The sequence below is a fragment of the Triticum urartu genome, chromosome 6A, assembly GCF_056163025.1.
Source record: "Triticum urartu cultivar PI428250 chromosome 6A, HENAU_Tu73, whole genome shotgun sequence".
Lineage (NCBI taxonomy): Eukaryota > Viridiplantae > Streptophyta > Magnoliopsida > Poales > Poaceae > Triticum > Triticum urartu.
In genome coordinates, this window is record NC_141878.1 from 266445016 (window position 1) to 266517104 (window position 72089).

Sequence of the window (72089 nt, forward strand, 5' to 3'; positions counted from 1 at the left end):
CCCTTCATATCTCACGATCGAGACATGACAATCGGGTATTCAGAGCCCTAAATTTTTTCCCGCCGCCGCCGCTGCCAGCTCTACTCTCGACTGATCGGTAAAATCCACCGGGTCAGGTGCGAGCCACTCCGGTGAGCTCGCCCAAAATCCTGCTTAGGGTTTGATCTGATCCCGAACAAGACCACGACACCCTCATCCAAGCCCTCGGCGTAGACTCGCCGCGTGCTCAACGCCATGAAGGAGACCACAGACAAGCTGCAGGGCTTGCTCCAGACCGTCATCCGCCGCCTCGACGCGAATTAGAAACCACTGATGAGCGCCATCAAGTACAGATCTCCTACAACGATCAGGTCTCCACCGAACTCAAGCTGCTCTCCAAGCAAACCGACCTCACGCAAGCAGATGTGGACGAGGCTCGCAAGTCTGCCCTGACAGTTGATCCAGCGGGGACCACTCCTAGCGTCACATCTCCTTCAGGCGTCACGGTAACCGCGGACTCCTCCGCGCCCCGACCGCCGCCCCCGCCGATTTATCCTCCGCTGCTACCGCTCTACACGGATGGCGCGGCAGAGCTACCGTCCGCCCGACTCGTCAACCACAGACCACCATTGCTCACCGCACGGTCACCCTCGTCCTCAGAGATCCACCGCCACGGCGACCACTACATCAAGCCGCCCAAACATGATTTCCCAAGGTTTGACGGCGATGCTCCTCGCATCTGGTTGGATCGCTGCACCACCTACTTCGAGTTGTATTGTGTGCCACAGCACAGCTGGGTCACCACCGCGGCGCTGTACATGGATGGTATGGATGTGATGTGGCTCCAGGCCTATCGACAAACACACCCATGGGTCACTTGGAAAACATTCAGAGCAGAAGTGCAAGAGGAGTTTGGTCCGGAAGAGTTCGAGGTTCAGATGCATCACTTTGTTCAGCTATGACAGACAGGCAGTGTCCAGGAATATCGACAGCAACTCAAGACAGCAATGTACCACTTGCTTGCCCTTGACCCAACTCTGAGCTCCAAATTCTTCATATCCCAGTTCCTGGTCAGTCTCAAATACGAGCTGAGATTGGGGGTTCAACAGCAGGCACCAACCAGCATCACTCGCGCCATCGTGTTCACTCGTATTTAGGAGGAAGAGATTGAGAAGCAACGCACCGCGCGTCCATGCATCGCACCGGTGAGACGGCTGTCGGATTTCGGGTTCCAGCAGACCCTTGAGGTTCGAACATTGCGGTGCGCACGGAGATCTCTCCCCTACCGATCTACGTCCAATCTCCTCGCGTGATCTAAGCTAGAAGCAACGAACAACACAAGGGACGCGAGGTTTATACTGGTTCGGGCCACCGTTGTGGTGTAATACCCTACTCCAGTGTGTGCTGTGGTGGATTGCCTCAGGGGCTGATGATAAGCAGTACAAAGGAAGAACAGCCTCGCGAGAGGTGTTCTTGAGCTGGTGCGATGAACTACTTTGGTGAGTTCAGTCGCCTCTCTCTCTCTGCTAGGGCTCTTTCGGATCTCTAGGTCTCTCTCTTTTTCTCTCTGTCCCCCTCCATTCTGTGGTGGCTAGCTCTATTTATAGAGGCCCTGGGCCTCTCCCCAAATAATGAGCGGGAAGGGCGCCAACAATTGGCCATTTTGAAGGAGAACATCTAGTACAAGTTATCCTGACCAAAGGTGGTCTTCAGCTGCCAAAAGCACAGGTGATGACGCCGTCTTGGGCTCCACGGTGACCTCCGTCCTGCCGCTCTGCTGGTCTTGGTCTTGTTGCACCGGAATGGTAACCTTTGCCCGATGCCTTGGCCTGTGCTTGCCCCCTTTGCACCAAAGGGGAAACAAGGACACTGCGCAGGCCGGTGCCCGCCTGGTCTCGATCGTCATGGCTTGCGTCACGGGCTCCTCGCGAGGTACCTCTGCCTTGATCTCTCCGCCTCCTCGCGAGCCTGCCTGATGAGGCTGCCTCTGAGGAAGCTTTATGTCGTCCGCCCCGCGAGGCTTGGCCCCTCGCGAGGGTCTTGAGCGTGAGCTGATGAAGATGGGCCGTACTGGGCCCCCACTTGAGCCACGCCGCAGGCCGCAGGCAGGCAAGTCTAGGGACCCCCGTTCTCAGAATGCCGACAGTAGCCCCCGGGCCCAAGGCGCGCCCGGGCTTGGCCTAGCAGGGAAGCGAAAAGGCAAGCGTGAAGCGCCGCGAGCCCCAATAGCCTGCGGCCTTGGGCGCCGTGTGGCGATTGATTGTACGTGGGCGTATGCGCTTCCCCACGATGCCTCGGCGACCGCACGACTTGGCAAGTTCCTGCATGCAGAGAGACCGGTCATGATTACCTGCGATCGTGGTGCACGGCGGTTGGCCTCCTCCGGCTATTAGTACGGGACTGCGCGAGCCCCTTCAGTCCATCCCTTCCTGCTGCTCCTTTCCTTCTTCTTCCTCATTCTTGCTCCTCCTTACGCCAATGGAACCAATCCGCCAGTTTTCTGCAGAAGAGAAGGGAAAGGCCCCCCGAGAGGGTCCTGACCCACTTCCGCCGAAGAAGCGGCTGGTCCTCTGCCATCGAGATGAGGGTGCTCAGCAGGAGGCATTGAGGCCCTGGTACGAGCGGCCGCCGCCTGGGTTTCCGCTACCCTTGTACGCCCGCGTCGTGGGTCCTAGGGGAGAAGGCGTCAAGCGACATCGACGATGCCGCCATCGACGCCGGCGAGTCAGGGTGGTGTGCGTCGTTCCTCCTGGAGTCCACGCCGAGCGCTCCTCTCACGAGCTCATGCTCCATGCCGCCATGCCTCCAAGCTCGTGGATTCGCCTTCCTCCTTCCTTCGCCTTCGAGATGCCGCCGAGCGGGGCTCTGGAGCTCTGGCTGCAGCAGCTGACTGCAGTACCGTTGCGACCGGAGCGGAGGTCGCGGTCGTCGCTCCAGGCAAGGTCTTCATGACCTGGGGCTGGGGCAAAATTGCCCGAGTCTGCCAAACGGTAGGTGCCCTCATAATTCATCTTGAATACGACGACGCCTCCCTGATGTTCTTCAAGGTCTTCGACGCTGAAGGACGCTGGCTGGAGTGCTGCCCCAGGGAGAGCGGTAGGGGCAATGAACTGGCGAGGACCTGGCCCGCCCATCGGTCCTCCAGCAGCTCCTCAGGCAGCAGCGGAGGAGCTGGGGAATCCAGCGGCTCCCCCGAGCTCCTCGCGACTCCGGAGACGAGCGACAACAGCTACGAGCCCCCGAGCTCGCGCCGTGCTCGGAGCGGGGCAGCTGCGTCCAGCCGCCGACGCCACTGATCTGCATGGGGTTGGCGCCGGCGTTGGGCAGCCCACTGTTGACGATGGCGTCCCTTGCGGAGGTGCGGGCGATTAGCGTTCCTTAGGATTAGTACTTTTGTTCCCTGCGAGGAATCGAAGCAACACCCCGTGGGGGTATGTAAGCCGTCTGCCATGTCTTTTGTGAACATTATATCTTAATATGAATCAATGCGAGGTGCTTGTCATGTCTCGGCTCGGCTCCCCCTTTCTATCCTCACGAGGACTTGGCGCTCTGCACTGACAGGTCCCAGTCCCCAGGCAGGCTTCAGCCGTCGCTGGTATGCCAGGTCGCGATGCCGTGGTCAAGCCTAGGAGGTGAGCGGCCCGAGGTCCGGTAAGAGCCCCGAGTCACGATGGTCGGGAGGTCCCCTTTAGCACTCAAGCAGCCCTCGCTGGGCGAGAAAGAAGGGCAACCTCATCGTGACAGAGCCGCACTGGGCGAGGGTTAGGCGCTGTGTTGATCCAACTCCTGTAAGGGCGTGACTTATCTCTTGAGTCTGGTGTAGTTCCTTGATGAAGCGCCCGGCCCGAGTGGTGGCAGCTGAGGCGCTGTTGGGTTAGGTCCTCGCGAGCTTCTTCCCACTCCCCCGAACTTTCCTTAATTCTCTATGTCCTTAGGTCCCGGCCCTCGAGCGAGCTCAGCCGCCGCTGGTATGATAGGTCGCGATGCCATGGGTCAAGGCCAGGGGGTGAGGGCTGGAGAGCCAGTAGGAGCCATGATTCGCGATGCTCAGGCGCCCCCCTTTTAACGTGCAAGCGGTCCATGCCGGAGAGAGGGAGAGACAGCTCGCGACGTCCCCAGCATTGCTCCTGGAGTGGGTCCTGCACACCAATCATGAAGAGAAACAAGACATGTTGTTACGATTGCCAGCCAACATTTGGTCGCTCCGGGGAAATGATTGGGGCATTGAGGGCCTGGTGAGGTGGCGCCTTGCGGGGCTGCTGCAGCCAGAGCTCGACCACTCAGATTTATCGGCATTGCAGGGACGGACCCATGCGCAAATGCCGTGCCAGAGCGAGCGGCTCCATAGGTAGGCATCAATCGAGCAGGCGATTAGGTCAGGTACGTTAAGCACGCAAGAGGAAATTCATTTTAAGTAGACGCGGGAAAAGCAAACGCCGCTGGGCCAGGCCCGAGCAGATCGGGGTTGATGCAGCCCGAGGGGCGTCCCCGACAAGGTAGGTAAAGAGCATAAGCAAAACGGATACATGCCGCAGGGACGGACCCACGCGACCTGGGAATGATGCGGCCCTGTGGGCGCTCCCAGCTAAAAACAGAACTTAGAAAGATGTCACCAGGTGCCGTTGAAGATGAAGTGATGCTAAAGAAAAGGGCGATGCGCGATGAGGACGTCGACCCTCACGAGCCCCCAGTCCCAAGAGCCTCGGGAGGTTCCGGGGGCACAGGCGGGTCTCCGAGGGCCATCTCCATCTCCGCCAGGACCGTACAATGCCTGACCTCCTGAGCCTCCAGAATGGTCCTCAGCAGGCGCTGATGAGCGGGACCGCGTTCGGTAGGCCGGAAGGCATGCGAACGTAGCTGTGAGGTGGACCCTTGCAATGCCCCACGTGCGAAGGCCAGAGGCACTCCTGAGACGCGGCTCGGTTGAGCCCTGGCACATCAATGCAGACACGCAGCCCACCATCCTCGCCTGGATGTGGGGCTACGGCTGGCAAGCGGCGGCTGCCGTGCATGACTCTCGACTCCTGTAGCTCCTGGGTGTTTCTTGCGATGAACTCCTGAGGGTTTGGTCTTCCTTGCCTTGTACCTTCCTGAGGGAAACGTGCCTGGAAGCACCCCTCCATGTGGTGCCCGAGCGCCTCCCTCATGACCTTGGCAAAGTCGGTGGCTCTCCAAGAAAGAGCCCCCGAGCCCTGCCTGAGGAGGGCGCCGGGCGCGCCTTCCTATGCAAGAGAGGGTGGCACTCCCTGATTGGGCGCAGATCCTAACGCAACACCTCCGGAGGTGCCTGCCTCCTTATGGCTTGGGCCAGGCGAAACCTTCTTCTTCTTCAGGGTCGCCTCGGGAAGTCTTCCGTTCCTGTGGTCTGGGTCTTCGATTGCTACGGCTTGGAATGCACGCTCGAGTGAACACACTGCGTCCCTTTCTTCACAGGGTACGGTGATGACTCCACCGCTTCCTGGCATCTTGAGGACATTGTATCCATGGTGAGTCACCGGCATGCACTTGGCCAGGGCTGGGTACCCGAGGATGGCGTTGTATGGCAGGCGGATGTGGGCGACATCGAAGTCGATGAGCTCGGTGCGGTAGTTGTTGCGTTGCCCGAAGGTGACTGGAAGGTGAACCTGCCCTATTGGAACAGTGGAACCATCAGTGACTCCTGAGAAGGGCTTGGTTGGCTGAAGCTGATCGTACGGCACTTGGAGATTATCGAACGTCTCGACGGACAGGATGTTGAGTCCTGCTCCGCCATCAATGAGGGTCCTGGTGACCTGCACGTTGCTGATGACTGGGGAGCAAAGCATCGGGAGGACTAGGGCCGTTGCCGCGCACTTGAGCGGATCCGCTGAGCTGAACGTGATAGCGCACGCAGACCACCTGAGAGGGCGTGTGGCCTCAAGCTTGGGGAGGACCGCATTCACCTCGCGAGCAAACTGCTTGAAGATCCAGTGTGAGGCTGGGGCCTGCGCTCCACCCAAGATGCAAGCGATTGCGCACGGCTCCTGGAAGCCCCTAGCCCCCTCGTCTTGATGTTGGTCTTCGTTCCTCCTTGGCAGTGGCGGCAGAGGAGGAAGGCCTGCGTTGCCGTACGGGCGATCCTCGCGAGGATGATCTCTCCAGCCTCCCTCGCGAGGCTGGTCCTGCCAGCGATCCTCGCGAGGTCGGTCGCGCCACCCTTGGCGAGGGCCACGGTCTTCCCATCGTCCTCCACCTCTTCCTCCTCCTCGGCCATAGCCCATGTCGTTGCGCTCGGGGCGTCGGCCGATACGTCCATCTCTCACGGCCCTGAGCTCTTGACATTCGTTGCTTTGTGGGTGTGGAGGTCGTGGTACACGCAGTACCGGCTGCCCTTGGATGACTCAGGTTGATCCCTGCCTCGCTTGGTGTCTGGTTCCGCTGCTAGCACGGCAGCCCCCTTGCGCTTCACGTCCTTGGCCTTGGGCTTCTTCTCTTCTGGGTCGGCAGCCAGGAGTTCGAGGAGGGAAAGGCGCCGTTCCTCAGCCCTGGCGCACTTGATCGCCAAGTTTAACAGCTCCAGGGATGTGCGCAGGTCTTCATGGATTGCTAGCTCCTCCTTCATCTTGATGTCGCATACGCCATCGGAGAAGGCCGAGATGATGGCTTCTTCAGTCACCTTGGGGATCTTGAGGCGAGCGTTGTTGAAGCGCTGGATGTATTTCTATAGGGTTTCCCCTTGCTGCTGCTTGATGCAGCGCAGATCGCTCACGGCCGGGGGCCGGTCGCGAGTGCCCTGGAAGTTGGCGATGAAGCGAGTGCGCATCTCGTCCCAGGAGGAGATCGTGCCAGGAGCCAGGTTCAGGAGCCAGGTGCGGGCCCCGTCCTTGAGTGCCATGGGAAACCAGTTCGCCATGACCCTTTCGTCTCCGTTGGTGGCTTCAATGCATAGCTCGTAGAGCTGTAGGAACTCCGCGAGGTCCGCCGTGCCATCGTAGCGAGGGGGCAGGTCAGGCTCGAACTTGCCTGGCCATGCGACGCCGTGTAGTTCGGGGGTGAGGGCGCGGCAGCCTGCTGTGGCCACCGGTGCCTTTTGCTGGTGCTGGGCTTGTTCCTGGGGATTACCGCGCACCGCCGCTTGGAGCAGCGCGGGGTCTTGGCGTGGAGGTGCAGGGACGCGATCTTGGCGCGCCGGCGCTGGGAGCGCGCGAGCACCTTCTTGGGGATGAGGGATCTCTTGGCAGCTCCTTTCTTGTTGCGCGGGCGCCGGACACAGAGGGTCTCGCCCTGGGGCTGCGCGCCTTGGAGCCAGGGTGCCTTCTTGGGGAGGAGGTGGTGGAGGCACCTCCTGGTCCCCGCCTCCTGCGCGGAATGGAGGGCGAGGCAGCGAAAGGGACGGCAAGGGGGAGCCCCCTGCGGCGCTGACGAGCTCGGTGATGCAGGCGAGCCAGTCCTCGTAGAGGTCGTCGACGGGGCGGTAGTGCAAGATCTCTCTTGCCAGGAGTAGCGCGGCGTGCGCGTCCGTGGGGGCGCGACAGGCGTGGGACGACGAAGCGGCTGGAGTCAGTGACGGTGTGGCGGTGCGGCCCTCCCACCGCACTGAAGGATGCTGGGACGAGGCCTGCTGCTCGTTCCCCGCCGGGCCGGTGGCGGCGTTGGCGGCAGGCGATGGGAAACGACGAGGGCGTCCGCCGACGGGCGCCGTCTGGGCGACGCGGGCGGCGAGAGCAGCCTGGCGCTCGGCGCGAGCCCGACGAGCGTCAGCCATGGACACGACGGAAGATCACACGTTAACAGCGGAAGAAAGATCCCGGTGCACCCCTACCTGGCACGCCAAATGTCAGATTTCGGGTTCTGGCAGACCCTTGAGGTTCGAACACTGGGGTGCGCGTGGAGATCTCTCCCCTATCGATCTACATCCAATCCCCTCGCGTGATCTAAGCTGGAAGCAATGAACAACACAAGGGACGCGAGGTTTATACTGGTTCGGGCCACCGTTGTGGTGTAATACCCTACTCCACTGTGTGGTGTGGTGGATTGCCTCAGGGGCTAATGATGAACAGTACAAGGGAAGAACAGCCTCACGAGAGGTGTTCTTGAGCTGGTGCGATGAACTGCTTTGGTGAGTTCAGTCGCTTCTCTCTCTCTCTCTCTACTAGGGCTCTTTCAGATCTCTAGATCTCTCTCTTTTTCTCTCTGTCCCCCTCCATTCTGTGGTGGCTAGCTCTATTTATAAAGGCCCTGGGCCTCTCCCCAAATAATGAGCGGGAAGGGTGCCAAAAATTGGCCATTTTGAAGGGGAACATCTAGTACAAGTTATCCTGACCAAAGGTGGTCTTCGGCTGCCAAAAGCACAGGTGATGACGCCGTCTTGGGCTCCACGGTGACCTCCATCCTGCCGCTCTGCTGGTCTTGGTCTCGTTGCACCGGAATGGTAACCTTTGCCTGATGCCTTGGCCTGTGCTTACCCCCTTTGCACCAAAGGGGAAACAAGGACACTGCGCAGGCCGGCGCCCGCCTGGTCTCGATCGTCATGGCTTGCGTCACGGGCTCCTCGCGAGGTACCTCTGCCTTGATCTCTCCGCCTCCTCGCGAGCCTGCCTGATGAGGCTGCCTCTGAGGAAGCTTTCTGTCGTCCACCCCGCGAGGCTTGGCCCCTCGCGAGGGTCTTGAGCTTGAGCTAATGAAGATGGGCCGCGCTGGGCCCCCACTTGAGCCACACCACAGGCCGCAGGCAGGCAAGTCTAGGGACCCCCGTTCCCAGAACGCCGACAATGGCCACCACAACATGTACCACAAGCGGCCACCGTACCATCTCATAGAATAGCTGCGCCACGGCAAGGAGGCGATGACTATGCATGAGAGCACCAACTACGCGAGTTCAGAAGGGCCAATGGCCTCTGTTTTCTCTGCGGGACAAGTATTCGTGGGAGCATCAGTGCAAACACATCGGCCAAATCCCGATGATCAAGGTAGGAGACTTTGGGGAGATCCTGCCGGACGATACAGTCCATGCCCTACAGTTGCTCGATGCTCCTCAAGCATAAGAACCAATGTTGCTTGCTGTTGTAGCAGGCACTTTCAGGGGAGGAAACACCGTCCACGATTCGCCTTTGTGCCCAAGTTGGCGATCAAATCATGCCCCTCTTGGTTGATTCTGGAAGTACACACAGTTTCATTAGTGAAACTTTTCTCGTGCGCCTGAAAGTTCAGACAGAACAACTTCCGCCAGTTTCAGTACGTGTCTCCAATTGTCAGAGGCTATTGTGCAATCAACTGGTGCGAGGACTGGAGTGGCTAGTGCCTCGGCACACCTTTCACACTGATCTCCGGGTGCTACCGCTAAGTGCCTACGACGGAGTGCTGGGGATTGATTGGCTGTCAGCTCACAAGCATCATGTGGTGAGGAAAGATCTAGGCACATATGTCCAGTTGAATATGGATGGCATGAGTTATTATTGTTGACATCACCACTAAGGTGAGTACGTTGGGAGGCGAAACCATAAGCCCCTATCTTTCTGTGTGTCCGGTTGAAACGTTTTGCTCATGTGTACGCAGTGAGTGTTAGAAATCATAGAGGACTATATGATGGTTGAGTATGTGGACTTGCCTAAAGGCTCCGACACATGACCCTTCCTAAAAGATGATGAATTGTAATTGCAAAGTTGACTGAGAACATAGTTTGTTGGTTTCTAATAGAGTTTTTGCTTTATACTTCGATTGTGTGATGAACTATTACTTATTCATGAGAAGTATATGATAAAAGTTCTATAATAGAAGTCCTATGTTTAATTTTGTTGTTGTTATAATAATCAACATGATGCTTCTATGTCCGTATTTTGTTTTTATTGACACCTCTCTCTCAAAGCATGTGGATATGTTTTTTCAATTTCGGTTTTCGCTTGAGGACAAGCGAGGTATAAGCTTGGGGGAGTTGATACGTCCATTTTGCATCATGTTTTCTTACTGTTATTTATAATGTTTTTATCCATAATAATGCTTTTTGGAGTAATTATAATGCCTTTTTCTCTCATAATTTGCAAGGTACACACCAAGAGGGAGAATTCTGGCAGCTGGAAATCTGGACCTGGAAAAGCTACGTCAGGCCACCTATTCTGCACAACTCCAAACATATTGAAATTTCATGGAGATTTTTTATGGATTATTTAAGAATTATTGGAGCAAATAACTACCAAAGGGGCCCACCAGGTGGGCACAACCCACCTGGGCACGCCCTGGTGGGTTGTGCCCTCCTCGGCCCATCTTTGGTGCCCATCTTTTGGTATATAAGTCATTTTGATCTAGAAAAAATAAGGAGAGGACTTTCAGGACAAAGCGTTGCTGCCTCGAGGCGAAACTTGGGCAGGGGCACTTTTGCCCTCCGACGGAGCGATTCCGCAGGGGGAACTTCCCTCCCGGAGGGGGAAATCATCGTCATCATCATCACCAACAACTCTCCCATCTTGGGGAGGACAATCTCCATCAACATATTCAACATCACCATCTCCTCTAAAACCCTAGTTCATCTCTTGTGTTCAATCTTGTTACCGGAACTATAGATTGGTACTTGTGGGTGATTAGTAGTGTTGATTACATCTTGTAGTTGATTACTATATGGTTTATTTGGTGGAAGATTATATGTTCAGATCCAATATGCTATTTAATACCCCACTGATCATGAGCATGTTTATCATTTGTGAGTAGTTACCTTTGTTTTTGAGGTCATGGGAGAAATCATGTTGCAAGTAATCATGTGAATTTGATATGTGTTCGATATTTTGATAGTATGTATGTTGTGATTCCCTTAGTGGTGTCATGTGAACGTCGACTACATGACACTTCACCATATTTGGGCCTAAGGGAATGCATTGTGGATTAGCAATTAGATGATGGGTTGCAAGAGTGACAGAAGCTTAAACCCCAGTTTATGCGCTATTCCGTAAGGGACCGATTGGATCCAAAAGTTTAATGCTATGGTTAGAATTTATTCTTAATACTTTTCTCATAGTTACGGATGCTTGCGGGAGGGTTAATCATAAGTATGAGGTTTGTTCAAGTAAGAACAGCACCTAAGCACCGGTCCACCCACATATCAAATTATCAAAGTAGTGAACATGAATTAAACCAACATGATGAAAGTGACTAGATGAAATTCCCGTGTGCCCTCAAGAACGCTTTTCTTATCATAAGAGACCGTTTTGGCCTGTCGTTTTCCTTAAAAGGATTGGGCTGCCTTGCTGCACTTTTTTTTACTACTATCATTACTTGCTCGTTACAAATTATCTTGTTGTCAAACTACTCTGCTACTTACAATTTCAGCACTTGCAGACATTACCTTAGTGAAAACTACTTGTCATTTCCTTCTGCTCCTCGTTGGGTTTGACACTCTTACTTATCGAAAAGAGCTACAATTGATCCCCTCTACTTGTGGATCATCAAGGCTATTTTCTGGCGCAGTTGCCGGGGAGTGAAGCGCCTTTGGTAAGGAAACATTTATATAGTGTGCTGAAATTTATTGTCACTTGTTACTATGGAAAACAATCCTTTGAGGGGTTTGTTCGGGGTATCTTCACCTTGTTCGGAACGACAATTAGTTACCCCTCAACCTACTGCACCTACTGAAAATATTGAATATGAAATTGCTTCGGGTATGATAGAACAACTGCTAGCTAATCCTTATGCAGGACATGGAACCGAACATCCTGATATGCACTTGATATATGTAGACCAAATTTGTGGATTGTTCAAGCTTGCAGGTTTACCCGGAGATGAAGTTATGAAGAAGGTTTTCCCTTCATCGTTGAAGGGAAAAGCATTGGCATGGTATAGGCTATGCGATTATATTGGATCATGGAATTGGAATCGTTTGAAATTGGAGTTCCACCAAAAAAAATTATTCTATGCATCTAGTTCATCGTGATCGGAATTATATATATATATATATATATAATTTTTGGCCTCGTGAAGGAGAAAGTATCGCTCTAGCTTGGGGGAGGCTTAAATCAATTTTATATTCATTCCCCAATAATGAGCTCTCAAGAGAAATTATTATCCAGAACTTTTATGCTCGACTTTCTCGTAATGATCAAACCATGCTTGATACTTCTTGTGCTGGTTCTTTTATGAAGAAGACTATTGAATTCCGGTGAGATCTTTTGGAAAGAATTAAATGCAACTCTGAAGATTTGGAACTCGACGAAGGTAAAGAGTCAGGTATTAAACTTGAATATGATTGTGTTAAATCTTTTATGGATACCGATGATTTTCAAAAGTTAGCACTAAATATGGACTTGACTCTAAGATAGTAGCCTCCTTTTGTGAATCTTTTGCTACTCATGTTGAACTCCCTAAGGAGAAGTGGTTTAAATATAACCCACCTATTAAATAAGAAACCAAAGAACAGGTACCAGTTAAAGAAGAAACTATACTTTATAATGTTGGTCCAGTTGTTCCTTCTGCTTATATAGAGAAACAACCTTTCCCTGTTAGGATAAAGGAACATGCTAAAGTTTCAACTGTGGTTAACAAAAGCTATATTAGAACACCTAAACCTGATGAACAAATTAAAGTAGAACCTAGTATTGCTATGGTTAAAGATCTCTTAGAAGAAGATATGGATGGGCATGTTATTTACTTCTGTGAAGAAGCTGCTAGAATTGCCAAACCTGATAAAAAAGATAAACATAGACCTGTTGTTGGCATGCCCGTCATCTTAGTTAAAATAGGAGATCACTGTTATTATGGTTTATGTGACATAGGTGTTAGTGTGAGTGCTATTCCTTACACCTTATATCAAGAAATTATGAATGACATAACACCCGTAGAAATAGAAGACATAGATGTTACCATTAAACTTGCTAATAGAGACACTATATCACCAATTGGGATTGTTAGAGATGTTGAAGTCTTGTGTGGGAAAATAAAATACCTTACTGATTTTCTTGTTCTTGGTTCCCCACAAGATGATTTTTGTCCCACTATCTTTGGTAGACCTTTCTTGAACACCGTTAATGCTAGAATAAATTGTGAGGAACAAACTGTCAGTGTTAGATTTGGTAATGAGTCTCATGAGTTTAATGTTTCCAAGTTTAGTAGAAATCTTCATGAAAAAGAATTGCCTAGTAAGGATGAATTAATTGGTATTGCTTCTATTGCTGTACCACCTACTGATCCTTTAGAATAGTATTTGCTAGACCATGAGAATGATTTACATATGCATAAAAGAAATTAAATAGATAAAATTTCCTTTGAACAACGTCCTCTACTTAAACACAATTTTGCTTATTGAAACTGTAGGAGGTCCACCTCCACCTAAAGGCGATCCTATGTTTGAATTAAAACAATTGCCAGACACTTTGAAATATGTTTATCTTGATGAAAAGAAGATATATCATGTTATTGTTAGTGCTAACCTTTCAGAACATGAAGAAGAAAGATTATTGAAAGTTCTAAGGAAGCACCGAGCTGCTATTGGATATACTCTTGATGATTTAAAGGGCATTAGTCCCACTCTATGTCAACACAAAATTAATATGGAACCTAATGCTAAACCCGTTGTTGATCACCAACGTCGGTTAAACTCGAAGATGAAAAAAGTGGTAAGATCATGGTGGTGCATAGCAACGAGAGGAGAGAGTGTTGTCCACGTACCCTCGTAGACCGAAAGCAGAAGCGTTTGCACAACACGGTTGATGTAGTCATACGTCTTCACGATCCGACCGATCAAGTACCGAACGTACGGCACCTCCGAGTTCAGCACATGTTCAACTCGATGACATACCTCGAACTCCGATCCAGCCGAGCTTTGAGGGAGAGTTTCGTCAGCACGACGGCGTGGTGACGATGATGATGTTCTACCAACACAGGGCTTCGCCTAAGCACCGCTATGATATTATCAAGGTGGACTATGGTGGAGGAGGGCACCGCACACGGCTAAGAGATCCAAGAGATCAATTGTTGTGTCTAGAGGTGCCCCTTCCCCCGTATATAAAGGAGGGAGGGAGAGGCCGGCCCTAGAGGGGGCGCGCCAAGTGTGTGGAGTCCTACTAGGACTCCCAAGTCCTAGTAGGATTCCCCTTTCCTTTCCGGAGTAGGAGAGAAGGAAAGAGGGGGAGATGGAGAAGGAAAAAGGGGCTGCACCCCTTGTCCAATTCGGGCCAGAGGGGGGGCGCGCGCCTCCTTCCTTTTGGCCTCTCTTCTCTATTCCCGTATGGCCCAATAAGGCCCAATACTTCTCCCGGTGAATTCCCGTAACTCCTCGGTACTCCAAAAATACCTGAATCACTCGGAACCTTTCCGATGTCCGAATATAGTCGTCTAATATATTGATCTTTACGTCTCGACCATTTCGAGACTCCTTGTCATGTCCCCGATCTCATCCGGGACTCCGAACTACCTTCGGTACATCAAATCACATAAACTCATAATATAATCGTCACCAAAACTTTAAGCGTGTGGACCCTACGGGTTTGAGAACTATGTAGACATGACCGAGACACGTCTCCGGCCAATAACCAATAGCGGAACCTGGATGCTCGTATTGGCTCCTACATATTCTATGAAGATCTTTATCGGTCAGACCGCATAACAACATATGTTGTTCCCTTTGTGATCGGTATGTTACTTGCCCGAGATTCGATCGTCGGTATCTCAATACCTAGTTCAATCTCGTTACCGGCAAGTCTCTTTACTCGTTCCGTAATACATCATCCCGCAACTAACTCATTAGTTGCAATGCTTGCAAGGCTTAAATGATGTGCATTACCGAGAGGGACCAGAGATACCTCTCCGACAATCGAAGTGAAAAATCCTAATCTCGAAATACGCCAACCCAACATGTACCTTCGGAGACACCTATAGAGCACCTTTATAATCACCCAGTTACGTTGTGAGTTTGGTGGCACACAAAGTGTTCCTCCGGTAAACGGGAGTTGCATAATCTCAAAGTCATAGGAACATGTATAAGTCATGAAGAAAGCAATAGCAACAAACTAAACGATCAAGTGCTAAGCTAACGAAATGGGTCAAGTCAATCACATCATTCTCCTAATGATGTGATCCCGTTAATCAAATGACAACTCATGTCTATGGTTAGGAAACATAACCATCTTTGATTAACGAGCTAGTCAAGTAGAGGCATACTAGTGACACTCTGTTTGTCTATGTATTCACACATGTATTATGTTTTCGGTTAATACAATTCTAGCATGAATAATAAACATTTATCATGATATAAGGAAATAAATAACAACTTTATTATTGCCTCTAGGGCATATTTCCTTCAGTCTCCCACTTGCACTAGAGTCAATAATCTAGTTCACATCGCCATGTGATTTAACATCAATAGTTCACATCACCATGGGATTAACACCCATAGTTCACATCGTCATGTGACCAACACCCAAAGGGTTTACTAGAGTCAATAATCTAGTTCACATCGTTATGTGATTAATACCCAAATAGTACTAAGGTGTGATCATCTTTTGCTTGTGAGGAAAGTTTAGTCAACGGGTCTGCCATATTCAGATCCGTATGTATTTTGCAAATTTCTATGTCAACAATGCTCTGCATGGAGCTAATCTAGCTAATTGCTCCCACTTTCAATATGTATCCAGATTGAGACTTTGAGTCATCTGGATCATTGTTAAAACTTGCATCAACATAACCCTTTACGACGAACCTTTTGTCACCTCCATAATCGAGAAGCATATCCTTATTCCACTAAGGATAATTTTGACCAATGTCCAGTGATCTACTCCTAGATCACTATTGTACTCCCTTGACAAACTCAGGGCAGGGTATACAATAGGTCTGGTACACAGCATGACATACTTTATAGAACCTATGGCTGAGGCATAGGGAATGACTTTCATTCTCTCTCTATCTTCTGCCGTGGTCGGGTTTTGAGTCTTACTCAACTTCACACCTTGTAACACAGGCAAGAACTCCATCTTTGACTGTTCCATTTTGAACTACTTCAAAATCTTGTCAAGGTATGTACTCATTGAAAAACTTATCAAGGGTCTTGATCTATCTCCATAGATCTTGATGCTCAATATGTAAGCAGTTTCACCGAGCTCTTTCTTTGAAAAACTCCTTTCAAACATTCCTTTATGATTTGCAGAATAATTCTACATTATCTCTGATCAACAATATGTCATTCACACATACTTATCAGAAATGTTGTAGTGCTCCCTCTCACTTTCTTGTAAATATAGGCTTCACCGCAAGTCTGTATAAAACTATATGCTTTGGTCAACTTATCAAAGCGTATATTCCAACTCCGAGATGCTTGCACCAGTCCATAGATGGATCGCTGGAGCTTGCATATTTTGTTAGTACCTTTAGGATTGACAAAACCTTCTGGTTGCATCATATACAACTCTTCTTTAATAAATCCATTAAGGAATGCAGTTTTGTTTATCCATTTGCCAAATTTCATAAAATGTGGCAATTGCTAACATGATTCGGACAGACTTAAGCATAGATACGAGTGAGAAACTCTAATCGTAGTCAACACCTTGAACTTGTCGAAAACCTTTTTGCAACAATTCTAGCTTTGTAGATAGTAACACTACTATCAGCGTTCGTCTTCCTCTTGAAGATCCATTTAATCTCAATGGCTCGCCGATCAATGGGCAAGTCAATCAAAGTCCATACTTTGTCCTCATACATGGATCTCATCTCAGATTTCATGGCCTCAAGCCATTTCACGGAATCTGGGCTCATCATCGCTTCCTCATAGTTTGTAGGCTCGTCATGGTCAAGTAACATGACCTCCAGAACAGGATTACTGTACCACTCTAGTGCGCATCTCACTCTAGTTTACCTACGAGGTTTCGGTAGTAACTTGATCTGAAGTTACATGATCTTCATCATTAGCTTCCTCACTAATTGGTGTAGTAGTCACAGGAACATATTTCTGTGATGAACTACTTTCCGATAAGGGAGCAGGTACAGTTACCTCATCAAGTTCTATTTTCCTCCCACTCACTTCTTTCGAGATAAACTCCTTCTCTAGAAAGAATCCATTCTTAGCAACGAATATTTTGCCTTTGGATCTGTGATTAGAAGGTGTACCCAACGTTTTCTTTTGGGTATCCTATGAAGACGCATTTGTCCGATTTGGGTTCGAGCTTATCAGGTTGAAACCTTTTCACATAAGCATTGCAACTCCAAACTTTAAGAAACGACAACTTTGGTTTATTGCTAAACCATAGTTCATATAGTGTCGTCTCAACGGATTTAAATGGTGCCCTCATTTAATGTGAATGTAGCTGTCTCTAATGCATAACCCCAAAACGGTAGTGGTAAATCGGTAAGAGACATCATAGATTGCACTATATCAAATAAAGTACGGTTATGACGTTTCGGCACACCATTACGCTGTGGTGTTCTAGGTGGCATGAGTTTGTGAAACTATTCCACATTGTTTTAATTGAAGACCAAACTCGTAACTCAAATATTCGCATTTGTGATTAGATCATAGAAACTTTATTTTCTTGTTACGAAGATTCTCCGCTTCACTCTGAAATTCTTTGAACTTTTCAAATGTTTCAGACTTATGTTTCTTCAAGTAGATATACCCATATCTTCTCAAATTATCTGTGAAGGTCAGAAAATAACGATACCCGCCACGAGCCTCAACACTCATCGGACCTCATACATCAGTATGTATTATATCCAATAAGTCAGTTGCTCGCTCCATTGTTCTGGAGAACAGAGTCTTAGTTATCTTTTCCCATCAGGCATGGTTCGCAAGCATCAGCTGATTCATAATCAAGTGATTCCAAAGCCCATCAGCATGGATTTTCTTCATGCGCTTTACACCAATATGACCTAAACGGTAGTGCCACAAATAAGTTGCACTATCATTATTAACTTTGCATATTTTGTCTTCAATATTATGAATATGTGTATCACGACGATCGAGATTCAACAAACCATTTTCATTGGGTGTATAACCATAGAAGGTTTTATTCATGTAAACAGAATAACAATTATTCTCTAACTTAAATGAATAACTGTATTGCAATAAACATGATCAAATCATATTCATGCTCAACGCAAACACCAAATCACACTTATTTAGGTTCAACACTAATCCCGAAAGTATAGGGAGTGTGCGATGATGATCATATCATTCTTGGAACTACTTCCAACACACATCGTTACTTCACCCTTAACTAGTCTCTGTTCATTCTGCAACTCCCGTTTCAAGTTACTACTCTTAGCAACTGAACTAGTATCAAATACCGAGGGGTTGTTATAAACACTTAGTAAAGTACACATCAATAACATGTATATCCAATATACCTTTGTTCACTTTGCCATCCTTCTTATCCGCCAAATACTTGGGGCGGTTCCGCTTCCAGTGACTAGTCCCTTTGCAGTAAAAACACTTAGTCTCAGGCTTAGGTCCAGACTTGGGCTTCTTCACTTGAGCAGCAACTTGCTTGCCATTCTTCTTGAAGTTCCCCTTCTTCCCTTTGCCCAGTTCTTGAAACTAGTGGTGTTGTTAACCATCAACACTTGATGCTTTTCTTGATTTCTACCTTCGTCGATTTCAGCATCACGAAGAGCTTGGGAATCGTTTCCGTTATCCCTTGCATATTATAGTTCATCGTGAAGTTCTAGCAACTTGGTGATAGTGACTAGAGAACTCCGTCAATCACTATCTTATCTGGAAGATTAACTCCCACTAGATTCAAGTGATTGTAGTACTCAGAAAATCTGAGCACATGCTTACTGGTTGAGCTATTCTCCTCCATCTTGTAGGCAAAGTAATGTCAGAGGTCTCATACCTCTCGACACGGGCATGAGTATGAAATACCAATTTCAACTCTTGGAACATCTTATATGCTCCGTGGCGTTCAAAACATTTTTGAAGTCCCGGTTCTAAGCCGTAAAGCATGGTGCACTAAACTATCAAGTAGTTATCATACCGAGCTTTTGTCAAAACGTTCAAAACATCTGCATCTGCTCCTGCAATAGTTCTACCAACTAGCGGTGCATCAAGGACATAATACTTCTGTGCAGCAATGAGGATAATCTAGTCCGCATCTTTGCTACTAACATCTTTCAACTTATTTTTCTCTAGGAACATATCAAAAATAATACAGGGGAGCTAAACGCGAGCTATTGATCTATAATATAGATATGCTAATACTACCAGGACTAAGTTCATAATAAATTAAAGTTCAGTTAATCAAATTATTAAAGAACTCCCACTTAGATAGACATCCCTCTAATCCTCTAAGTGATCACGTGATCCATATCAACTAAACCATGTCCGATCATCACGTGAGATGGAGTAGTTTTCAATGGTGAACATCACTATGCTGATCATATCTACTATATGATTCACGCTCGACCTTTCGGTCTCAGTGTTCCGAGGCCATATTTGCATATGCTAGACTCATCAAGTTTAACCTGAGTATTCCGCGTGTGCAAAACTGTCTTGCACCCGTTGTATTTGAACGTAGAGCTTATCACAGCCGATCATCACGTGGTGTCTCAGCACGAAGAACTTTCGCAATGGTGCATACTCAGGGAGAACACTTATACCTTGAAATTTAGTGAGAGATCATCTTATAATGCTACCGTCGATCTAAGAAAAATAAGATGCATAAAAGATAAACATCACATGTAATCAATATAAGTGATATGATATGGCCATCATCATCATGTGCTTGTGATCTCCATCTCCGAAGCACCGTCATGATCACCATCGTCACCGGCGCGACACCTTGATCTCCATCGTAGCATCGTTGTCGTCTCGCCAACTATTGCTTCTACGACTATTGCTACCGCTTAGTGATAAAGTAAAGTATTACAGGGTGATTGCATTGCATACAATAAGGCGACAACCATATGGCTCCTGCCAGTTGCTGATAACTCGGTTACAAAACATGATCATCTCATACAATAAAATATAGCATCATGTCTTGACCATATCACACCACAACATTCCCTACAAAAACAAGTTAGACGTCCTCTACTTTGTTGTTGCAAGTTTTACGTGGTTGCTACGGGCTGAGCAAGAACCGTTCTTACCTACGCATCAAAACCACAACGATAGTTCGTCAAGTTAGTGTTGTTTTAACCTTCTCAAGGACCGGGCGTAGCCACACTCGGTTCAACTAAAGTTGGAGAATCTGACACCCGCCAGCCACCTGTGTGCAAAGCACGTCGGTAGAACCAGTCTCGTGTAAGCGTACGCGTAATGTCGGTCTGGGCCGCTTCATCCAACAATACTGCCGAACCAAAGTATGACATGCTGGTAAGCAGTATGACTTGTATCGCCCACAACTCAGTTGTGTTCTACTCGTGCATATAACATCTACGCATAAAACCAGGCTCGGATGCAACTGTTGGGGAACGTAGTAATTTCACAAAAATTCCTATGCACACGCAAGATCATGGTGATGCATAGCAACGAGAGGAGAGAGTGTTGTCCACGTACCTCGTAGACCGAAAGTGGAAGCGTTTGCACAACGCGGTTGATGTAGTCATACGTCTTCACGATCCGACCGATCAAGTACCGAACGTACGGCACCTCCGAGTTCAGCACATGTTCAACTCGATGACATACCTCGAACTCCGATCCAGCTGAGCTTTGAGGGAGAGTTCCGTCAGCACGACGGCGTGGTGACGATGATGATGTTCTACCAACACAGGGCTTCGCCTAAGCACCGCTACGATATTATCAAGGTGGACTATGGTGGAGGGGGGCACCGCACATGGCTAAGAGATCCAAGAGATCAATTGTTGTGTCTAGAGGTGCCCCTGCCCCCGTATATAAAGGAGGGAGGGAGAGGCCGGCCCTAGAGGGGGCGCGCCAAGTGTGTGGAGTCCTACTAGGACTCCCAAGTCCTAGTAGGATTCACCTTTCCTTTCCGGAGTAGGAGAGAAGGAAAGAGGGGGAGATGGGGAAGGAAAAAGGGGCTGCACCCCTTGTCCAATTCGGGCCAGAGGGGGGGCGCGCGCCTCCTTCCTTTTGACCTCTCTTCTCTATTCCCGTATGGCCCAATAAGGCCCAATACTTCTCCCGGTGAATCCCCGTAACTCCTCGGTACTCCAAAAATACCTGAATCACTCGGAACCTTTCCGATGTCCGAATATAGTCGTCCAATATATTGATCTTTACGTCTCGACCATTTCGAGACTCCTCGTCATGTCCCCGATCTCATCCGGGACTCCGAACTACCTTTGGTACATCAAATCACATAAACTCATAATATAATCATCACCAAAACTTTAAGCGTGTGGACCCTACGGGTTTGAGAACTATGTAGACATGACCGAGACACGTCTCCGGCCAATAACCAATAGCGGAACCTGGATGCTCGTATTGGCTCCTACATATTCTATGAAGATCTTTATCGGTCAGACCGCATAACAACATACGTTGTTCCCTTTATGATCGGTATGTTACTTGCCCGAGATTCGATCGTCGGTATCTCGATACCTAGTTCAATCTCGTTACCGGCAAGTCTCTTTACTCGTTCCGTAATACATCATCCCGCAACTAACTCATTAGTTGCAATGCTTGCAAGGCTTAAGTGATGTGCATTACCAAGAGGGACCAGAGATACCTCTCCGACAATCGAAGTGACAAATCCTAATCTCGAAATACGCCAACCCAACATGTACCTTCGGAGACACCTATAGAGCACCTTTATAATCACCCAGTTACGTTGTGAGTTTGGTGGCACACAAAGTGTTCCTCCGGTAAACGGGAGTTGCATATCTCAAAGTCATAGGAACATGTATAAGTCATGAAGAAAGCAATAGCAACAAACTAAACGATCAAGTGCTAAGCTAACGAAATGGGTCAAGTCAATCACATCATTCTCCTAATGATGTGATCCCGTTAATCAAATGACAACTCATGTCTATGGTTAGGAAACATAACCATCTTTGATTAACGAGCTAGTCAAGTAGAGGCATACTAGTGACACTCTGTTTGTCTATGTATTCACACATGTATTATGTTTCCGGTTAATACAATTCTAGCATGAATAATAAACATTTATCATGATATAAGGAAATAAATAATAACTTTATTATTGCCTCTAGGGCATATTTCCTTCAAAAACTAAATATGAGGTCATTATAGCGGCAAACCAATCAAAATACACTTGCGAGTGCGGAAGATACGAGCACATGGGGATGATTTGCTCCCATATACTTAAGGTTCATTTCAAAACTTCTTGTAAATACCAAAACAAACAATTTTTTTGGTAAATTCTTTCCTTTCTGAATGTGTAATTTTTTATGTAGGTTATGATAACACTTGATGTGAAGAAAATCCCACAAGCACACATAATGAAGAGATGGACAGTAGATGCCCGAGATGTTTTGGCAGATCATATCAAGCATTACCAAAGAGACATGGGGCCACCTGATGCAATGACATTCATGCATTCTGCAATGTACATAACTGCATTGGAGATTGTTCATCTTGGTGATAGCAATCCTGAGGCTTTTGAGTATGTCATGAGTGGACTTTGTGATTTAAAGCAGAAAGCTATGGTGTTAAGCATGAACAAAGACGGGCTAAGTGTTGTAGAGAAGTCCAAGGCATCAAGCATGACGAACTCGGTGGGTTCCAGAGCGTCTTGCAAAACACTGAAGACCAAGCACCCAAGTGCGTCCAAAGACTCTGTTTCCAGCTCTTCTCATGTTAACCCAATCGAGCCAATTGGTAATTGCAATGCTGAAGTGCCATCAAGAGAAGTTTTGTCAGCTCCAGAAAGGAGGCTGAAAAGAGGATAGCCAACCACAGCACGTGACAAAGCACCGTATTAAGAATCACAGGAGCAAACACGTTTCTGTAGTGTTTATCATGGAAAAGGACACAAGAATACTACATGTCCAAAGAGGGGGGATCTGCCAGTTAAACCACGCAAAGAACCACTTTGTAGCAATTGCAAAAGTTGTTGGGCATAGGAAGAATAGCTGCTCCAAGAAAATGGTAAGTTTCATGGAAGGGATTAGTACATTCCCAGGTCTGTCACCTCTGGGTGTTGAAGAGGTTGATTTAAGTTAGCTTAATAGTATTTTTTTAAATGTATTCATGTGTAAGATTTTTAATGTTGGGTGATAGTTTTAATAAATTGTATTCGAATTTAAATAATGTGTGTTGTGTTCATTGTTCTCAAGCAAATTGTAATCATAATGTCTCCTTCTGTTGATTAATAATACTTATAATTTGAAGAAGTAATGTTTGGGAAGCTAATCTCTTAAGATAAATCAACATTATTTAGTTATTTCTCAAGATATCTGACAAACATTGCACCTAGGAAAATGTTACATGCCAGAATGTTGTCCTAACATTTTGAAAAAATGAACTCTGTATGCTTTTATGCAGTGGGAAGTAAATGTTGTTATGCATTTATTCTGTCCATACAAAATTAATCTCCGGTGTAGTTATTATTATTTTCAAATTTGAACTGGTTTTGGTGAGCCACCCACCATTCCATCCTCTATATAACCACATGGCCATGGATCGGAGGGGTGGCCAAGGAAGCAAGGACCCATTGGCAAGGCAGGGGTCGTTCCAAACAAGGAGTTGGCGAAATGGAACGTGGAAAGGGTGGATTGTTGCTAGGCGGACTTGGCAATGACATGGTATGACTTGTACCATGGTTATCTTTTGTTTTAGCAATGTTTTCTCTTAGAATGCATGGCGTAATCTTCTTCAGTTTCAGTACACATGCATTGGGCTGATTTTGATGGGGGAGAGCTGTTTGGATGGCGATGTTGAGGCATTTTCGGTTAGCATTTCATTAAATTTGGGTGCATTTATTTTGTTTGAAAAATGTTTACTCTCCTGATATCAGCTTTCATGGTGCAGGACTGTGCTGAGTCAAAGATTTGCAAAAATGAAGAAACAGTGCTAAAGAACGACATTGCATCTAAAGATTTAATGGTTAGATTGTTCTAATCGCTTCATAATAAAAATCAGTCATGATTTAAAATCGTGCACCGCAGGCATGCTAACCGATCATTGTTTTTGTTCTCTATAGCCTGTCGAATTTTTTGGTTTAATTAAACAAGCTACCTATGGCTGTGAAGATCCAGTGGATAAATGATGGGGAGAACATGATCCATCAGTAAATGTTTCTGCAGCCAAGCAAATCTGCAATGTGGTAAACGTGCATTGCAAGGAAGAGTCTGACACAAATCAGTCTAGTTGCTGCTTTAAGGGAGGTAAAGAAGAGCAATATGAAGAAGATGATGAAGATGAGGTTGACAGCCACAAACCCAAGAGGCACAAGTTAAATTAGCCGCACGCTAAACCACACTAAAACGTACATGGGAATGGTTTCCTATGCATGTATTATGTAATAAAGGTTGTTGTTTCTCCATGTCTGTAACGTTGGTCTTACAAGCGTGGTAGATGTCAAACTTTTCAAAATTGTTACCAAGGCAGTTGGGAAGTGTAGGCATGGTCAAAATGGAGATGTACTGAATATCCTGTAGCACACGCAGCAAGATTCAGTAGGCTGTATTGCAAAATCTCCATCACTACTGAAATTGCTTCATACGAGGCCCTATTCGTAGGCTGGTAGACTTTAATGTACGTCCAGGGGCGTTTGATCCGTTTCTGGGTGCGTTTGGGGCAATTTTGACTATTTTGACCTGTGGACGAAATCAATTCACAAAATGAACTTCCCGTGAAACTATTTCACAACACTGACCCTTTTGTATAGCGCCCACCACGCAGGCGCCACACCCTACGGTGCAGCGCCCAGCTCGGGGGCATTGCACCTCAGTCCACCATGGCAGCCCCTTGGCCCGCACCCAGCAGTGCAGCGCCTCAGAGCTAGGCGCTGCACCGTAATGTGCAGCGCCCGGCCCGCAGGCGCTGCACTGTGACTTAGATGCCAGCCGCCCGCTGCCCCCCCCCCCACCCCACCCATTCGTTCCAGAGGAGTTACAGAACAGGCGGCCGGCGGCTTCCTCCTCTCCCCCTCTCAATCCCCTCTTAAAAAATCTTCAAATCTGACGATTTGGCCCGTGGATTCCTTCACCAATCCATCCTAGAAGGTACTTTTCTCCGATCCCCTTCTTTCTATCCATAGAATGTATGCTATTTCGGAGATTTGAGGAACCCTTGTTTGAATCTTGTGTGTATTAGATTTAGGGAATTTTTGTTTGAATCTTGCATGTATTAGATTTGGGGAACCCTTGTTAGACTAGAATGTGGTTTGGATACATAGGTTGACATGTTATTTATATAGTTTGGATACATAGGTTGACATTTTATTTATATGGAAAAGATATTTGCATTGAATCTTGCATGAGGTAGGCTTAGTTTAGTTTATTGAAATTACATTTGTATTGGCAAGAATGGTTTGGATACATATGCTTTGTATTTTGCATCTAGTAGGCGTACTTTAGTTTATTTGTATTGAAAAGATAATCGTGTTGACAAGAAAGCTTTCTTTCAAAATTGTTAGGATGGTTTGGCTTCTCGATGATCACTGGGACAAACAACACCGGTCGTACGCTATGGCGGTGGAGCAGCGGGTAGTAATGAAAGTGGCCTGTTTTATGAATTTCGTATTTATTTCAAACACAAATGCCCCATATGTAATGTTATGAATTGTTTGTTTGTAGGCGCTTGCACCTTTGAAGCTTCGTTCTCACGGGGTCACCCTTGGGTGGATGCGCTATGATGAGCGATACACACCGTATGTAAGGGAGACAGGACTTCTCCCTTTCATTCATATGGTCAGACGGTCGACGCCACCCAACAATGCTCTAGCACTCACCGCACTTATTGATCATTGGCGGCCGGAGACACATAGTTTCCATCTACGGACCGGGGAGATGACAGTGACGCTCCAGGATATTGCTATGATCACCGGTCTTCCTATCGATGGGAATCCTCTATGTATGAGCACCGACTCCGATGGGTGGGGCGCGCAGATGCATGCCCTTATCGGTATGGTTCCTCCGGAGCCTCCGGAACCAGCAGCAGAAAACAAGAAGAAGGAAAGAGTCGCAGCCGGTGCTACTTTCACGTGGATTACTGAGCACTTTGGTACTTGCCCACCGGAAGCTGATGAGGACACGGTCAAGATATATGCTCGTGTCTACATGTGGTATGTGATATCCAGGACTATGTTTGCTGATGGCACAGGCAAGAATGCTCCATGGATGTGGCTGAAGGCGTTGACCGTCTTGGATAGCAAATGGAGTTGGGGTTCGGCGACACTGGCTTACTTGTATAGACAGGTATGAAGTTGTTTCTTTTTCACTTCATTGCTACATTATGAATGCAATCTTGCTCTTAATTGAACCATGTTCTCTTTTATGTGCAGTTGGACGAAGCCTGTTGTAGGTCATCTGGAGGTATTGGTGGCTGTTTGCTCGCACTTTCCATATGGAGCTGGGAGCGTTTGCCGGTTGGACATCCGAAGAAGGTGAAGTACGATGATTGGGACGACAAAGGCGACCTACTACGGCTACCCACTTGGGCTTACAAGTGGGATGTGATAAATGAGACGACAGATGATCCCTCGGTCATGTACAAGTTGTACCAGAGTGAGCTTGACGCGATCACGCCTGAGCAGGTGAATTGACATGGCATAAGTGATTATGATGCTTCTATTGCAACTCGATATCAATTTTGCATTCTATCCCATTTTGCAGGTGATATGGGAGCCGTATGGAACAGGAGATAGTTTTGGTAACCCTTTAGAGTTCAGGCTGAATCCGATGTGCACTAGGGATAGGGATCTCTGGCGTATGCGGTGCCCACTCATATGCAACTGGGCGGTTGAGCTTCACCTCCCACATCGAGTGCGCCGTCAGTTTGGTTTGTTCCAGGCACATCCGCCGGAGTGGGAGGACACGGACAAGTTGCTACACGCGTAAGATATAATTAACCTTGAGTACTTAGCAGCTTCTCGGCGGCTTCGATGCTACTAATATTATGTTTCTAACTTGCAGGTTGGATAGGAAAAGGTAGCGGAAGATTAAGGATTGGGCCAAGCATCACAGAAAGTATGTCGTACAGTTTGCGCTTAGTGTGGAGCAAGCTAGGGCTGGAAAAGGAGTCCAGCTTCGTGAGCACTGCCCTGTAGCGTTCAACAACTATCTCACATGGTTTCTTGCAAGTACCCGTGTGGAGGTATGCAAGCCGGCGTATGCTGAGGAGATTTTGGAAGAACCCACTGTTTTTGATGAGGTAGCCCAACACCAATACAACGCATTAGTCAGGAAAGGCAACTCAGTGATCCCTTCAGCTCTAATGATGAACTTTGTGGTATTTGCCCTCTTTGCTTTTCATTCACACTATTCACATCTTCGCTTGCCTAACACGTTAATACCATTTCTGTTCATAGCGTGCCCAGATCAAGAAAGCAGCTGATGAGACCGAGACTATTCTTGAAACAACCCCGGCTGGCAAAAGCGATGGAGAAGGTGCACTTCGAGCATTCATCAAGGTTCACATCTCCTTCAAACTAGCACTTAACATGTGTTGTTACGTTCGATGTCTCATTCACTTGTACATGTTGCAGCGCCAGCGCATGGGAGATGAAGCAACAATGGCCTCCCGCAAGAGCAATCACATTGTGTTAACGACACCTTGAAAGCCCGACCTCCATGTTGCCGGCCATCGTTTGTGGTTCCTCCTGGCTCTTTCACTTCATACTTCCACTCTTCGTTGTCATATAATATAGCTTCTTCTGAGTTCGCCTTTCGTGATTGAAATTCTAACCATTCATCAACCTTGGGTGGGGACTTGTACTTGTACTTGCGCGGGTTCTCACCCGCTATCTGTGCATCAGTTTCCATTGAGTACTTTAGAAAGTACGCATTCATCTTGTCAAATGTGTATTGAACTATTGCCGTCACAGGTAATCCACGTGCACCTTTGAGCACCCTATTGAAGCATTCGGCCATATTGCTTGTCATTTGACCGTATCTTCGGCCATCTTCATCAAAAGCACGTGCCCACTTGTTCCGGTGGGGAATGTGCCTATTCATAAAGTCTTGACCCCCGTGATCAAGTTTTTTGTGTGCGAGCAATTTGCTCAACAAAGTGGCGAACCGCTTCTCGGAGAAAGCAAGACAACAATCTTGAAGATCATCGGCCAACTCCTTAAGGCCACATGCCCTATAGAAGTTCGAACAAAAGTGCCTCATGCACCATCGATGGTGCAACGGAGCATGCCCGGGAATGTCAATCTCCACTGCGTTAAGAATTCCTGCATGCTGATCCGATATGACACAAATTTTCCTTTGAGCGGGTAACACCTTCGTCCTCAAAAGACGCATAAACCACTCCCAGTTGTCATTGTTCTCCGCCTCAACCAAAGCAAATGCCAATGGCAACACCCGGTTATTGGCATCACTTGCTATCGCAACCAACAAGGTGCCCTTGTATTGTCCGGTCAAGAACGTGCCATCAATGGAGATGACCGGCCTACAGTGTTCGAAAGCCCTCACGCATTGCTCGAACGCCCAAAATGCACGGCCAAATACTCGGACTTTCTTTCCTTCATAAACCATTGTTTGGTGCCCATGAGGCTCGACAACATGAACCATGCCCGGGTTTGTGGCGGCCATGGCTAACAACAACCTAGGGATTCGGTTGTATGCTTCCTCCCAAGTACCATACAACATCTTAAATGCGGCTTGCTTCACCTTCCATGCCTTGTCGTACTTCACCTTGTAATGAAAGATGGCTTTCACAAGGTCAATGACATGTTGGGCGCTCATTGTTGGAAGTGTGGATATTGAGTTGGAGAGCCTGTAAGCGATGAACTCAGACGTGAGTTGTCTGTGGTCTTGGGACACAATCTTGCCATCCACCCTTTTGCCTCGGCACATGTGAGTTGGCACACAACTCACTACGTGCCAAGCGGGACCTCCTTTCCATGGTCTTGCACGCACAATCCACGGACATATTTCATCTTCACATGCACATGCAACCGTGTAGCGCACATTGACGTCCGAATGCACCACCTTGTGTGGACGATAATGCGTAACCGAGTAGTTGTCGAGCCACATCTTCAATTCCAAGAAGGTTTCGAACTTACACCCTTTACCAATCCGGTTCTTGTCGTCTCCCAAATCACGGTGAGAGCTTGGCCTAACCCCAAGAGATATAGATTTGCGACCATCCACAACGGCTTCATCCGCGAGACTAACATCCTTGAACAATGGTGTCTTGTGATCCCGACCGAATACCTTCTCGAAAGCTTCGGCCTCCTTCACCGTGAACCCCTCCTCATCAACTTGTTCATCGGGACCTTCATCATCCGAATCCGATGCATATGCACGGGAAAAAGGGATGGAATGGTCCATTGTCTCTTGCAAATGATATTTGTCAAGATCACCCACATTGTTGTCATGGAGATCAACTTCATTGTCATCGTCTGCATACTCATCATTGTCCTCTTGCAAAGCTTCATCTTGGTTGTTTGTAAACGGGCTCAATGTTGGCCTCACTTCTTGGGTCAAAAGAGGTTTAACAATTTCATCTCGCTTCAAGGGTGGGGGGCTACTAGCAACCAAAGGGGAGGGTTTCCGGTTCAAGTCCAAATGCAAATTTGAATCAACCTTCTTCGTTGCAAATAACTCAAGAGCCTTGTCAAGTGAATCGGGCACCGTTTCCTTGTATGCAACCCAACGTTGCTCCGAGTTGATACACATTGTCTTCCAACGGATGTGCATTCCAAAACCTACATTATGCCTTCCCTCCAACTCAACGATATCACTAGGGTCCATCCAATTCAAATCTTTCCTCACTTGTTGCAAGAGCTCCGCATAGCTAGGACTACTATCAAACAACATATCTAGCTCATCCGGATCCGGTTCAATATTGCCTTTCAAGAAGGCGTCTTTGTCCCCATGATGAACAAACACACATGTTCTTCCCATCCCTATAAGCATTCAAACAACACATCGTAACATTGCTTCCATGAGTACTAATTTAAGGATTAACACGGAATACAAACCCTAATATATATATATATCAAACAACAACCCTAACCCTAACCCTAACCATAACCCTAACCCTAACCATAACCCTAACCCTAACCATAACCCTAACAATAACCCTAATCATAACCCTAGCACCAACATAAGAACACCCATAAGAATAACCCTAACATACTAACAAAGCCTAATCATAGGAAATTGGCAAACAAACATCTCACATCTCCATGCAAATCTCTAGATCCAAACAAAACTAGGGTTTCCCAAACTAGCATTACTTGGATCAAAACAAGGGATCGGAGAAGATTGCCTTGAGGGAGGGTATGACTTCGAAATCCACGGACAAATTCTTCAAATTTGCAAGTTTTGGGAGAGGATTTGAGAGGGGGAGAGAGTGGGAGAGGGGGCAAAGCTCGGGTTGGGGTGTGTGGGGTGGGGGGAGTGGGGGAGGGGGGCCCAGCCGCTGGATAAGTCACAGTGCAGCGCCCGAACGCTAGGCGCTGTACATTACATGTGTGGCGCCTAGCTAGGAGGCGCTGCACTGCTGGGTGCGGGCCCAAGGACTGCCACGGTGGACTGGCGCGCAACGCCCCCGAGCTGGGCGCTGCACCGTAGGGTGTGGCGCCTGCGTGGCGGGCGCTACACAAAAGGGTCAGTGCTGTGAAATAGTTTCACGGGCAGTTCATTTTGTGAATTGATTTCGTCCACAGGTCAAAATAGTCAAATTTGCCTGCGTTTGGTGCTCCCAGAGCTGCCGCAGACGATATCACGCAATAGCATTCACGTACCTGCTGACACAAAATTTAGAGCTTGGTTAAATTGTCAGCTCTTCTCTATCCTACAGCTGCAAAGTGTGAGTTAAACTACAGATAAAAGGTACAATACTGCACGCAAGCTGTGCATGCGTCCTCATACACATTTTCCTGGCCAATGGTACACACCTACATGCATCTAGCTGGTTGGAAAAAAGAGATTTGCAGCCCTGTTGCACTGGCACGCCATGATTCATACGAGTCAATAGCAGGCTCGTTTGGTCTCCGTTGCTACTGGATGAGCTCGCTCTAAATAGCACTTCACCACGAAAGAGACGCGAGGGCAGCAAAGCAGAGGGGAAAAGCTTCGGTCCCTTCTTCTTCCTCCTCCTTCTCTTTCTAGCGACTGAAAGAGTAACCTTGGGGGGAAAAGCCTGGTCCGGTCTCGAGGAGGCTAAGATGGAGGAAGATACACCAGAGGTTAGAACGCGCATCCTTTGTTCTTGCGATTCAGTTGTTTTATCCAGAGGTTTATGACTCTTTTAGATTGGCTGTGCATTAGCTCTGCTCTGATCAAAACCATTTACAAACTATGCTTCTTTTCTACCATTTTCGTTTGATTCAGTTCTTTGCTTCTTTATTTCAGACACGGACAATAGATTTCATGGGGGTCGGCTGTGCAGCTGCCTCTGTTGTTATTCCCGAGCCTATGGACGTTTCTACTGTTGTGGCTGCTACTTGTGATGTTGATGTTGAGCTAGTACTACCACCACCTGCACCCATTGAACCAGATATTCCTGATTTTGTTCTGCATCCTAATGTTGGGATAATCCCTAAAACTGGTCACAGCGTTCTTAATAGCTCTTTTGCACCTAAAGACATTGCTATAGCAGTAGCAAAATGGGGTGAAAGTCCTAAAAGATTGATAAGAGAAATGGGGCTAGGTGGTTTGCTGCATGTAGATCATTTTACTCATTTCAGTTGAAACCATTCTCTCTTCTTGTTGCGATCAGTAGACACAAGGAGGAAAAGGTTGGTACTAGGGAAAAACCATTTTGCTCAGATCAATGAGAGGTCAATGTCTGGCATTTTAGGGACAAGAGAAGGTGGTGAGGTTGAGATCCAAAGATTAAGAGAGGGGCCTACCACCAAAGAAATTTTCATGGTTAGGAAAATGCTTTAACTAGATCTTAACCACCAAGAGGTTAAAACACCAGACCTTTTGAAAGTTTTGTGTGAACAGCATCCAGATGAGTTCACCAAACCAAAGTCAATCAGGTTGAAACTTGCCTTTGCTATGTTAGTACTGTCAGTGTTCTATAGTCCCAGAGACAAGAGAGGATATGTGCCAAAGTATGCATATTTGCTGGCTTATGCTCCTGAAAACCTTGACAAATTAAACTGGACAAACTATTCTTGATGGAGCAGCTAGAGTTCAGCAGTATGTCAATGCTAACGCGAGGCCAGGAATCACTATCTTTGGTTGCCACTACTATCTTCAGGTATAGTTGTTTAAATGTTAAGTTCCTTGCTTCTCTGTTTGTTTTGGATTTCAGTCATATAGGTCATTGACCCTGTTTTTGGGTGACAAGTCTTGTATTTTGATTCAGTCAATGCAGGCGATCAAAACGTAGATCCTACGGTTTGGCCTAGGATATGTGAGTACAATGCACCAAAGCTTTTTGCCCTTGTTGAGAAGGACACCATGAACCGTACATTAGAAAGAGTTTTTGGCATGTTGAGGGTAAGTATGTGACAGAAAAAGAAGGATTCATACCAAATCTGTATGATGGGAAGTGGACTAATTGTTTTTATTTTTGTGCAGCCTGGTGTGAAAGGGCATCTAGCCAATCTTAAGAGGCAGAAGCGAACGGCAAGCAGATCACAGCTTCGAACAGTTTTAAATGAGCACCCAGCTACTGTCCGTCTATCAGATGCGGATGAAGTCATGCTATCACTTCCAACAAACAATGTATCATCTAGACTGACAGCGCCCACTATGGCTGAAAGATTTAAGCCATGCACAGGCCCAAACATTGGTGACATGCCAAAAACCAGGCTCTCTGGAATGGAAAGTCAGATGAAATTAAGAAGATAGTTGATCAAGTAAGTTCGCATGTCTTAAAACATTACTGATGATTAATGCATATGTTAATAAATCACTAAGAGGATGTATGAATGAATTTGACAGGCAGAAGTTTGGCTTCGGAACGCAATTGCAAGTATGGAGCTGAATTGCAAGCTAGCTTATGACAAGTTATTAGAATAAGTGAAGCTAAGGACCGAAATGTTCGATGGGTCAGTAAACTTTATGGTTGCAAACCATGGAGAGATTCAGAAGACAACTAAGCTGCTGACATTGCAGTACTTGCACAACCACCTTCTTGAGCATGATGTTGGAAAGCACATGCCAAGGCTAGAGAAGCACCTAAACATGATAAACATGCTTCTTTCAGGTTAGCATTTCAGTCAATGCATCTAAATTGTTTGCATGGAATTAATCTATTCTTTATTAAATGAATTTTGTGAATTCCAGGTGGTACTGGAGGTCCTAGTACTAGCACCGCACCATTGCTACCAAGAGTGCTTGATGGTAAATCAAACTTGAAAAATAATTATGCTTATGCTCGATTAGAGACAAATTAAGTCATTTATCTTTCTTGCACTTGTGAACAGGACTGTTTGGAGGTAGGTCATCATTTAGTGGAACACCATGGAACAGGGTGCGCCATAATATTAGAGAACCTCAGAGCACACTTGTGTTAAACCATGTGCCTATTAGGTTAGCCCCTGTGAACCTACCTGTAGCAAGGCCAGAACTAGTAGAAGAGCAAAATATCAAAGGCACAGGAACTGTACAGCAAACCAATGGGAGTGCTTTTTCAAGTTATGGAGGTAAAATGATGGGGCTAACCTAACATGTTTAAGGAAGAAAATATGATAAATATAAACTAATGTGTGTTGGCTTTCCTTGTTGGGTGTGAGCGATGTTCTTGCTTCTAAGAAGAGTGATAGAAAGGATGATTCAGGAGATAATGCTGGGAAGGAGGCTACAACAAGCGCCGGGCAGAGCACTTTAACAAAGAGACCAAGAGAGGAAAATTCAAGGGATGATCGTGGTAAGGAGGCTGCAATAGATGATGCACAACTGTTTGATAATAGAGGTAATCATGAACTTCTGAATTGACGGCGTGAAAATGTAGTATGAGGATGTATGCACTGAAGTTTTTCTATTATTATTGTTAGATGGCGTTCAAAATGCAATTGACATTGCCGGCTGCAGTGATATTAGTGTTAATGCTTCTCCAAAGAGACCACATGCTGATATTGAAACAAAGTCTGGTGGCAAGGAGCTTATAGTTTACACAGCAACAAGATGTGAGTGGTTCTTATTCTTACATTTAGATACTTAATTGTGCAAAAAACTAGCTTCTTACAACCTGTAACACTGATATACAGGTAGACGTGCTAGATTAGAACCGAACTACTTGATGAGGGAGAGACATGTTCACTCAGATTTGCCTCTAGCGGAAAACCCTTTCCACTACAACAAAAGGATAGAATTCCCTAGTCGCAGGACAGCAAAAGAATTATATGATAGATTGTTGTTCTCTGACTCAACCACAACAAAAAAGTAAGGGGTGGTGGTGAAATAGATATTATTTCTTTTTGGTCAGAACTAAGATTATTACTGAGCTTTTTATCTTGTTATCCAGGCTATGGTTTGTTCACACTATACCAACACTGCTCAAAATTAGTGGATCGGAGCTCATTGAATGTTTCCAAGAGTTTGGCCTATTTACTAGTAAGACTTACAAGTGTATTAGAAGGACGCTGGATGAAAATGAACGCGGATGGTATGGAATAGAAGAGCGCAGAAGGTGGCGCAAAATACTTCCCAAGGAATGGGTGGTAAGTTTGCATTTTTTAGAAGTTTATAACCTGGCATCCCATGAGTAAGACTTAAAAGGCTCATACACAGACTATGGTGCTGGGTGGTGGACATTACATCAAGAATCCAAAGATGAGACAGATGTTTGCTGGTGGTCTGCATGATTATGCCTTGGACACTTGCCAACTGGTATATATGATTTGCATTCCTATTTTGTTGTTGCACAAAATGGTATAGTATTTTTTTAGAATTAACTGGATGAGCATTCTATTTGCATATTTGGGTGATCCATGAAACAAATGAAGGGTATTGCATCATGTATGCATTTGATATGGACCTTGAAATTCTGCATGTATTTGACCCCAAACGTACGTGCGCCGGCATACGCATACTCGAAAGGCTACATCAGGCAAACTGTGAAATATTGCTGGATGGACTTCTAAAATGCGTTGAAGCTTTCTTTGAAGGCTGGGAACAGGATAGATCAAGATGGAAATTCAAATTCCATGACTATGTTAATAGTCCTTGCCGCACGTAAGAACTAAAACGAAATCAAAAACTTTGTATCTCGACTAGAAAAAAACATGTTTTACTCTGTTTGCTAGTTAATTTGGTTCTTTATATTTGCAGAGAGGACACACCGGTCTATGATTTTCACTACATTCTATCGTTTGATGGGATGCATGTACAAGGGACAATTGACACGGTATGGTGTTATGGTTAACTATTGGTATTTGATGCTTCCCCCTTTGTATTTGTGTTAGCATGTTTGACCTATGTTCTTTTTTTAACAGGAAAGTGTCGATCATCTAAGGAAGAAACTGATGTACCTGGTGCTGAGGATGGAAAGTAATCTCGGTTATCTCGATCCAAACAGCGAGGAGGACTGATGAAGAATTTTCAGCAGTACAATCAGGATGATTCTGTTAAAAGCATGGGTCATCTACATGCAAGGGAAATGCCAAGCAATATGGATTAATATTAGCTATGTAATGTAATGTACCGAACCGAATTTAGCTTTCGTATCCTATCTACAATAACCTTTGTGAGAAATTAAGGCTATTATATTAGCCATGTAATGTAATGTAATGTAATGAAATGATCAGAACTACCTTCCCTAACTAGCAGAACCTTTGGATAAAAATTAAGGCAAGTGTATTATTAGCAATGTACTATAATGTTATCTAGCAGCAAATCTCCATTTGGAGTGATGCAGTGGTGCATGGTTTTATGATAGGGTCAAATCAATTCACATCATTCTTTTCGTTCAGCAAAAAAAATTGTAATTGAAAGACCTACTCAGCATAAACAGAATTGCTTGATCTTTATTCACCAAGATACAAAGAAGAATGTGCATTCATAAATAAATACAATTTGGAGTGGAAATCAAAATTAGATTCAATTTTCATCAAAACATTTGGTTGTTTACTTGGCGGACTAACTTACGTTTTTTAAATCCAGTTTGAGGCTGAGTTTGGATTTTGGAAGGAGAAGTTTATCAATATATTTAGTTGATGATTGATTGTATCTATAAGCGATAGGGAAAGCATCAAGAAGATAATTTTGTATGTGCCGTACATCCATAAAATTATAATCCAGACAGAATATGATATGGCATGAGATAAAAAAAGAGGAAAGTGCATTACAAATTTTATTAAACGGACTTCATAGTACATCCTTCCTTATAATTAAACGTGAACACAAATCTCAAGTGGACTACATTTTTTAGTTGTTTTAGTTGCTGACTAGTGCTTCCTGAAGAGGTTGTGGTAGGTTTGAAATTTTCTCCTTGATGATGAGGATTTGTTTAAGAAGGAATCCTCTCTCTCTATTTATTGAATCCTGGAAAATTAAAGTTAATTTTAGAAGGTGGTGTTAGGGTTTTGAGTGTAAACGATGAAAAACTAGAAGTAGTGATTGATGACCATACATGAGTCATAATCTCTTCGAGAGATGTCCCGTTAAATGTCTGGCAGTGTGAATAGCGCAGGCGCTGGATTCATTCCTAGATGACATTAGGATAACAGGATTAGAGGATATCGAGAACTTGCTAAGTTAGTGTAAAGATGGACGATGGACTGGAAAACTTACTTTGGAAATATAGAAGTTGTCAGAAAAGCGAATTTCTTCTTCCAATTTGCACAATCAACATACCATTTAAAAAAATCAGTATGCAGGCAAATAGGGCAACATGTAGTTTGTCAGCAACAACTTCAAGCTTCTTCTTCAATTGGCTAGTCAATCCAGATGTAGGATCGAGGATGAAAATTGTTTTTGATACCATATCCCATGTGAAAACGACCCATCCTGATTCCAGTATAGCTGGGATGTGCCACTGCAAAAGTTCACATTACTAAATATTAGAAAATGAAGTGTTTTGGGTGTTCATTGAAAGGGGATATTTAAAATTTTCATTACCGGTCTGCATTGAGATATGTTGTAAGGAACAAGTTTCCAAAAAACTGGTATTGGACTGATTTCAAGAGCCATGCCTTCTCACTAGCTAACACACTAGTCTGCATTTTGTCGAAAGAAGAATCATTAGTACAGTTGTTACTAATGCACTTAGAAATTAGTTGATAGCTAGATAAACAAAATCATAGGAGATATATGACGTTGAAATCACTTACAGCAAAAGAAATGTCGGCATGGTCCAGAATTGTTTGGATAAAGGAATTCTTGATCAATCTGACGAACGCGGCGAATTAACAACGAGAACAATTCGTGGTCTATTAAATCAGTACCAACCAGTTGGTCTGCAATTGTCTCGCATGTCAGCGTTATGAACCTAGGGCAGGTGTGTGTGAGACTGAATCTGTGTGAACAAAGAAATAATACATGATTCTTCTTGATCAACACGCGTAGGAGGGTAGATAGCGTCCGGTTCGTGACCTCCGGTTGGCCGTCGGTTTGAGGATGGTATGCCTAAGAGAACAAAAGCTTGATTCCAAACTTGGCGCATAGAGTCTTCCAAAAGTAACTTAGGAACTTGACATCGTGGTCCGAGACAATCATCTTTGGCACTCCATGTAGGCGCAATATTTCCTTACAAAAAAGATTTGCAACATGTGAAGCATCGTCTATCTTGTTGCATGAAATGAATGAGCCATTTTAGACAGTCGGTCCACAATAACAAACATGGAATGTTTGCCATTTCTAGTTCTAGGCAAACCAAGCACAAAGTCCATACTAATATCTTCCCATGAGTGATACGGAATAGGAAGTGGCATATAGAGGCCATGGGATTGAGCTTTTGACTTAGCTTTGCGGCATGTAGAGCATAGGTTGGTGAAACATGAGACGTCGTGGAACATCTTGGGCCAAAAGTAGTTCTTGGAGAGTGTGGCAAATGTCTTGTCACATCCAAGTGTCCCATAAGTCCTCCTCCATGAGATTCTTGCAAACATAACAAACTAAGAGAAGACTCGGGGATACATAGTTTGTTCGCTCTCATAAGATAATCATCTTTGATGTAATAGCGTTCCCAAGATGTATGCGTCAAACATTTGGCATATGGAATAGCAAAAGTAGGATCATGCGCATACAAGTCTTTTATGTGCTCAAAGCCAATGACATTCAATTCAAGTTTGGTAATAAGCATGCATCTACGGGAAAGAACATTCGCCACAACATTTTCCTTACCTTTGATGTACTTGATGTCATAAGGAAAAGACTCAATGAATTCACTCCACTTAGCATGACGCTTGTTGAACTTAGTTTGACCCTTAAGATATTTAAGTGTTTCATGATCGGTGTGGAGAATGAACTCATGAGGGCAGAGATAATGCTCCCAAACATGCAAGACTCGAACTAAAGCATACAGCTCTTTGTTATAGATGGGATAGTTAAGTTGCGCTCCAGAAAGTTTTTCACTAAAGTAAGTTATGGGGCGCTTCTCTTTCATTAACACACCTCCTATGCCATAACCGCTAGCATTGCAATGTATTTCAAATGTCTTATCGAAGTTGGGTAATGCAAGCAAAGGAGCATGTGTAAGCAAATTCTTAAGCTCATTAAATGCGGTATCTTGGGATGGTCCCCAAATAAATGGTGCAATTTTTCTTACTCAAAGCATGCAAAGGGAATGCAATAGTGCTAAAGTCCTTAACGAATCTACGATAGAAGCCGGCTAAGCCAAGGAAACTTCGCACTTGTTGCAAGTTGGTTGGTTGAGGCCAAGTTTTAATAGCATTGATATTAGATTCATCTACATGAACACCCTTAGAATACACAATGAAACCCAAGAAAACGAGCTTATCAACACCAAAAAGGCATTTGTCCATATTAGCATAGAGGCGCTCTTTTCTAAGAGTTTGCAAAATGATTCTAAGATGGGTGACATGATCTTTGAGGGATTCGCCAAACACAAGAATATCGTCGAAATAGACCACAACAAATACACCAATGTAAGGGCGAAGAACAAAATGCATCACACGCATAAAGGTGTCGGGTGCTTCAGATAAACCCATTGGCATGACCAATCATTCATACAAGCCAAACTTGGTTTTGAAAGCGGTTTTCCATTCATCACCTTCTTGGATGCGTATTTGATAGTAGCCACTTTTAAGATCAATTTTAGAGAAAATTGTGGCTCCGATAAGCTCATCTAGCATGTCGTCTAAGCGTGGAATGGGGTAGCGATATCTAACCGTGATAGCATTGATAGGACGACAATCGAACACATGCGATATGTACCATCTTTCTTGGGAACAAGGATTACGGGACGGCACATGGTCCCAAAATTTCTCGTACATGGCCATTATTGATAAGTTGTTGTACTTGCTGTTGGATCTCCTTGGTTTCCTCGGGGTTGACGCGGTAGGGAGCCTTGTTAGGAAGAGGTGCTCCAGGGATGAGGTCGATTCGGTGTTCGATGCCTCGTAGTGGAGGTAGACCCAGAGGTAGCTCGTCGGGGAATACATCTTGGAATTCCTGTAGTAGAGAAGATAACACTAAAGGTAGATTGTGCGAGGTGTTAGTTTTTGTCGCCTCGTCCTTGCACAAAAGGACATAGTGCATAACACTTGATGGGTTCTCACACACTTCTCTCATCTCACTTTTGCTAGCGAATAGCACTAGGTTTTTCTCGCCACTCATTGTGGAGGTACTCAATTTGGGCTTGTGGTGCTTACTCTCTTTGTGGTGGTTCACTCTCTCTCTATTTTCTCCATGATTGTGTGTTGCTTGCTTGTCGACGATCACTTGGCTTGGAGACATAGGTCATAGCACGTACTCCTTCCCTTTCATTTTGAGGCTATAGTGGTTGGTTCGCCCGTTGTGGATGACGCCGCAGTCAAATTTCCATGGTCGTCCAAGTAGGAGGTGGCAAACGGACATAGGAACAACATCACACTCCAAAGTGTCTTCGTATGCTCCAACTTTGAAGGAGACTTGGACCATGTATTCCACTTCAATTGTGTCGGGGTCGCTAAGCCATTGGACCTTGTAGGGATGAGGGTGATTCATCTTGACCAATTGGAGCTTGGAGCATAGTTATTCACTTGCCAAGTTATGGAAACTTCCTCCGTCGATGATGACCTTCAAGGACCTTCCATTGATGCCCACCTTGGTGTGGAAGATATGACATCTTTGGTCTTTATCTTGTTGATGTTGAAGAGTCAAGACCTTGGAGACAACTAGAGCGGGGCTCGAATCTTTGTCACAAAAGACTTGGTCATCTTCATCTTCATTCACTTGCCGGTGCATAGCCACATTCTCAAGGGCTTCCATTTCGCCTTCATTTATGGATTCGTATGTATCGTCATCGTTGAGAATCATGGTACGCTTGTTGGTACACTCAAAGGACTTGTGGCCTCGGCCACCGCATGTGAAGCATTTGATGGAACTTGTCTTGAGGATCTCATCTGGTGGAGTTGTAGATGATGAACCTCTCGGCTTGAATTTGCTTGTAGTAGAAGGACGACTTGAGGTTGTCGAAGTTTTCTTATAACTTGACTTGTCGTCGTTGCTTGTAGAAGGTTTGGTTGAGGTAGAAGGTGTTGTAGTCATTGAAGCTTGATTGTATGTGCCATATGTATTGGAAGAGTAGTTGGCATATTTGTAGTCATCTTGCACTTGTCGCTCCGCTTTAGTAGTTTGAAGCACTAGCTCAATGAGGTTTGAATAAGGTTGGAAGTCGGTGATCTTCTTTATAGGGTGCTTGAGTCCATTCAAGAAGCGTGCCGTAGTTTGCTCATCATCTTCTATGGCATTAGCTCATATCATGGCGATCTCCATTTCCTTGTAGTACTCTTCAACAGTCTTTGTTCCTTTCTTGAGGAGTTGTAGTCACTTGAAGAGGTTGCGGTTATAGTATGTTGGCACAAAGCACGCTCGCATGACATCCTTCATTTGATCCCAAGTTGTTATTGGTGGTTCACCTCTTAATTCTCGATGCTCAATGACTTGTTCCCACCATATGAGGACATAATCTTGGAATTCAAGGGATGCCAGGCGATCTTCTTCATTTCCTCATAGTTGTGCAAGTGAAAGATCTTGTGATGTAGGGTGGAACCCTAGATAGCCGATCTTTCACGAAAGGAGCGGATCCCAACGAGGAACACGAGGGAAAACACGAGGGAAAACGCGAGAGAATCACTCGAACCAACAAGATGCGGTCACACATATGCTAGATCCTTGAAATACAAAGAGATACACGATCCAAATCCAACAAAGGACGATACATAGGGTAACCGGTTCTTCTCCGTAAGGAGGTCTTGAATCCACGGGGGATCTTCCCGTGAGGGGTCTTGAATCCAAGATGGATCTTCTCCGAAGAGGGGCCGCGGTCTCTCTCGTGGAGTAGATCCGTAATGGATGAGCAAAGCTCTATCTCTAATGAGCTACTACTTTGCTAACCCTAGAAAGGAGGTGGAGGTGGTCTATTTATAGTCTTAGCCACGAAGGGGTAAGTGGGAGAGGGATACAAGGACAAAGGCCCGCGGCTGCGCACAGGCAGGTACCGGACGACCGGTGGGGGTCGGACATCTGGTGGCTCAGGACGGTCCGGACGTCCGGCGCGCGTCAGATGTCCGCTGATTCTTCTCGAGTGTAGTGGCACCGATCGTCCGGTCCTCCGGGCGCTGGGACTCGTCAGACATCTGGTATTCGTCGGACGTCCGGCCGCTATAGCACTCGTCGCCTGGAGTTCTTCTGGCCGTCTAGGCTACACCAGGTACCAGATGTCCAGTGGCGTCCGGACGTCCGGTGGCTGTAGCTTGTAGCAGCTCCATCTTCTTCCGTCTTCGCTTCCACACTTCCCTCGCGGATGGTGTAGGTGTTCCTTGGCGCTTGCACTCATCCACGTCGTCCGTAGCGTTCCGACAATACATATGCATGCACACGGGAGAAGTGTCAAGTAGTATACCATCCTTGAAGGGGTCAAGTGAACACGCGTAAAGGAGATGATTCACCTTTGTGTATGTCGAGTGGATGTCGAACGTGTCACTTGCCAAACGGACTCTTGACATGGTGATGTCCGTGGGATGCTCCGCATCATCTCCCCTCCCTTGGGAAAGATCCGACCTTGGATCGAAAACCAAATCACCATGGGAAAGAGATGGCGTCGCCGTGTAAGAGTGGTCGATCACCAAGTTCTCATCATCTTGAAGCTTGAAATGGGCACTCTCCAATGTCGCACCATCTTGGGATTACTTCAAAAGGAGCAAAGACAACAAACACTTGGAAAAACAAATGTGGTTAGCGTTAGTGCAAAACCAAGCATTCGAGAGATGATTCACTAAACAAGTGTCGTCATCATGCAAAGCATATGGTTTGACAAAGGATTGTGACATGGCATATAAGCACATAAATTGAGCACAAGCAAAGATATCATGGGGACAAGCATGTAAATGTGAGGTAGTGATGCAAATATGTTGGACAAGTGAATAAGCATCTACCTCAAGATCATAGCAAACATGGCAATGGCAAGCAATATCTCCATCAAGCTTGCAAATACACATACAAGTAGTAGAATCAATCATCATGTGCAATGCAAAGCATGGGTCACAAATGCATGGCAAAGGCATAAGAATAATCATATCATGCAAAGTGAACATGGCAAGATGGCAAAATGATATATAATGGACAATAACCCATAGCCAAGTGTGGGCCATGTAGAAAAAATGCGCGAAGTCTTTGCGCGAAGAGAGCGGTGGGAAAGACAATCCATGGGATCCCAAGTCATCATTGCTCTCTAGAGCTCGTTTTGTCAACTCATGGGATTGCGAGGTTGACAAGAATTCATGGGTACCTACACAAAAGAGACACAAATGAAAGAAATTGTGTGTGTGGTAAATGTACACATCATCCATCATGATGTGTATGTGCACGTGAAAGTGAGCACAAGATAAGCGTTGCTCAAAGAAATTTGATGCATGGTATAAGTACGTACCATCCATCATGAAAGAATAGTTATTGTGTATACCATGATGGGGATGCAAATTTAGCATACAAGTATATGGCACAACAATAGCATTTTTATTCATGGGGAGCATATGGTGCACACAAGTGTTGTGATCATGCAATGGATGGGAGTGATCAAAATCTCCTAAAATGTATGAGGAAACTATGGGGGTCTCCTCATGAGCAATATCGGAAACATCATATGGAGAAAATGGACAACATCCAAAACAATGCATATCCGAAGCTAGGTGGTCATGGCATGGCATATGAAATAAATGATGCAAAAGGAGCATATCAATATCATCACAAGAAAAACAAATGCCAATAACCATGGGCTTGTCATCTATGCCATATGTGCAAATTGGGTTTATTTGAATAGAATATGCATAGTCACTATGAAGAGATTGTAAATATGACATATGATTGATCTCATGCATAGCATATGACAAGTCAAGCGGATTGGCAAACATGATGTGACCGGGAGAATTAGCACAAGAAATCCTATGTAACATGGCATCACAACTAATAGACTCCACATGGCAATCATCATACTCATTATAAATGGGTAAATCATCGCATGGGGATGTCGCACTAGCATGAAGCATGGTAATAGGTGGATCAACACCATGCAAGCAATCAATGTTAAGAATGTCCACTAGTGGGACTAGAGCATCACCTTCACCTATTGATGCGGAGCATCCCAAGACCATCCCCATGGACCCAACTACATCTCCTACGACACCTCTTGGACCCATGACACAAGCACGTGCAAGAGCTCTTGAAACCGAGGTGACATCTCTCGTCTCACATTTCCACTTTGATACACATGAGACATGGCTACTACCTCATACGGATACTTTGTGCATGCTCAGGTACCACGGAGAAGCTAAGGAGCAAGGAGAAGAAGAAGAGGAAGATGGACGTGAAGACGGAGAAGAAGAAGTGATGAAGAGGAAGCTACAGGCTCCGGACGACCGACCTGGACTGGACGTCCGACGACCTCCAGGCTCCGGACGTCCGGCCTTCTCCGGACGACCGACGCACCCGCACCCAAGCCAAATCTACGAATTTCCGGAGCCCCTCGGACGACCGACGACGCCCGGACGCCCGACCCCGACCGGACGTCCGACCGAAGCACACCCGAGCCGAAATTACGGACGTCCGACAGATCCTCGCGAGCCTCCGGACGGCCGGTGACCCCCGGACGTCCGACGCCTGTGTGCTGATTCGTGTTGGGCCGCAGCCCATGTACCCCTTCGCCCCCGTCTTTTGCACTAAGACTATAAATACTCCACCTATTCCTTCTAGCTAGGGTTAGCGTTGGTTTAGCTCAATTTGAGATATAGAGCTACGCTCATCCACATCGGATCTACTTCTCATGAGAGACCGCGGCCTCTTTGGAGAAGATCCCTTTGGATTCAAGACCCCTCTTTAGGGAAGAACATCAAGACCTCCTCACGGAGAAGACCGTTACCATTGTATCGTCCCTAGTTGATCGTGTACCGTGTATCGTTCCATGTATCCGAGGATCTAGCACTTTTGAGACTTGTTCTTGTTAGTTGAGTGTTCCTCTTGTGTTTTCCCCTTGTGATTCCCTCGTTTCCCTCCTCGTGTTCTTCGTGTTCTTCACGGGATCCGCTCCTTTCGTGAAAGATCGGCCCCTAGGGTTCCTACCCTACATCATCTTGGTATCATGAGCCACGTTGATCACGATGTTGGAGCCTCCCCGTCGTGTTGCTAGCCTTGTTTTGTTGTTTTTCATCCTAATTCGAAAGTTCCCCACAAAAATAGCCCCAATTTTTTTTGTGATTTGTTAGTGTGTTGAGATTTTGTTGGTTTGGATCCGTCGATTTGCTTTGTTTTGAGCGGATCTAGCTTTTTCCCCCTTTCCCACCCTTTCCATCCACAAAATCGTCCGGATTTGACCATTTTCACCATCTCCACCTCGAACCCTAGCTGTTCATCCCGTGCCCGAAAATCGCCCAGGCACCGGACGTCCGACCCAGCCCGGACGTCCGACGACGATCGGACGACCGGCCCAGCCCGGACGTCCGACCGACCCTGACGAAACTGAATTTTTTCTGTGTAGTGAACACCACCGCCCCACATTTCTGCAAACACACTCCTACCACTATACACCATCCTCACTTCCACATACCACCACCTTTTGGACCGTTTTGCACTCCGACACGTGTTGCCCCTTCAAGCTTTGAGAATTTGAGTTGCGGTTCCGTATCCTTTTGTGTTTCGGCTATCTAGGTACGGTTCGACATCGACATCACCGCCGCTCATCTTCACCACGGACGTGTCATCAATAACGACCACCTCGACTACACCTTGGTATTCGTGCCACCATTTTGACACCATACTGGAAGCAAGACCGGTAACCTCGTCTTGGTATTGGACATATCACTCTTGCCATTACATTGATACCCATCATAGCCTTACTCCTTTGCGTTGCTTACCCATCGAGACTAGCCATTGAGTATTGCCGGCAACGAGACTTGTGCACATTAGTGATCATACTTCCCAAAGCATACACACATCATTGTTGCATATATATTGGTATCATCTTGTGTCACAAAGTTGTCATCGCATACACAATTGCTATCTTGGTTCGTCAAGCATCGCATAAGAAAAGAGCTCCATTATCAAAGAGCCAAACAAGCTTTTAAGCAAAGAGGAAAGATAAGAAAAGAGATTTTAAGCAAGAACCATAGCATCATACAACATTAAGATTGTCATACTCGATCATCTTGGATCATATCATAGAAACACCTTACATAAAGCATGCTTGGGATAGAAGTCGTTGCATTTTTGCTTAGTAGGTTGTGCACAAGTTCTTGTATCCGTCTATTGTGCAATCGTGCTAGCGTCTCTCTAGTGTTGTGCAACAAGAGCATTTTTGTGGATTCCACATTTTGGTTCACCCTTGGTTGCACGACCACACTTATCTTTTTGCGTGTGTGTTTCCGTGTACCTTATATGCTTGGTCTACTTGTTACATTGCATCTTGCGAATCTTTTCCAACATTATTGAAGCTCACTTACAATTGCATCAAATTTTGTGCCACCATCCTAACCAAGCTCCACCAAAAGATTTTACTTGTGTAGGTGTGAGAAACCGACAAGAGCTAGTACCAATTGTGCTATTTCCTTGTCCTACATTGGAGTGATCCTCGATCCACTTTCAACTTCGGTCAAGGTACATTTGGTATTCGTTCTTCTCTTTCTACCACTCACATTTATCTTGGAATGATGGATAGGACAAGTACTTCTACCAACCCACTCTTCGTGGAGCAAGACGACGACATGAACTCCTTCGTCACCAAGAGTCACCTCTTTGGTGCACAACGTGCTTTGCATCTAGAGCAACAAGCTATGAGTGAACGCATCGACGACCTCGCCACCAACTTGCGACTCTCTGAGCAACGTACAAGGGACTACTTCGACCACAAGCTCGACGATCACAAGCAAGAGAATGACGCAAGGATGGACGAAATTCGCGCTTTGTTGCTCAACCGCTCTTCTTCCACTTCGTCTTCATCAACAAGGACTCGCTCAAGCCGACACTCCGACTTCACACTCTCCGGCTCAAGTACATCGACATCGAACACTCTTCGCCGAGCCGCGCGCAACGATCGTCAAGCAAGCCTCAATCCCCTATGCGACACCGACTCTCAAGAGCGCCGACGACGTCAAACTCAAGAGGCCTTTGCGCTAGCACGTGAACGGCAACGACAACGCCAACATGAAGAGGAAGAGCGAGCGTGTCTACACCAAGTTGCACAAGACGCCGAGGCACAATGCCAAGAAGAACAACTCCGTGAAGCTCAAGCACTTGCGGCGCAACAAGCCCTCCAAGATTCAAGTAGAGCCGTAGCCAACCGAGGCTGACAAGCTCGAGAACAAGAAGAAGCATTTCGCGAAGAAATTCAAGAACGGAGATTTCAAGCTCGCCAAGAGCATCAAGTTCATCAAGAGCATGAAGACAATGGAAATCCTCCACAACAAGAGCAACATGAGGTTGACAACCATCCTCACCAAGAGCGACACGAGCTTGACAATCAACTACAACACGAGCGTCATCATCCCCGACCCCAACACAATTAAGAGAAATGCTATGGCAAGCTCAAGTTCACCATGCCCAAGTTCAATGGAAGCAACGATCCCGAAGAGTACCTTTCATGGGCATTGAAAGTTGACAAGATCTTCCGTTTGAGCAATTATGAAGAAGAGAAGAAGATCGCGATGGCATCCCTTGAGTTCCAAGACTATGTCCTCATTTGATGGGAACAAGTCATCGAGCGTCGTGAGGCAAGAGGTGAACCACCCATCACCACTTGGGCACAAATGAAGGATGTCATGAGAGCACACTTCGTGCCTACCTACTACAACCGCGACCTCTTTAAGAAACTCCAACTACTCAAGCAAGGAACCAAGAGCGTTGAAGAGTACTACAAGGAGATGGAGATTGCCATGATAAGAGCTAACCTCACGAAAGATGATGAGCAAACTATGGCACGTTTCTTGAATGGACTCAATCATCCCATCAAGAAGATCACCGACTTCCAACCATACTCAAATCTCATCGAGCTAGTGCACCAAGCTACCAAAGCGGAACGCCAAGTGCAAGATGATTTCAAGTATGCCAAGTTCTCATCCAATTCCTACGGCTTCTCCAACAACCAAGCTTCAACGACTCCAACACTGACTACCAAGCCTTCTACTAGCACCATCGACAAGTTGAGTTCCAAGAAAGCTTCGTCAACTCCAAGTCGTCCTACTACAAGCAACTTCAAGCCGAGAGCTTCACCATCATCAACCCCAACCGATGAGACCGTCAAGACAAGTTCCTTCAAATGCTTCACATGTGGAGGCCGAGGCCACAAGTCCTATGAGTGCACCAACAAGCGGACCATGATCCTCAACGACGACGGCACTTACGACTGAATGAGTGAAGAAGAAATGGAAGCCATTGAGCAAGTCGCCATGCACCGGCAAGTGAACGATGAAGAGGAACAACTCTTTTGCGATGAAGATTCAAGTCCCGCCCTTGTTGTCTCCAAGGTCTTGACTCTCCAACATCACCAAGAAGAAGACCAACGATGCCACATATTCCACACCAAGGCCGGAATCAATGGAAGATCCGTCAAATTCATCATCGATGGAGGGAGTTGTCATAATCTCGCAAGTGAAGAACTTTTCTTCAAGCTCCAATTGTCCAAGACGAAGCATCCACATCCATACAAACTGCAATGGCTTAGCGACTCCGGAACCATCCATGTCGAGCACCGAGTACAAGTCCCCTTCAAAATTGGCGCCTACGAAGACACCTTGGAGTGCGATGTCGTTCCAATGACCGTTTGCCATCTTCTCCTTGGAAGCCCATGGCAATTCGATAGAGGAGTCATCCACAACGGCCGAACGAACCACTACATCTTCAAGATGAAGGGCAAGGAGTATGTCCTCCGTCCAATGTCGCCAAGTCAAGTGATCGCCGATAAGCAAGCCACCCATCGTGGAGATCATAGTGAGAGAGCGAGCCACCAAAAAGAGAGTGAGCGCCACAAGCCCAAATCGAACACCTCCACGATGAGAGAAAAGAAGAACCTAGTCCTATTTGCCACCAAAAGTGAGATAAGAGGAGTGTGTGAGAACCCATCTAGTGTCCTACACTACGTCGTCGTGTGCAAGGACAATGCACCACAAACTAACACTTCTCATACTCTTCCCCTAGTGTTGTCTTCTCTTTTGCAGGAATTTCACGATGTTTTTCCCGATGAGCTACCTTCGGGACTACCTCCACTACGAGGCATTGAGCACCGCATCGACCTCATCCCCGGAGCACCGCTTCCGAACAAAGCTCCCTACCGCGTCAACCCCGAAGAAACTAAAGAAATACAAAGGCAAGTAAAGCATCTCATAGACCATGGACATGTGTGTGAAAGTTTGAGCCCTTGTGCCGTCCTGGTCATTCTTGTGCCAAAACGTGATGGTAGCTTTCGCATGTGCTCCGATTGTAGACCTATCAATGCTATCACCGTTCGCTATAGGTATCCCATTCCACGCCTAGATGATATGCTTGATGAGCTTAGTGGTGCCACTATATTTTCTAAAATTGATCTCAAGAGTGGTTACTATCAAATCCGCATACAAGAGGGTGATGAATGGAAAACCGCTTTCAAAACCAAGTTTGGCTTGTATGAGTGGCTAGTCATGCCTATGGGTCTCTCAGAAGCACCGGGTACTTTTATGCGTCTTATGAATCATGTTTTCCGCCCTTACATTAGTATATTTGTTGTGGTATACTTTGATGATATCCTTGTTTTTAGCAAATCTCTTAAAGATCATGTCACCCATGTTCGAACCGTTTTGCAAACTCTTCGGAAAGAACACCTCTATGCTACTATGGAGAAATGCCTTTTTGGCGTTGACAAGCTCGTTTTCTTGGGTTTTGTTGTTTCCTCTACGGGTGTTCATGTTGATGAGTCCAAGATCAATGCTATCAAGACTTGGCCACAACCAACCAATTTGCATCAAGTGCGTAGTTTTCTTGGCCTTGCGGGTTTCTATCGTCGCTTTGTGAAGGATTTTAGCACCATTGCTTCTCCTTTGCATGCTTTGAGCAAGAAGAATGCGCCCTTTGTTTGGGGACCATCCCAAGATACCGCATTCAATGAGCTTAAGAATTTGCTTACTCATGCTCCCGTGCTTGCTTTACCCAACTTCGACAAGCCTTTTGAGATTCATTGCGATGCTAGTGGTAATGGCATAGGAGGTGTGTTAACACAAGAGAAGCGCCCCATAGCCTACTTTAGTGAGAAACTTTCCGGAGCGCAACTCAATTACCCCATCCATGACAAAGAGTTATATGCTTTAGTGCGCTTTTGCATGAATGGGAACATTACCTTCGTCCCCCTGAGTTTATCATTCATACCGATCATGAAACGCTCAAGTATCTTAAGGGCCAAACCAAGTTGAACAAGCGTCATGCTAAATGAGTGAATTTATTGAGTCCTTTCCTTATGTCATCAAGTACATTAAGGGCAAAGAAAACATTGTAGCAGATGCACTTTCTCGCATATGCATGCTTGTTACTCAACTTGAATTGGATGTCATTGGTTTTGAGCATATCAAAGACTTGTATGAGCATGATGCAACTTTTGCTACTCCTTATGCCAAGTGTTTGTCGCACACCTCTTGGGAACGCTATTACATCAAAGATGGATATCTTATGAGAGCTAACAATCTTTGCATCCCTGAGTCTTCTCTTCCTTTATTGCTTTTGCAAGAATCTCATGGAGGAGGCTTAATGGGCCATTTCGGATGCGACAAGACGTTCGCTACGCTCTCGAAGAACTACTTTTGGCCCAAGATGTTTCGTGACGTCAATCGCTTCACCAACCGATGCTCTACATGTCACAAAGCTAAGTCCAAAGCTCAATCTCATGGCCTTTATATGCCTCTACCAATTCCATACCAACCATGGGAAGACATTAGCATGGACTTTGTACTTGGTTTCCCTAGGACTCGAAATGGGAAAGATTCGATATTTGTCATTGTGGACCATTTCTCAAAAATGGCACATTTTATTCCTTGCAACAAGATAGACGATGCTTCACATGTTGCTAATCTCTTTTGTAGGGAAATATTGTGTCTACATGTAGTGCCCAAGACGATTGTCTCGGACCGCGACGTCAAGTTCCTTAGCTACTTTTGGAAGACCCTATGCGCCAAGCAAGGAATCACGCTCCTCTTCTCTACGGCATATCATCCACAAACCGATGACCAAACGGAAGTTACGAACCGCACACTCTCCGCTCTACTTGGGGTACTCATCAAGAAGAACATCAAGGAGTGGGAGGAGTGCCTACCTATCGCCGAGTTTGCCTATAACCGAGCAAGACATTCAACAACCGGCAAGTCCCCCTTCGAGGTCGTCTATGGCTTCAATCCTTTGTCGCCATTAGACATTCTCCCTCTACCACTCCAAGAGCGCATCAATTTGGACGCAAGTGCATGTGCGACACATCTCAAGAAGGTGCATGAAGATACAAGAAACACCATCGAGCGCCAAGTTCAATGCCTTGCGACCAAGCTCAACGTCAACAAGCAACCTATGGTCTTCAACATTGGTGATCTCGTGTGGCTACACCTTCGCAAGGATCGCTTTCCACAAGAACGCAATTCCAAGCTGCGACCACGAGCGGATGGACCTTTCAAGGTGCTCACACGATACAACGACAACGCTTACAAGATCGACCTCCCACGCGACAAGTACAACGTGAGCGACATCTTCAATGTCAAAGATCTCTCTCCCTTCCATGGTGATGAAGAATTTGATCCGAGGACGAATCTTCCCCAAGGGAAGGGAGATGATGCAGAGCATCCCAAGACCATCCCCATGGACCCAACTACATCTCCTATGACAGCTCTTGGACCCATGACATGAGCACGTGCAAGAGCTCTTGAAACTGAGGTGACATCTCTCCTCTCACATTTCCACTTTGATACACATGAGACATGGCTACTACCTCATACAAATACTTTGTGCATGCTCAGGTACCATGGAGAAGCTAAGGAGCAAGGAGAAGAAGAATAGGACGATGGACGTGCAGACGGAGAAGAAGAAGTGATGAAGAGGAAGCTACAGGCTCCAGACGACCGGCCTGGGCCAGACGTCCGACGACCTCCAGGCTCCGGACGTCCGGCCCTCTTCGAACGACTCATACGTCTCCAACGTATCTATAATTTTTGATTGCTCCATGCTATATTATCTAATGTTTTGGACATTATTGGGCTTTATTATACACTTTATATTATTTTTGGGACTAACCTATTAACCGGAGGCCCGACCCAGAATTGCTGTTTTTTGCCAATTTTAGGGTTTCAAAGAAAAGTAATATCAAACGGAGTCCAAACGGAATGAAACCTTCGGGAACGTGATTTTCTCAACGAACATGATCCAGGAGACTTGGACCCTACATCAAGCAACCAACAGGGAGGCCATGAGGTAGGGGCTGCGCCTACCCCCCCCCCCCCCAAGCGCGCCCTCCACCCTCGTGGGCCCCCTGTTGCTCCACTGACATACTTCTTCCTCCTATATGTACCTACGTACCCCCAAACGATCAGATACGGAGCCAAAACCCTAATTCCACCGCCGTAAATTTTTGTATCCACGAGATCCCATCTTGGGGCTTGTTTTGGAGCTCCGCCGGAGGGGGCATCGATCACGGAGGGCTTCTACATCAACACCATAGCCTCTCCGATGAAGTGTGAGTAGTTTACCTCAGACCTTCGGGTCCATAGTTATTAGCAAGATGGCTTCTTCTCTCTTTTTGGATCTCAATACAGAGTTCTCCCCCTCTCTTGTGGAGATCTATTCGATGTAATGTTCTTTTGCGGTGTGTTTATTGAGACCGATGAATTGTGGGTTTATGAACAAGTTTATCTATGAACAATATTTGAATATTCTCTGAATTCTTTTATGTATGATTGGTTATCTTTGCAAGTCTCTTTGAATTATCAGTTTGGTTTTGCCTGCTAGATTGATCTTTCTTGCAATGGGAGAAGTGCTTAGCTTTGGGTTCAATCTTGCAGTGTCCTTTCCCAGTGACAGTAGGGGCAGCAAGGCACGTATTTTATTGTTGCCATCGAGGATAACAAGATGGTTTTTTTTATCATATTGCATGAATTTATCCCTCTACATCATGTCATCTTGCTTAAAGCGTTACTCTGTTCTCTTGAACTTAATACTCTAGATGCATGCTGGATAGCGGTCGATGTGTGGAGTAATAGTAGTAGATGCAGGCAGGAGTCGGTCTACTTGTCTCGGACGTGATGCCTATATACATGATCATACCTAGATATTCTCATAACTATGCTGAATTATGTCAATTGCTGAACAGTAATTTGTTCACCCACCATAAAATACTTATGCTCTCGAGAGAAGCCACTAGTGAAACCTATGGCCCCCGGGTCTATCTTCATCATATTAAATCTTCCAATACTTAGTTATTTTCATTGCTTTTATTTTACTTTGCATCTTTATCGTAAAAATACCAAAAATATTATCTTATCATATCTATCAGATCTCACTCTCGTAAGTGACCGTGTAGGGATTGACAACCCCTTATCGCGTTGGTTGTGAGGATTTATTTGTTTTGTGTAGGTGCGAGGGACTGGCGCGTAGCCTCCTACTGGATTGATACCTTGGTTCTCAAAAACTGAGGGAAATACTTACGCTACTTTGTTGCACCACCCTTTCCTCTTCAAGGGAAAACCAACGCAAGTGCTCAAGAGGTAGCAAGAAGGATTTCTGGCGCCGTTGCCGGGGAGGTCTATGCAAAAGTCAACACACCAAGTACCCATCACAAACCCTTATCTCCCGCATTACATTATTTGCCATTTGCCTCTCGTTTTCCTCTCCCCCACATCACCCTTGCCGCTTTATTCGCCCTCTCTCTCTATCCTCCCTCTCTTTTCTATTTGCCTATTTTGCCCGTTCCTCGTTTGCTTATGTGTTGGATTGCTTGTTTGTCACGATGGCTCAAGATAACACTAAATTGTGTGACTTTACCAATACCAACAACAATGATTTTATTAGCACTCCGATTGCTCCTCTTACTGATGCTAAATTTGATAAAAGTGGGATTGAAGAGATCAAAACTCTAGATGTTAATGAACCTACTATTTTGGATTTCAAGGAATTTAATTATGATAATTGCTCTTTGATAGATTGTATTTCCTTGTTGCAATTCGTGCTAAATTCTCCTCATGCTTATAGCCAAAATAAAGCTTTTACCAAACATATCGTTGATGCTTTGATGCAATCTTATGAAGAAAAACTTGAGTTGGAAGTTTCTATCCCTAGAAAACTTTATGATGAGTGGGAACCAACTATTAAAATTAAAATTAAAGATCATGAATGTTATTCTTTGTGTGATTTGGGTGCTAGTGTTTCCACGATCCCATAGATTTTGTGTGATTTGTTAGGTTTCCGTGATTTTGATGATTGCTCTCTAAACTTGCACCTTGCGGATTCCACTATTAAGAAACCTATGGGAAGAATTAATGATGTTCTTATTGTTGCAAATAGGAATTATGTGCCCATATATTTTATCGTTCTTGGTATAGATTGCAATCCTTCATGTCCTATTATTCTTGGTAGACCTTTCCTTAGAACGATTGGTGCAATTATTGATATAAAGGAAGGAAATATTAGATTCCAATTTCCGTTAAGGAAAGGCATGGAACACTTTCCTAGAAAGAAAATTAAATTACCTTATGAATCTATTATGAGAGCCACTTATGGATTGCCTACCAAAGATGGCAATACCTAGATCTATCCTTGCTTTTTATGCCTAGCTAGGGGCGTTAAACGATAGCGCTTGTTGGGAGGCAACCCAATTTTATTTTTATTCCTTGCTTTTTGCTCCTATTTAATAATAAATAAATAATTTATCTAGCCTCTATTTTGGTTGTGTTTTTTGTGTTTAATTAGTGTTTGTGCCAAGTAGAACCGTTGGGAAGACTTGGGGAAAGTCTTGTTAATACTGCTGTAAAAAAACAGAAACTTTAGCGCTCACGAGAACTGCTACCATATTTATTTGGAAAGTTCTATTTAGTTAATTATTTTTGAAGATGATTAATAGAAAAATTACTAACATCCAGCAATTTATTTTAGAATTTTTGGGGTTCCAGATCTTGCGCTAGCTACAGATTACTACAGACTGTTCTGTTTTTGACAGATTCTGTTTTTCGTGTGTTGTTTGCTTATTTTGATGAATCTATGGCTAGTAAAATAGTTTATAAACCATAGAGAAGTTGGAATACAGTACGTTTGACACCAATATAAATAAAGAATGGGTTCATTACAGTACCTTGAAGAGGTGTTTTGTTTTCTTTCACTAACAGAGCTCACAAGATTTTCTACTTTAAGTTTTGTGTTCTGAAGTTTTCAAGTTTTGGGTAAAGATTTGATGGATTATGGAACAAGGAGTGGCAAGAGCCTAAGCTTGGGGATTCCCATGGCACCCCCAAGATAATCTAAGGACACCTAAAAGCCAAAGCTTGGGGATGCCCCGGAAGGCATCCCCTCTTTCGTCTACTTCTATCGGTAACTTTACTTGGAGCTATATTTTTATTCACCACATGATATGTGTATTGCTTGGAGCGTCTTGTATGATTTGAGTCTTTATTTGTTAATTTACCACAATCATCCTTGCTGTACACACCTTTTGACAGAGACACACATGATTCGGAAATTATTAGAATATTCTATGTGCTTCACTTATATCTTTTGAGTTATATAGTTTAGCTCTAGTGCTTCACTTATATCTTTTAGAGCACGGTGGTGGATTTGTTTTATAGAAAATATTGATCTCTCATACTTCACTTAGATTATTTTGAGAGTCTTAAATAGCATGGTGAATTGCTTAAATAATCCTAATATGCTAGGTATACAAGATTAATAATAAAATTCTCTTATGAGTGTGTTGAATACTATGAGAGGTTTGATACTTGATAATTGTTTTGAGGTATGGAGATGGTGATATTAGAGTCATGCTAGTTGAGTAGTTGTGAATTTGAGAAATACTTGTGTTAAAGTTTGTGATTCCTGTAGCATGCACGTATGGTGAACCATTATGTGATGAAGTTGGAGCATGATTTATTTATTGATTGTCTTCCTTATGAGTGGCGGTCGGGGACGAGCGATGGTCTTTTCCTACCAATCTATCCCCCTAGGAGCATGCGCGCAATACTTTTCTTTGATAACTTGTAGATTTTTCCAATAAGTATATGAGTTCTTTATGATTAATGTTGAGTCCATGGATCATACGCATTCTCACCCTTCCACCTTTGCTAGCCTCTCTAATACCGCGCACCTTTCGCCGGTATCATACACCCACCATATACCTTCCTCAAAACAGCCACCATACCTACCTATCATGGCATTTCCATAGCCATTCCGAGATATATTGCCATGAAACTTTCCACCGTTCCGTTTACTATGACACGCTCCATCATTGTGATATTGCTTTGCATGATCATGTAGTTGACATTGTATTTGTGGCAAAGCCACCGTTCATAATTCTTTCATACATGTCACTCATGAGTCATTGCATATCCCGGTACACCGTCGGAGGCATTCACATAGAGTCATATTTTGTTCTAAGTATCGAGTTGTAATTCTTGAGTTGTAAGAAAATAGAAGTGTGATGATCATCACTATTAGAGCATTGTGCCAGTGAGGAAAGGATGATGGAGACTATGATTCTCCCACAAGTCGGGATGAGACCCCGGACGAAAAAAAGAGGCCATAAAAAAAGGAGAAAAGGCCCAAATAAAAAAATGAGAGAAAAAGAAAGAAGGGACAATGCTACTATCCTTTTACCACACTTATGCTTCAAAGTAGCACCATGATCTTCATGATAGAGAGTCTCCTTTGTTATCACTTTCATATACTAGTGGGAATTTTTCAATATAGAACTTGGCTTGTATATTCCAATGATGGGCTTCCTCAAAATGCCCTAGGTCTTCGTGAGCAAGCAAGTTGGATGCACACCCACTTAGTTTCTTTTTGAGCTTTCATATACTTATAGCTCTAGTGCATCCGTTGCATGGCAATCCCTACTCACTCACATTGATATCTATTGATGGCCATCTCCATAGCCCGTTGATACGCCTAGTCGATGTGAGACTATCTTCTCCTTTTTGTCTCCTCCACAACCACCATTCTATTCCACCTATAGTGCTATGTCGATGGCTCACGCTCATGTATTGCGTGAAGATTGAAAAAGTTTTGAGAATGTCAAAAGTATGAAACAATTGCTTGGCTTGTCATCGGGGTTGTGCATGATTTAAATACTTTGTGTGGTGAAGATAGAGCATAACCAGACTATATGATTTTGTAGGGATAACTTTCTTTGGCCATGTTATTTTGAGAAGACATAATTGCTTAGTTAGTATGCTTGAAGTATTATTATTTTTATGTCAATATTTAACTTTTATCTTGAATCTTTCGGATCTGAATATTCATACCACAATTAAGAAGAATTACATTGAAACTATACCAAGTAGCATTCCACATCAAAAATTCTGTTTTTATCATTTACCTACTCGAGGACGAGCAGGAATTAAGCTTGAGGATGCTTGATACGTCTCCAACGTATCTATAATTTTTGATTGCTCCATGCTATATTATCTACTGTTTTGGAAATTATTGGGCTTTATTATACACTTTTATATTATTTTTGGGACTAACCTATTAACCGGAGGCCCAGCCCAGAATTGTTTTTTTTTTCTATTTTAGATTTTTGAAGAAAAGGAATATCAAACGGAATGAAACCTTCGGGAACGTGATTTTCTCACCGAACATGATCCAGGAGACTTGGACCCTACGTCAAGCAACCAACAGGGAGGCCACGAGGTAGGGGGCGCGCCTACCCCCCCCCCCCCCCAGGCACGCCCTCCACCCTCGTGGGGCCCCTGTTGCTCCACCGACGTACTTCTTCCTCCTATATATACCTACGTACCCCCAAACGATCAGATACGGAGCCAAATCCCTAATTACACTGCCATAACTTTCTGTATCCATGAGATCCCATCTTGGGGCCTGTTCCGGAGCTCCGCCGGAGGGGGCATCGATCACGGAGGGCTTCTACATCAACACCATAGCCGCTTCGATGAAGTGTGAGTAGTTTACCTCAGACCTTCGGGTCCATAGTTATTAGCTAGATGGCTTCTTCTCTCTTTTTGGATCTCAATACAAAGTTCCCCCCTCTCTTGTGGAGATCTATTCGATGTAATCTTCTTTTAAGGTGTGTTTGTTGAGACCGATGAATTGTGGGTTTATGATCAAGTTTATCTATGAACAATATTTGAATCTTCTTTGAATTCTTTTATGTATGATTGGTTATCTTTGCAAGTCTCTTCGAATTATCAGTTTGGTTTTGCCTACTAGATTGATCTTTCTTGCAATGGGAGAAGTGCTTAGCTTTGGGTTCAATCTTGCGGTGTCCTTTCCCAGTGACAGTAGGGGCAGCAAGGCACGTATTGTATTGTTGCCATCGAGGATAACAAGTTGGGTTTTTTATCATATTGCATGAATTTATCCCTCTACATCATGTCATCTTGCTTAAAGCGTTACTCTGTTCTCTTGAACTTAATACTCTAGATGCATGCTGGATAGCGGTCGATGTGTGGAGTAATAGTAGTATATGCAGGGAGGAGTCGGTCTACTTGTCTCAGACGTGATGCCTATATACATGATCATACCTAGATATTCTCATAACTATGCTCAATTATGTCAATTGCTCAACAGTAATTTGTTCACCCACCGTAAAATACTTATGCTCTCAAGAGAAGCCACTAGTGAAACCTATGGCCCCCGGGTCTATCTTCATCATATTAAATCTTCCAATACTTAGTTATTTTCATTGCTTTTATTTGACTTTGCATCTTTATCATAAAAATACCAAAAATATTATCTTATCATATCTATCAGATCTCACTCTCGTAAGTGACCGTGTAGGGATAGACAACCCCTTATCACGTTGGTTGCGAGGATTTATTTGTTTTGTGTAGGTGCGAGGGACTGGCGCGTAGCCTCCTACTGGATTGATACCTTGGTTCTCAAAAACTGAGGGAAATACTTACGCTACTTTGCTGCACCACCCTTTCCTCTTCAAGGGAAAACCAACGCAAGTGCTCAAGAAGTAGCAACGCCCGACGCCCCCGCACCCGAGCCAAATCTACGGATTTCCGGAGCCCCTCGGATGGCCGACGACGCCCGGACATCCGACCCCGGCCGGACGTTTGACCGAAGCAAACCCGAGCCGAAATTACGGACGTCCAACAGGCACCGGACGTCCGGACCCTCGTGAGCCTCCGGACGACCGGTGACCCCCGGACGTCCGACGCCTGTGTGCTGATTTGTGTTGGGCCGCAGCCCATGTACCCCTTCGCCCCCCTCTTTTGCACTAAGACTATAAATACTCCACCTATTCCTTCTAGCTAGGGTTAGCGTTGGTTTAGCTCATTTTGAGAGATAGAGCTACGCTCATCCACATCGGATCTACTCCTCGTGAGAGACCGCGGCCTCTTTGGAGAAGATCCCTTTGGATTCAAGACCCCTCTTTAGGGAAGAACACCAAGACCTCCTCACAGAGAAGACCTATACCATTGTATCGTCCCTAGTTGATCGTGTACCGTGTATCGTTTCATGTATCCGAGGATCTAGCACTTTCGAGACTTGTTCTTGTTAGTTGAGTGTTCCTCTTGTGTTTTCCCTAGTGATTTCCCTCGTTTCCCTCCTCGTGTTCTTCGTGTTCTTCACGGGATCCGCTCCTTTTGTGAAAGATCGGCCCCTAGGGTTCCTACCCTACATCACCTATGTTACCTTTGTCATTCCACTCATGTGGTGTAGGTGAGGTGGGAAAGACCAAATGGTGGTCATCTTCATCTTGATGGAACCATGTGGGGGGTGCATCATATTCCACCATGGCCATCGTCTTGTCCAAAGGGAGGACGTAGTCGTCGTGAATCGGCGCGTCATCATATATGGGACCTAGCACCAAATGAGAAGACACAATAGAGGTAGAGGTCAAGTTGTTAGAAATGAAAATAGCCTCACATGCCCTATCAACTATCACACTCTCTCTATGTGGTGGTTCACTCACTCCCTCAAAATAGGTGCACTCAAACTCACGTATGGTGGAGTCACTCATCTCACTCAAGTGGTGGGGGTTGTGGCTCTCCTCACATGGGAATTGTGGCAACACATCATATGTTGAGCTAGTGGTGAAGTCACTCTCACTCTCAATATGGTGGCTAAAGTCACTCAAGTCAACATATGTCGTCGTGGTCGAAGGGAAAATCCCATGCTCAACCATCTCGCTGTCGTCACCGTGGATGAAGGCCGAAGATGCCACATCATCACTCTCGCCTCCTTAGATGGAAGCATCCTCTGTGCTCGTCACCATGTCGCATGCCTCCAAAGCATGTTCCTTGATTGGTTCCATAGTCGTAGTCGTCGCCACACCTTCTTGATAAAGAGTCGAAGTAGACTCGGCACCATCAATGCCACAAAGAGGGATGGCGATGAACTCGAACTTGGGAGCATCGTCTTGGAGCCGATCGGGCTTGGACATCTTGGTGGTACTATCCTCATTCTCTCCTTCTTGGAGCTTGGCCTTCGAGAAGTGTGATCGGGGTGGAGAAGCCTTGGCCTTCATGAGTTCTTGTTCCGCCTTGAGAGCACCAATGTAGTAGTCATCGAGGGACTTGTAGTTCTCGAGGAAGAGAGTCTTGGAGATGTCGTTGTGCAATCCCATCATGAAGTGGAACTTCATCGGAATGGGGTCGTCCACGCCTGCACATCGCAAGGCTTTCTTCATCTCCTTGAAGTACTCGTCGATGGACTTGGATCCTTGGATGGTGTTCTCTAATTGGCGTAGAAGTTGTTCCGTGTAGGTTGGAGGCACGAACTCTCGCTGCATAGCTCTCTTCGTCTTGGGCCAACTCATGTCGTAGGTCCCCGAAGGTGCGTGAAGCCACCATGTGGACGTGTAGTCGTGGAAGTTCCTTGTGGCGCACATCACTTGATCTTCGGGAGGAACTTGATGTAGCTTGAGGTAGTCGTCCATCAAACGCTCCCACTCAAGATACTCATCGGGTTCTAGAGTCCCATAGAAAGGAATCTCATGGTTGATGTCCAGGTCGTAGTAGCTCGTGGAAGTTGCGGACTTGAGCTTGGGGAGCTTCTCTTGAAGTTCTTGTGGGAGAAGATGACGTATGTCCGTAGGCAAAAATGCCTTGAAGTCGCTTGGCAAAGATGCCAAGGGAGATGGTGAAGTCGTTGAGCGGTTGTTGGTGTTGAGCTCTTGATCTTCACGTCCTTGTTGGTGATGGTGTCGATGCCGATGTGATTTTGCCGGAGATGGTAGCTCAGAGACATGTGCTCATGAGCGTCTTATCGAAGACGAGGAAGATCGCTTGTACGACTTGATGAGGACTTTGATCTCCTCCATTTGAGCTTGCATCTTGGCGTCGGTGGAGTTGATCATGGCATCGAACTCGCCGTTGTTGTTGTCGACCGAAGATGAAATGCCTTGCCTCTCCATCACAAGACTCGAGCCAATATGAGTGGGAGAAAGATAAGAACTATACCAAATGTACCTTAACCAAAGTTGAGGATGGATCAATGATCACTCAATGATGTTACAAGGAAATAGCACAATTGGTACCAATTCTTGTCGGTTTCTCACACCTCCACAAATAAGGCTTATGGTGGAGCTCGGTGAGGATAGTGGCACAAAAAATTGATGCAAAATGTTAGCAAGAGTCAATAATGTTGAAAGAGATCCACAAATTTGCAAGTGAAACAAGTAGACCAATAGCAATGAATGGCACACGGAAACGCACACACGGATAGATAAATGGGGTCGTGCAACCAAGGATGAGAACAAAATGTGGAATCCATGGAAAATGCTCATGTTGCACAACTCAAGAGAGACGCTAGCATGATTTCTCAATAGGCGGATACGACACTTGTGCACAACCTATAAGATGCAAAATGTATGAGCTTTCTATCCCAAGTATGCTATGTATGATGTTCCAGTGGTATGATCCAAGATGATTGGATATTACAATCTTATATGCAATGTGGTATGATGCTATGGCACTTGCTTACAAGCTCTTTGTTCACTCTTTTTTTTTGCTCAAAAGCTTTATTCTTTTTTTTGTATATGGCCACAATGCGAAATGCACAAACCAAGATAGCAATTGTATATATGCGGGAACAAACTTGAGGCACACGAGATGATATGATACCAATATGATATGGTATGTATGCAATGGATGGTGTAGATCACTAATGTGCACAAGTATCGTTGCCGGCAATACTCAAATGGCTAGTCTCGATAGGCAAGTGACGCAAAATGGGCTAGGGGTTATCAATGCAATGGAAAGGGAATATACAATGGAGGGATACCACAATACCAAGATGATATGGAGGTTACCCTCCTTGGCGATGATGAGTGGCGGTGTTCTTGATGTAGATACCAAGATGATGGAGACTCGTCCCTAAGTAGCCGAAACACCTTAGGAAACAGAAAAACCGCGAACTCAAAATCTCAAACGTCAAATGTCAAATGGTGGTAGCGGGATGTGGTGGTGGAATGATGGGTTATGCGAGTAGGCAATGCGGAAGTGGAGATTAGGATGGTGGACTATACACGGTGTCGGAGTTGGAAGCACAGTGCCTAAGTAGCCGAAACACCTTAGGAGACACAACTCACAACACAAACAAAATTGGGTTAAGTTGGGGTGGCGGAAGTGTATGGTGGGTAAGCCTATGCGGTAGTGGTGGTGGTGGTTGATGAAGAAGCAACTGTCCCTAAGTAGCCTAGACACATTAGGAGACTCAAATCACTCCCCAAGCAACCACTAATGCGAAGGGGAACAAAATTGGTGAGGTTGCGGAAGTCGGTGGTGGTGTAGCGGATGATGTGGTGGAAGACCTAGGCAAAGATGCGAAAGTTCACAAAATTTGATGGAGTCAAAAGATGTTGGTGGTATTTTTGTGGGAAGGGGGATGTCAAGAGCTTCAAAACGAGCTAAAGAACGTCAAAATCGGAGTTTGGATGAATTAGTTATGGCCGAAACAAAATTTCAGCGCAGTCAGTTTTTCAGGTTACGGACGTCCGTAAAATGACGGATGTCCGGGAGCCGGACGTCCGGGCAGGCTCGGAAATCTGTAAACTTGGCTCAGGTTAGGGGTTCCGGATGTCCGGAAAAGGTCGGACGTCCGGTGTTTCCTGGGGCTCCGGATGTCTGTAAAACGTCGGTCGTCCGGTGGGTCGGGGTCAACGCGAGATGCGAGTTTCGGGACGCGATTTTGGACGTAATTTGGGGATTTTAGGGTCAAAATTGAGGAGATTTCATGGATGGAAAGTGGGGAAACTTGGGGAGATGCTAGATCCACTTGAAACCAAGCAAATCCGTGGATCAAATCTAACAAAACTTCATCAAACTAACAAATCACAAAAAAATTGGGGCTATTTTTGTGGGGAATTTTCGAATTAGGGACAAAATCAACAAAAATAAGGCTAGAAACACAACGGGGAGGCTCCGAAATAGTGATCAACGTGGCTCTAGATACCAAGATGATGTAGGGTGGAACCCTAGATAGCCAATCTTTCACGAAAGGAGCGGATCCCAACGAGGAACACGAAGAACACGAGGGAAAACACGAGGGAAAACGCGAGATAATCACTCAAACCAACAAGATACGGTCACACATATGCTAGATCCTTGAAACACAAAGAGATACATGATCCAAATCCAACAAAGGACGATACATAGGGTAACCGGTTCTTCTCTATAAGGAGGTCTTGAATCCACGGGGGATCGTCCCGTGAGGGGTCTTGAATCCAAGATGGATCTTCTCCGAAGAGGGGCCGCAGTCTCTCTCGTGGAGTAGATCTGTAATGGATGAGTAAAGCTCTATCTCTAATGAGCTACTACTTTGCCAACCCTAGAAAGGAGGTGGAGGTGGTCTATTTATAGTCTTAGCCACGAAGGGGTAAGTGGGAGAGGGGTACAAGGCCAAAGGCCCACGGCTACGCACAGGCAGGTACCGGACGACCGGTGGGGGTCGGACATCCGGTGGCTCAGGACGGTCCGGACGTCCGGCGCGCGTCGGATGTCCGTTGATTCTTCTCGGGTGTAGTGGCACCGGTCGTCCGGTCGGCGCCGGTCGTCCGGGCGCTGGGACTCGTCGGACGTCCGGTATTCGTTGGACATCCGGCTGCTGTAGCACTCATCGCCTGGAGTTCTTCTGGCCGTCTGGGCTGCACCAGGTACCGGATGTCCGGTGGCGTCCGGACGTCCGGTGGCTGTAGCTTGTAGCAGCTCCGTCTTCTTCCGTCTTTGTTTCCACGCTTCCCTCGCGGATGGTGTAGGTGTTCCTTGGCGCTTGCACTCCTCCACGTCGTCCGTAGCGTTCCGACAATACCTATGCATGCACACGGGAGAAGTCTCAAGTAGTATACCATCCTCGAAGGGGTCAAGTGAACACGCGTAAAGGAGATGATTCACCTTTGTGTATGTGGAGTGGATGTCGAACGTGTCACTTGCCAAACGGACTCTTGACATGGTGATGTCCGTGGGATGCTCCGCATCATCTTGTCAACCTTCAATGCCCATGAAAGGTACTCTTCGGGATTATTGCTTCCAAAAAACTTGGGCATGGTGAACTTGAGTTTGTCGTAGCATTGCTCTTCATTGTTCTGGGGTCGAGGGTGATGAGGTCCTTGACGAGGAGGATTGTCTCCCTCAACTTGCTCTTGGTGTGGAGGATTCCCATTGTCTTGTTGCTCTTGGCGAATGTGTGGTTCTTGCCGAGCTTGTGGAGGAGCTTGTGGAACTTGTCGGTGCAATTGTGCTTGATAGTTCCTTTCTTGAACTTCGTCGCGAAGTGCTTCTTATTGCTCACGAGTATGTCGGTTGCGTGTGGCAACGGCATGACTTGTGTCTCGGAGGGCACATTGCGCCTCAAGTGCTTGAGCTTCTCGCTGTTGTTGTTGTTGACAGAGAGTTTAGGCATCTTGCTCGTCTTGGTGTTGGCATGCTCGCTCTTCCTCTTGTTGGTGTAGGCGTTGCCATTCTTGTGCTTGCGCAAAGGTAGCTTGATTTTAACGATGTCGATGTTCTTGCGCTAGAAGTTGCTCTTGAGGATCGGTGTCGTGTAGAGGATTGCGGTTTACTTGATGGTCTTGGCGCGTGGCTCGACAAAGAGTGTTCGACGTTGATGTACTTGAGCCGGAGATGGTGTCGTCGGAGTGTCGACTCGATATAACACCCACGATGCGGCTATATCTCCCACGTGTCGGAGCACGACTTAGAGGCATAACCGCATTGTAGACAATGTCGCAACAGGGGTAATCTTTACACAACCCATGTACTGAATAAGAAAGAGGTACATAGCTGGCTTACAATTGCCACTTCACACAATAACATAAATATAGCATTACAATCATCCAGATACAATCAAGGTCTGATTATGGAACCAAAATAAAGACAACCCCAAATGCATAAGATCCCCGATCGCCCCAACTGGGCTCCACTACTGATCGTCTGGAAAGGAAACGTAGTAACATCGTGAGTCCTCATCAAACTCCCACTTGAGCTCAGTCGCATCTTCTGGAATGACATCATCGGCACCTGCATCTGGTTTTTGGAAGTAATCTGTGAGTCACGAGGACTCAGCAATCTCACACCCTCACAATCAAGACTATTTAAGCTTATGGGTAGGTAAAAGATATGAGAGGTAGAGCTGCAGCAAGCACTAGCATATATGGTGGTTAACATACGCAAATGAGAGCGAGAAGAGAAGGCAAAGCACATTCGAGAATCTATGATCAAGAAGTGATCCTAGAAATACTTACGTTCAAGCATAACCCGAGACCGTGTTCTCTTCCCGGACTCCGCCGAAAAGAGACCATCACGGCTACACACGTTGTTGATTCATTTTAATTAAGTTAAGTTTCAGGCTTTCTACAACCGGACATTAACAAATTCCCATCTGCCCATAACCGCGGGCACGGCTTTCGAAAGTTCAAATCCCTGCAGTGGTGTCCCAACTTAGCCCATCACAAGCTCTAACGGTCAATGAAGGATATTCCTTCTCCCAGGACGGCCCGATCAGACTCAGAATCCTGGTTACAAGACATCTCAACAATGGTAAAACTAAACCATCAAAGCCACCCGAATGTGCCGACAAATCCCAATAGGAGCTGCACATATCTCGTTCTCAGGGCACACCGGATTGTCCAAGGTTTGGTAGGCCAGCCCAGAGTTGCCCCTGGTGGGCACGGGCAGCTGACAGGTTGGACCAACACTCAGAGGAGCACTGGCCCGGGGGTTTAAAATAAAGATGACCCTTGAGTCCGCAGAACCCAAGGGAAAAAGGCTAGGTGGCAAATGGTAAAACCAATGTTGGACCTTGCTGGAGGAGTTTTATTCAAGGCGGACTGTCAAGGGGTTCCCATTATACCCAACCGTGTAAGGAACGCAAAATCAAGGAACATAACACCGGTATGACGGAAACTAGGGTGGCAAGAGTGGAACAAAACACTAGGCATAAGGCCGAGCCTTCCACCCTTTACCAAGTATATAGATGCATTAAAGTAGACAAGGCATAATAGTGATATCCCAACAATAAACATGTTCCAACAAGGAACAAACTCCAATCTTCACCTGCAACTAGCAACGCTATAAGAGGGGCTGAGCAAAGCGGTAACATAGCCAAACAATGGTTTGCTAGGACAAGGTGGGTTAGAGGTTTGACATGGCAATATGGGAGGCATTATAAAGCAAGTGGTAGGTATCGTAGCATAGGCATAGCAATAGAGCGAGCAACTAGCAAGCAAAGATAGAAATGATTTCGAGGGTATGGTCATCTTGCCTGCAAAGTTCTCCGAGTTGACATAAGCTTGATCCTCGTAAGCGTACTCAACGGGTTCCTCGTTCACGTACTTGTCTCCCGGCTCTACCCAAAGCAAGAAAACAAGCAAAGGGAACCACGATCAACCACGATGCAATGCACAAGCAACATGATGCGAGACATGGCATGATATGCGGGATGTGATATGCAATGCATATGCATGCTCCGGAAGGAAAGGATTGATCCAGGCCTCAACTTGGCAAACCAAGCGCGCCGCTGGAAAGATGGGTTGATTTCGGTCAAAATTGATATAAAGATCACCGGAATCGGATGCACGGTTTGCAAATGGCAAGCAAAACAATAATGGCACAAAGTTGCGATTAACAGCACGATGCCATCTAGAATGCATCAAGAAAATAAGCTACTGCACTCTAACATAGCAACAAAGCACATGGAAGTGATCCACTCAAGATTCTTGACAAAAGATGAACACTGAGCTACGGCTAAATCACCCAATAGCAGGTTCAAACAAGCATGACAAAAGTGCAAAAGATATCAGGTTCACAGACTTAACAAAAGTCCCTTACTGACCATAAGCCAAAAAGGATCAGAAAATACAATGGCAACCATGTAAGCATAGCAAGTTTCGTTAACAGATTCAGACTTTGCAGAAAACTGGAACATGGCAAAACAGAGTTACGTAGGCATGTTTGCGAGCTCGATGCACTCACCAAAAGGCATTGCATGACAAACTAAGCATACACCCAGCAGGAAGACATGATCAATAAGCTAACCATGGCAAGAACACTCTCATAGCATGCATGGAACAACTACAACAACCTCGGCAAAATTGATTAACACGTAAACAATCTGCCAGGAACATTTTATAGCAAAAGTAGAGCAAAATTGAGTCATGCTAGGGTGCTCCATAATTGCAAACAAAGACATGGATGGATAGAGCATAAAATATCTCAAAATCATCCTTACTGAACATGCTCAAAAGAGGCATGGATAACTCTGTAGCAACATGAATACATGGCATAAAAATAACATCAGGGAAATGACTTAGAAGAATTCTAAGTCCCTGAAATCAGCAACATCACGAGAGCTACTTTGCATGCTTGTGCTAGTCACCACAAAGATCACAAAAATACATGGCATACACCCCTGTAAAGATGGCATGGCATAGCCCAAAACACATGTAGGGCTCAAGTTCATAGGAGGCACACATTAAACATGGCAAAAATGACAAATGTCCATAATTTGATAAGAATCAGAAACATTACATAGTACTCTTGCAACAGCATTTAGGGCATCAAGATGAGCTCAAATGAACATGGTGCAATGGAATTAAATGAAGTGCACATCTAGACGAACAATTTGATATGCTACATGCCCAAAACGGAGCTACAAATGCAAAGTTATGACATGATGAAAATGCCTAAAAATACTGAAAACTTAGGGGAAAACGAGGTCAACCCTAGGGTTACTGTAGCAGATCTGGATCAGGCGCGTTGGACGAGGTTCGACGGGGCCTTCGCCGGAGTTGAGCGTGAAGGAGGAAGGAGAAGGCCGGAGTGGAGATCCGGCGTCGCGGAGCTCGCTGGTGGGGGGGGGGGGAGAGCCGGTGAGAGGCGGCGGAGGAGGTCTCCGGGCGGCGGGGCGGCGAGGCACTCGGCGGGCGGCGGCCGGAGCACCGGGCGGCGCTGGCGCGGGTCGCCGGAGATGGTGGAGAGCGGTGCGGCCGGCGAGGTAGCGGATCGGCGGCGGGGCAAAGGAGCGAGGCGGCAGAGCGGACGGACTTCGCACGGGCCGGGAGGGCCCCGCCTGGGCCTCGGCGGGCCGGCGCGCGGGCAGGAGCGGTGGTGTGGGCGCGGGGCGGTGGCGAATCCGGCGATGACATGTGGCGGCGGATGGCGGGATTTTTGTCCGGCGCCGCCCGGACACGTCTGGCGGCGTGGAGGGGGTTGGAAGTTAGGGTTTCATCCGGATTTTGGAGAGGGTTGCACATATTTATAGGTAGAGGGATTTTGGAGTGTCCAAATGAGGTGTGGTTTTTGTCCACACGATCGTGATCGAACAACCGAGATGATGGAGGGGGTTTAGGTGGGTTTTGGGCCACTTTGGAGAGGTGTTGGGCTGCAACACACACGAGGCCTTTACGGTTCCTCGGTTAACCATTGGAGTATCAAACGAAGTCCAAATGGCATGAAACTTGACAGGCGGTCTACCGGTAGTATACCAAGGCCGCTCGGAAAGTCTCGGTCCAATCCAAGAACGTTTAACACCCGCACACGAAAAGAGGCAAAAGGGGACACCGGAGGACATAGGAGCACCGGAATGCAAAACGGACAACGGGGAAAATGCTCAGATGCATGAGACAAACACGTATGCAAATGTGATGCACATGATGACATGATATGAGATGCACGACAAAGACAAAAAACAAAACGAAGACAAAACCCAACCATGAGGGAATATCATAACTTAGTGCCAGAAATGGCAAGAGTTGGAATACAAATATGGCAAGTTACATATGGGGCGTTACAACACTCCACCACTACGAAAGGATCTCGTCCCGAGATCTAGGACTGGAAAAACTCCGGGTATTCGGAACGGAGGTGGTCCTCGCGTTCCCAGGTGGCTTCACGGTCGGAATGATGTGACCACTTCACTTTCAGGAATTTGATAGACTTGTTGCGAGTCTTGCGCTCAGTTTCTTCAAGAATAGCAATGGGATGCTCATGATAAGACAGGTCTTCTTGGAGATCAATCTCTTCGAAGTTGATGGTGCGGTCAGGAGTCTTGAAACACTTGCGGAGCTGAGACACGTGAAACACGTCGTGCACATTTGCAAAGTTGGATGGAAGCTCAAGTTGATAGGCGAGATCGCCTCTTTTGCCAATGATCTTGAAAGGACCCACGTATCTAGGGGCAAGCTTCCCTTTGATACTGAAGTGACGAGTACCTTTCATTGGAGTGATGCGGAGGTAGACATGGTCTCTGATCTCGAAAGCCAAGTCATGATGCTTGCTATCATAGTAACTCTTCTGGCGCGATTGCGCGGCTTTGAGATTTTCACGAATGACTTTGCACATTTCCTCAGCCTCTGTGATCAAGTCATTGCCAAGAAGTTGGCATTCACCAGTCTCTGACCAGTTAAGAGGAGTACGACACTTCCTGCCATGGAGAATCCCGAATGGGGCCTTGCCCGAACTCGCTTAAAAGCTGTTGTTGTAGGAGAACTCGGCATATGGAAGACAATCTTCCCACTTCATACCAAAAGAAAAGACACATGCCCTGAGCATATCTTCAAGAATTTGATTGACTCGCTCGACTTGGCCACTAGTTTGAGGATGAAAAGCTGTGCTGAAGCGAATGTTGGTGCCCATGGCCTTCTGGAAGGAGTCCCAAAACTTAGAAGTAAAGATGCTTCCACGATCTGAAGATATCAACTGTGGAATGCCGTGCAAGGAGACAATCCTGGAGGTATACAGCTCTGCCAACTGAGCTGCTGTGATAGATTCTTTGATAGGAAGAAAATGAGCCACTTTGGTGAGCTTGTCGATGACAACAAAGATAGCATCATTGCCATGCTTGGACTTTGGAAATCTAGTCACGGAGTCCTCAATATGGTCAAACTTCCATTCTGGAATGGCAAGAGGTTGGAGGAGACCATCTGGTCGTTGATTTTCTGCTTTCACTCTTCTGCAAACATCACATTCATTCACGAACTGAGCAATCTCGCGCTTCATTCGAGTCCACCAATATGACTGCTTGAGGTCATGGTACATCTTTGTACTTCCAGGATGAATAGACAGGAGTGAATTGTGAGCCTCGTTCATAATGACTTTACGAAGGTCACCCTTAGGAACAACAATGCGATCCTCAAAGAATAGAGTATCCTTGTCATCAAGGCGATAGCACTTGTACTTGGATTGACTCTTGGCAATCCCAATCTTCACCTTCTTCACCATAGCATCAAGAAGTTGAGCCTCACGAATCTGATCTTCCAAAGTAGGAGAGACTTGGAGGTTGGCAAGGAATCCTTGAGGAACAACTTGGAGATTAAGTTTGCGGAAAGCTTCACAAAGCTCCGGTTGGAAGGGCTTGAGAATCAAACTGTTGCAGTAAGCCTTTCTGCTCAATGTGTCAGCAATGACATTGGCCTTGCCTGGAGTGTATTCAATACTTGGATTATACTCTTGAATCATTTCGACCCAACGAGTCTGCCTGAGGTTGAGGTTGGGCTGAGTGAAGATGTACTTGAGACTCTTATGATCAGTTAAGATGTCCACTTTCCTTCCCAACAAGAGATGTCTCCATGTTAAAAGAGCATGGACAACTGCCGCCAACTCGAGGTCATGAGTGGGGTAGTTCTTTTCGTTGGGCTTCAACTGGCGAGAGGTATAGGCCGCGACTTTCTTCTCTTGCATTAACACGGCACCGAGACCTTGTAGGGAAGCATCACAGAAAACCTTGAATGGTTTGGATTCATCAGGAGGAGTCAGAACTGGAGCTGTGACTAACTTCTCTTTGAGGGTGTTGAAAGCGATGTCACATTCAGGCGTCCAAACATACTTCACATGCTTCTGGAGAAGGTTGGAAAGAGGCTTCGCGATCTTAGAGAAATTCTCAACAAACCTTCGACAATAGCTTGCGAGCCCAAGGAAGCTGCGGAGTTGCTTCACATTCTGAGGCGGTTCCCAATTCACAATTGCAGACACCTTCTCAGGATTAACAGCTATGCCCTTGGCGGAGATGATATGCCCAAGGTAGAGAACCTCATCGAGTCAAAACTCGCACTTTGAAAACTTCGCATAGAACTGATGTTCTCTGAGTTTGTCCAGCGCCAATCTCAAGTGCTTGGCATGATCCTCCTTGTTCTTGGAAAAGATCAAAATGTCATCGAGGTAGACCAAGACGAAGTCATTTGTGTATGGGTTGAAGATGAAGTTCATCATGCGAGAGAATGTTGGAGGAGCATTGACAAGGCCGAAAGACATGACAGTTTATTCATAGGAACCATAGCTTGTTCTGAATGCTGTCTTGGGGTTATCTTGTTCACGAATGCGAATTTGATGATAGCCCATAAGGAGGTCAAGCTTGGAGAATACTTGAGCACCTTTGAGTTGTTTGAAAAGCTCATTGATGTTTGGAAGTGGGTACTTGTTCTTTATGGTCTTCTTCTTCAATGGACGGTAGTCGACACAAAGTCGGTCCGTTCCATCCTTCTTCTTGACGAAAAGAACACCACAACCCCATGGAGAAGAACTTGGTCGGATCAGACCCATACGCTCTTGAATATCGAGTTGTTTCTTCAGCTCCTTCAACTCTTCTGGTCCAAGCTTGTAAGGACGTTTGCAAACAGGTTCCGTACCAGGCTCAAGATCAATGACGAATTCAACTGGCCAGTGAGGAGGCATTCCTGGAAGCTCTTCTGGAAAGACGTCTTGATATTCACAAATGACTGGAATCTGAGAAATGGCATCCAACTCGCCCTTCTCATTGAGAGAAAACAATCGAATGGTATCATCACGAGCGGCAAAGATGATCACATCCTCAGACGAGTGTGTCAATTGAATCTGCCTGGCAGCACAATCAAGCTGAGCCTTGTGCTTAGAAAGCCAGTCCATTCCAAGAATAAGATCCATATCCGAGTCACCAAGGACCATTGGAGAAGACAGAAACTT

At 45.9% G+C, this 72089-nt stretch overlaps 1 protein-coding gene and 1 non-coding gene across 2 annotated transcripts; both read left to right on the plus strand.

Annotated features, from left to right (window-relative positions):
* The first annotated feature begins 25455 nt into the window (after positions 1-25455).
* On the plus strand, positions 25456-26898 carry LOC125516726 (serine/threonine-protein phosphatase 7 long form homolog). The gene is made up of 4 exons (XM_048682058.2): positions 25456-25488; positions 25564-26184; positions 26271-26522; positions 26602-26898. The coding sequence occupies exons 1-4, from the start codon at positions 25456-25458 to the stop codon at positions 26824-26826; spliced, it is 1131 nt and encodes a 376-aa protein (XP_048538015.2). The 3' UTR covers positions 26827-26898.
* A 3865-nt stretch (positions 26899-30763) lies between these two features.
* LOC125512956 (uncharacterized) lies at positions 30764-35773 on the plus strand. The gene is made up of 15 exons (XR_015608075.1): positions 30764-31130; positions 31297-32152; positions 32261-32394; positions 32476-32756; positions 32842-33106; positions 33187-33243; positions 33327-33545; positions 33658-33814; positions 33897-34028; positions 34110-34284; positions 34367-34562; positions 34633-34731; positions 34848-35076; positions 35173-35248; positions 35337-35773. It is a non-coding gene; the product is annotated as an uncharacterized LOC125512956 (transcript).
* Positions 35774-72089: the final 36316 nt, after the last annotated feature.

Excerpts from the sequence above, each read along its gene's own strand:
- LOC125516726 (XM_048682058.2), top strand. The coding sequence starts at position 25,456 with ATGGCGGTGGAGCAGCGGGTAGTAATGAAAGTG. Across the intron at positions 25,489-25,563 it reads AGCGGGTAGTAATGAAAGTG|GCGCTTGCACCTTTGAAGCT; the intron begins GCCTGTTTTATG and ends GTTTGTTTGTAG. Across the intron at positions 26,523-26,601 it reads ACGCGATCACGCCTGAGCAG|GTGATATGGGAGCCGTATGG; the intron begins GTGAATTGACAT and ends CCCATTTTGCAG.